The sequence below is a fragment of the Zalophus californianus genome, chromosome 11, assembly GCF_009762305.2.
Source record: "Zalophus californianus isolate mZalCal1 chromosome 11, mZalCal1.pri.v2, whole genome shotgun sequence".
In the NCBI taxonomy this organism is placed as follows: domain Eukaryota; kingdom Metazoa; phylum Chordata; class Mammalia; order Carnivora; family Otariidae; genus Zalophus; species Zalophus californianus.
The window spans coordinates 99738516-99810604 of record NC_045605.1 but is presented as its reverse complement, the minus strand read 5'-3'; the positions used below and the strand labels follow the sequence as shown (position 1 = coordinate 99810604).

Below are 72089 nucleotides of genomic sequence, written 5' to 3'. Positions count from 1 at the left end.
CACACAAAAAACCCTAGTGTTGATAACTAAGTATATTCATTTGCTAGTGTTGCCATAACAAAATACCACAGACCAGGTGGCTGAAACAACAGAAATTTATTTTCTCACAGTTCTGGATGCTGAAAGGTCAAGATCAAGGTGCTGTTATGGTTGATTTGTTCTGAGGCCTCTTTCCTTTGCTTGTAGGTGGCCACTCTCTTGCTTTCTCCTCACATGGTCTTTCCTATGCACAAGTAACCCTGATACTTCTTTGTAAGTCTAAATTTCCATTTCTTCTTTTTATGAGGACTTGGATCAGATTGGATTAGGGCCCACCCTAACCATCTCATTTTAACTTAATCACTTAAAAAAAAGATTAATTAATTTATTTTAGAGAAAGAGAGACAGCATGAGTGGGAGGGAACGGAGGAGGAGGGAGAGAGAATCTCAAGCAAACTCCGCACTGATCATGGAACCCAACGAGGGGCTTGATTCCCAGGACCCCAAGATCATGACCTGCCTGAGCCAAAACCAAGAGTCAGACCCTTAGCCTACTGAGCCACCCAGGCACCCCTTAACTTAGTCACTTCTATAGAGACCCTATCCCCAAATACACTTTCTGAATCACTATTAGTCAACATACTAATTTTAGAGGGTTGCCATCCAATCCATAATATCAGGGTTTAATAGGAGTTTCCTGATGAATGAGACAGGGAAATGTAGCCTGGAAGCACAGTGTAGACATGGAAACGTAGAAGATCTTTTGGCAGTAAAAAAAAAAATTATGGACCACAAATGATACTCTCTAAAAAAGTTTAATTAGAACAATTTGGAAGGTTTCTATTATCAGACACATTTGTGATTATATTGTGACTTAATGGTGAGAGTGAGATTTTAGTAAAATATTTTTCATCTCATCATATCCTAATTAACATACCATCCCCATACTCCAAACGAACTCTAATTGAGTCTTAAGAGACTGAGGTGTATATTTCTGGGCTGCTCTGTGAAAGAGGTCTCAAAGGTCTGCTGAGAAAATACATATATCGATTCCAACAAAGCATGCCAAAATATCAGAGGAAAAGGAAAAGCCTGTCACTTCCTGCATCTGTCCTTCCTGGCCAAGGGTAAGCAACTGAAACCAGGAGTAGTTAAGTGCTTTGGTCTTTCTTTGGCCTTGCTCGATTAGAAGGGAAATACAGAGTTAGTCATGGCTCTCAAAGGATCGTTGTTATGCCAAATACACACACACACACACAATCTGCTATATAGGAGTCCACTAATGATATGCCTACCTTCATTTAGAATTTGAAATTCAATCTCATAGTTATTCTAGGTCATCATGTATTCACTAACACAGTGGGGTAAACAAGAGGTGAATAAAGTTGACACCCTTTTGGACTATGGTGGTTGTGGTGCTCCATGCTGTCCAATCTACTGTGTGTGATATTTTCACTTCTTGCTACTAGTTTTCAGGTGTTAGAGGGACACATTCTTCCCCCAAATGTTTAGTGCTCCAGTGGAGGGAGCAGGAAACAGGAGAACACACATCTTGAGAAACCATTCTACATGAGATGCTTTAGCACAATTGGCTCAGGCTATTTCTGTACCTTTTATTTTGCATCCACACTTTCATTGCAATTTGTTTCAGATTCAAGGTGGATTTTAGGACATCCTGATTGTTACGAGTGTGATGATTAGGAGGTCTGTCTTTAATAATTTTCCTTTTAAAGTGATACAGTATGCTGAGTCAGAAAAGTCCGGTTGAGGGTAAATTTGTTCTAAGTAGTTTGTACTAAGTTAGAAGTAGACAATACTTTGGGGGGAAACAACTTCAAGATATAAAGATAATTACCCATTTATTCATTCTAGAAATATTTACTAAGTGCCAATTAGTTGCTGGGAACAGTTCTATATGTGCTGGGTACAGCAGTAAACGAAACAGAGAAATCGTACTGACCTGTGTCATTGCATGCTGATGGGAAAAATGGACAATAAACCATATTCAGGAGATAGAAAATGACAGTACATCTTGGGGAAAATAGAGCAGAGTCTGGGCTTACACCTCATCTCCTGCAAATCCCATTCAAATGTTATTTTCTGAAAAAGGCCCCGTCTCATCACTCTATTTCTTTCTTTTTTCTTTAAATTTTTTATTGTTATGTTAATCACCATACATTACATCATTAGTTTTTGATGTAGTGTTCCATGATTCATTGTTTGCATATAACACCCAGTGCTCCACACAGAACGTGCCCTCTTTAATACCCATCACCAGGCTAACCCATCCCCCCAGCCCCCTCCCCTCTAGAACCCTCAGTTTGTTTCTCAGAGTCCATCGTCTCTCATGGTTGGTCTCCCCCTCCGATTTCCCCCCTTCATTCTTCCCCTCCTGCTATCTTCTTCTTTCATCACTCTATTTCAAATCCCATGACCTCTTCCTACCAGCAATCCACATCCTCTTGTTTTGCTCAAACTCTGCTCTATTTTCCCCAAGACCATTTGTGTTGGTGTAAAGGCCAAAATCCTTAATATGGCTTCCAATAGGCTTTGTGAGCTGATCACTCTTGTGGCTCACCTACTGGTTCCTCTTTGCACCCTGTCTTTACTTGACGCCTCTCAACTCTTTGAGCTCACCAGACTCTCTCTCATGTGAGGGCTCTGATATATGTCATTTTTTCTCATGGAAATGCTCTCCTCTCCTCCTTACTCCTACAATGGGATAGTACTGAGCTCATTTCTCAGGTTTCTTTTCCATATCTCTTCTTCTGTGAAGACTTTGAGCAGTGACCAAAAAACTATGAATTTTTTTTCAGTTATTTGCCTCTCCGAAGGGCAGGAATAGAAGACTAGTAATAGGCACTGTCAGATATTTTCATTTTTTCCCCAAGTTATTTCATATTAAAGATGAACTTATTAAGGCACAGGTATTTTTCATCGTATAGATAAATGAACACAGCAGAGGAGGTTCATAATAATTATTGGGATGATGGCTATCGCCCACCAGTTTATAGATTATGGATATAGTGACCATAAATCCCTGCCAAGATAACTATTACTCAAGCTTGAGTTAATTCAGAAAAAAATTATAGTGTACAAATGAACACCAGCATAGCACAATAAATGTGAAGCTCCCGGGATGTGAGATTATTAAGGGGAAATCAGTTATGTGAGTAATTTAGTTTAGTTGAAGTCCTAAATAGGTGAAGACAAGTAGTGAGAGAGAGTTGTATGGAAGGGGGTGTAGGACTAAAGCATCTGTGCTTTGTGTGCTAATGAGATGAGATCCATTATATGGTAATAGTTGGAGGAATGAGTGACGTTCAGGATTCCAAGCTTTACCTACCACAGTGTCACCACCATTCAAGTCATGTCCTCTCTGACATCATCAGTTACATTTGAAAGATAAGGAGACCTAATATTTAAAGATTAAGATACCTCCCTTCTTAACAAGCAGAACAATAGACTTTGGGGCAGAAAATTCACATTTACAGTCCACTTACAAACTGATTCTGGTTTAGCAAAGGAGAATGTTCGGAACATGGAAGTAAATCACAATCCCCTCTTGGTTTTAACTTTCTGCCACTACCTTTTTAACTAAGGGATAGTCAACTGGCTACTGGGACATCAGCCCAATTCCACATGTTTTGAATTAGATTCCTCCTTTTAGCTTCTCCCTCAGAGTTTTAGAGACAAGATGATTTGGAAGGAGGATTATATATTGCCTTAACCAGGAGAACAAGAGAAAAACAATTTACTTATAAAAGACATAAATGGCTTAATAGTTGAGAGCACATACTCCTGATAAAGAGAATTCTGTTTTTAAATACCAGCTCTGCTATTGATCTGTTCTGTAACTTTGGAATTGTTTCTTAAACTCCATGAGAATCATAATAGTACCTACTTTATGAAGCTGTAGAAAGGATTAAATGGTTCAAGATTAGGATTTAGAATATTAACTGGCACATAATGAGTAATTTATATTATATTAATTATATTATATTATTATATTACATTGTATCATATCATATCATATCATATCAAATGTAAATGTTGTATTGATAGTCACAGGAGTGGTACGGTATGTTGGTATTGGTATAATTTTTCAGCACAATGCGTGACACATAAATTCTCAATAATGCATGAAGGAAACTAAAAGTTTTTGAGCACTTACTTAACATTGGGCTGGATATTTTCATGCATGTCTTCTTCAATCAAACAACGTGTTGGGGGCTTCATTTTTCTTCTCTGGTGGGACTAAGGGACTTGCTCTGCATTAAACAATTAATAAGTGAAAGCCTTAATTTCACAATCAGATTCTAACACTAATTCCTGTGGTCTACCCACGTCACAGACTGAAATTCTATCATTCTAGGTAATCATGGATAAAAGTCCATAAATGTCCTAATAACTATTGACCTAACTTATGCCTTTGTTTATTTATTTCAATGGAAAAATCACAAAATGACTTTTCTTTCCCCTCAAAGTCTTTATCAGGCTTTCTCCTCTGCGGACATGGAAGTAGGAAATCGTACCGTTCTGACTGAATTCATCTTGGTGGGCTTCTCAGCAAACCCACAGTGGCAGCTGATCCTATTTGGAATATTTCTTGTGCTCTATTTGATGACTTTGTCAGGGAACATGACGCTGGTTATCCTAATCCGAATTGATTCCCGCCTGCACACCCCTATGTACTTTTTCATTGGCAATCTGTCCTTTTTGGATTTTTGGTACCCTTCTGTGTATACTCCCAAAATCTTGGCTAATTGTGTCTCAGAAGATAAACGTATTTCCTTGGCTGGATGTGGAGCACAGTTGTTTTCTTCCTGTGTTGTAGCCTACACTGAATGCTATCTCCTAGCAGCCATGGCATATGACCGGTATGCGGCAATCTGTAACCCATTACTTTATTCAAGTATTATGTCCAGTTCTCTCTGTACTGGGCTCGTTGCTGGCTCCTACTTTGGAGGGCTTTTGAATGCCATAGCCCATACTGCCAACACTTTCCGCTTGAGTTTCTGTGGTAAAAATATTATTGACCACTTCTTCTGTGATGCACCACCATTGGTAAAAATGTCTTGTACAGATACCCACATCTGTGAAAAAGTCCTCCTGGGTGTAGTGGGCTTCACAGTCCTCTCCAGCATTCTTGCCATCCTGATTTCCTATTGCAACATCCTTCTGGCTACCCTGAGGATCCGCTCAGCCTCTGGAAGGCGCAAGGCCTTCTCCACCTGTGCTTCACACCTCATCTCCGTCATGCTCTTCTATGGATCCCTGCTCTTCATGTATTCAAGGCCAAGTTCCACCTATTCCCTGGGGAGAGACAAAGTGGCTGCTCTGTTCTACACTGTGGTCAATCCACTGCTCAACCCTCTCATCTACAGCCTGAGAAACAAAGATGTCAAAGAGGCCTTATGGAAGGCAACACAAACCATAAGGCCGCAGAGATGAAGGTTATCTTTTTTGCAGAATGTTCTTATTGCATAATTTTCCAAATTATTGGCTTATCTGTATGTTGGTAATCATTGCAATTTTCAAGTAAATACAACTCATACTTAAAGCAATGACACATTGAAGAAACCACTCTTTGTTTATTATTATTTTGTGATTAAAATATTTAAAACCTATAAATTTTGGATTGTCGTTTGATGTTTTGCAATACTGTATTTTACTTTCTTATAGTGCTAGATTTACATAAAATTCATCCCCTTGATTATCTTTGGGGGATCTTGGAAAGAGAAAAGGAATTGGATAGTTTTTGTGCATGCAGTTTGTCTTTAAACCTTGGCAAGCAAACTTTATTGTGTGGGGAAAAGATCTAGAATGGTTAAACTGCTGGAAATTTACTCAAGATTTTACAAATATTTATTTTTAATAAGGCATTCTCTCCATACTTCTTCATAAAGCTCTAATTGAGTATACAAAAAGTATCTTTGTAAACCTTGTGTCTTCTACATCAATTTAATATTAGCAATATGTTTAAGAGTTGTTTAGAATGAGCAAATAAACAAACAGCCAAAATGTCTTTCTAAACCCATGAAGAGATATGTGTCTCTGAAATTGTATATCACCTCAAAAGAGTGATCTCTCCATGGAGAATAGAACAAGTATTCTGCTTTACACTCTCTCACTTCGTACCACCATATATTCTCTGTGAAGGAAAGGATCAAGACCAAGTGGAACAAACCGTAACAAATAAACTGATTAACAAAAACACCTCTATATTCTAGACCCGCTACTTCTTTTTTTTCCCACCAGACTTTAAGCATAAAGAAACTTACAGCTTAATATTCAGGACATGACAGATTTAGTTGATATTTTTTCAATACTCCTGATAACCACAGTGAAAATTAAGGATTATTAGTTACATGTGACAAATGAGTAGCTTGTGCCTCACCAGTTAGTACTTTATTATTGAAAGACTATAGCTATTGCTGTAATGGGCACAGTTATAAGATGCATTATTTATTTATTTATTCATTTATTTTTAAAGATTTTATGTACTTATTATTTGAGAGAGAGAGAAAGAGAGAGTTTGAGAGAACAAGTGGGAGGAGGGGCAGAGGGAGAAGCAGACTTCCTGTGGAGCAAGAAGCCTGATGTGGGACTCAGTCCCAGGACCCTGGGATCATGACCTGAGCTGAAGGCAGAAGTTTAAACAACTGAGCCACGCAGGCGCCCCATAAAATGCATTTAAATTAAAATTTTGGAACAAATAGGTGGAGTCACTTCAGCATTTCTGTTAGCTCTGGCATTTCTGATCTTTCTTTTTCTCTGCATTCATCAAATAACACCTCATTGCCTTCTCTTTTCATCACAATATTCTTAACACTTTTAAATTCTTTTTTTACAAAGATTTTTATTTTATTTAACAGGGAGAGAGAGAGGAAGAAGGAGAGAGAGAGAGAGATAGCAGGGAGACGGCAAGAGGGAGAGAGAGAGAATCTCAAGCAAACTCCCTGCGGAGCACAGATCCCACCTTGGGGCTTGATCCCATGACCCTGAGATCATGACCTGAGTCAAAACCAAGAGTCAGATGCTTAAGTGATTGAGCCACCCAGGCGCCCCAAGATTTTTTTTTTTATTCTTCTATTACAGAAGTTCTGCAGGTATTGGATGAGAAGGATTTGGGGTGTATTGCACAAGCCTCCAGAATTTCTTCACATTCCTTTAAAGCTCGGTATGTATGGAAAAAAATAGGTCAATCTTAGGGGAGATAGTAAAGTAAAATTTAATCTTTTGGGATCTTAGAAGCAATATATACATATATATGCTCTTTTATTTTGCATTAAACCCTAATCCTGCTTTTTTAAAACGATGTTACTATTAAGTTGAACCAATAGCTTGTAATATAGATTATAGTCCGATCACTAAAGCAAATCAAACTAATATAAACAAAACTTTTTTCACTGGATTTCTTTGACTAGAAAAAAAAGTGTGTTTAAAAAAGCCAGTTTCCCAAGCTTCCTCTGAAGCAGTCCATTCTTCCTGAGCACTGATTTGAGAAATGTATGTCAATTCAGACTTCCGATTGTGTTAACCAGACAAGTTTTTTCAGGGCTTCTTTCACATCCTTATTCCTCAGACTGTAGATCATGGGGTTCAACATGGGGAACAGCACACTATAAAATGTTGATACCATTTTATCCCTCTCAAGGGAATAGCTGGAACTTGGGCGAGAGTAGATGTAGAGAATGGAGCCATAGTACAAGGTGACTGAGACCAGGTGGGAGGAGCAGGTGGAGAAGGCCTTGCGGGGGCCCTGGATAGAGCAGATCCTCAAGATGGCAGCGATGATGAATAGGTAGGAGGCGAGGATGAGCACTGTGGGGGTGATGACGTTGGAGCCCAGGAGGAAATACAGCACAGCCTGGTAACTCTCTTTCATATCACATGCCGACTTCACCAGTGGTGGGACATCACAGAAAAAGTCGTCGATAACATTTTCACCACAAAAATCCAATGTGAATGTGTTGCTGGTGAGTATTATTGCATTGACAAAACCTCCAGTATAGGAATATATAACCAAACATATGCACAATCTCCTTGACATGGCTTGACCATAAAGCAGGGGGTTGGAAATGGCTGCGTAGTGGTCATAAGCCATGGTGGTCAACGGGTAACACTCACTGTATGCCAGCCCAGCTGAGAAGAACTGACATACACAGCCAACAAAGGAGATGCTTTTGTCTTCAGAGATGCAGGTTATGAGGATCTTTGGGGTGTAGACAGAGGAATACCAGAGATCCAGAAAAGACAGATTCCCAATGAAGAAATACACGGGTGTGTGCAGCCGGGAGTCATTACAGATCAACACTATGAGGGCGGCATTTCCTACCACTGTCACAGAGTACACACCAAGGAATACCACAAACAGGATCAGCTGCATAACTGGGTCTGTTGTGAAGCCCACCAGGATGAACTCTGTCACGATATGATTGCTTCTCTCCATGGTTTAATGAGACCGCACCTACAAGTGAAAGAGTGAAGAATTTAATTCCCTCAACCAATACTATGGGAGAGCAAGCTTACTGTAGGAGAGCAATCTCTGGGATAAGCCTGTGAGATTCAGTCAAGCCTATAGTTGTTAGGGCAAGGGAGAATCAGAGAGGAATCTTGCCTGACTAGGGCATGCGATGGGAATGTCAACATATTCATTTCAATGAAATGCATTTAATAACAGGAAATCTTGGGTGCTCTTGGGGGCTTATTCATTTTTTAAGAAAATATTTCTTGAGCCCCACGTGCCTCTTGGCATTGGGATACAGCAGTGAGGACAATAGGTCTGACCCTTATTCTATGGAGACTTTATTTAGAAGGAAGACTGCATAATAAATAAACAAATACATGTAGAAATATTTTTAGTTAATGTTAGAGATTTTAAGAAGAGAAAACTGGATGGTGGGGTGAAAATGAATGGGTAGAGGAGCTAATCAAACTTAGACACTGAAAGGAAAAAGTCCTTTCCTGTTTTCCAGCTACACATGGACAAATTGTTCAAAGTCCAGGAGAGATGGGAAAGTCCTTGTGGTTTAGAAGGTGGTGACATTTGAAAGATGGCAGAATATGCCATCCCCAAATATGCCTTTTTAGCATATTTTTCTTTTTCATTAATGTTGTAGCACGTATCATTACTTTGTTTTTATTGCCAAATTATATTCCTTTATATGGATACACCATATTTTGTTTACCTATTCATCAATGGATGTATGTTTTATTGTTTCTACTTTTTGCCGATTACAAACAATGCTGCTATGAACATCCTTGTACAAGTTTTGTATAGGCATATATTTTCATTTGTCTTAAATAGGTAGATACCTAGGAACAGAATTGCTATAGAATTCGGAAAGAAATTTCAGAGTGGAGACCAATAAATTAACCCAACTGGTTATGTCAAGTAACAAAATATGTGATGTCATTGTTACGTCTTTTGGGTCTAAAAGCCCGGGACTTAAAATTTTTCTCCAGGTATTATAACTAGCCATGTACAATGCTTAAAAGGACACCTATCCCAACTTGATATTGCTTTTAGTAACAGTTCTCAATTTTATCACATTGAAAAACTTCCACTTTATAACAAGAATTTAAAATACTTCCTTTATAGTCCTAAAATGAAATTTATGGTTAAAACAACCTACCTGTAAACATATGTATGTATATGTATATAAAATATCTAATTGTAATTACAAAAGTCATAAAAAAGAAAAGTAGCTCATAATATGACTATTATATGGTAATAATTATAGGGTTTGTTCTAAAATAATGTGAATTTTAATATGTCAATCCTAACAACATTTGGTGAAATGGTTATACATGTATGTAGAATCATCGCAAATGTATTAGTGATTCAAATATCAAGAGTGGCATTTCCATCAGTGATAAGATTTTTCTGACAAGGTGAATAATTCTTGATAAAGTTCCAAACAAAATAAATGACACTCTTCCGTCAATTTTGAATTCTTAGGTGAGTTGATTTATAGTATAACCTTGCAAAATATAGTGTTTACTTGTAAAGTGGAGTAGATTTTAAACTATAGAATTACAAAGATCTTTTTTTCCACGCACAAATGTCCATCAAGACGCTGGCTGTAGAGGGTGGGACATTTTTTTTTTCTTTGGATGGGACTGCCCCCTAGGTAAAAAACATTTTCATTGTTGTCTACTGCTTATTAAATGGCCCCTTGATCTTTCTGGCAGTCAAAAATCCAACTGCACATTTCAGAAATGTTCCTTAAGGATGTTATCACTCTGTGAAGAAACCACACTCCACAGCTTTGTATTTTACTTTGTGACTTATTATAGGGTTCTTCTGGGAATTATGTGAAAAAATAGAAAATACCTGGAGAATATCTCTGAGTCGTAAATTTCTAATTTTCATAGACATACCGGGTCACTGGAGCCAAGCAGAGATAAGATCCCACTAGGATGTAAATTCCATGAGAGCAGGATATTTGTCTCTTTCATTCATTATTATATGCCTAGTACCTAGAATAATATCTGGCATATAATAGACATACAATAAATATTGAATGAATGAATGAATGAAAGGGCAGCCCTGAGTTGGAAAAGAAACAAACCAATAGAAATGATTTTCTGGGTGCTTCTAATTATGTCATTTTACTCTTTAACCATCAACAGAATTGTTTGATATCCCACATGCATTTTCTGGCACCAGTAATCCCTGCCTTGATCTTTGCAAACAGAAATAGGAAGAAACAAAGGAATCTGCCTACAAAAAAGCCTTACCAAATATTTGTCTGCCTAAATGGAGTGAGTCTGTGAAAATGTTTTTTTTTTTTTTCATGTGAACAACAGATTTTCCATCCTCATATGTCATGATGGATAGGAAGCATGCCTTTACAATCAGAACTGAGTGCTCCAAACCAGAGATACCCAGGATATCCTGGAAAAAAATTTGACTTTCAGGAGATTAACAAAGATTCAAGTTCTCCATCATTAGTCAACATTGTAAAGCTTCAATTTCTTCATATGTAGGGGATAACTCACCTCTCCTTAGGGTTGTTGTAAAGAAGATAACTCAAGTAAGGGCTAAGCACAGTGCCTGGCACATCGCAACCACTCAGGTAACCAGTGGTTCTCAAATTCTGTGCCTGTAAGAATCACCTGGCCCAGCCCCAGGATTTCTAATTTAGCAAGTTGTGGGTGGGGCCCAGGAACTTGCTTTCAGTAATGCAGCCCAAGGGCTTTTAATGCAGATTGTCCATAGATCAAGTCTGACAAATGTTGAAATAAATATCACTTATATTCTTCTTCGTCTTTTTTTTTTTTTTTTTTTTAAGTAGGCGCCACACTCAGCATGGAGCCCAATGCAGGGCTTGAACTCATGACCCTGGGATCAACTGACCTGAGATCAAGAGTCAGGCACTTAACCCACTGAGCCACCAAGGCACCCCTCAGTTACATTATTCTTATTCTTTATCATAGAAGTCTGTCTGCCATTACAATGTTGTAAAGACTTGAGGAGTCAAAGATGTGTTGCATAATGTTATACATTTAAAGAGATGAGCTATGAACAGATCTACTTTGACTGCTAATGCCAGAACAAAAACAAGTAAGGCATACATTTCCTTGGGCAGAGACTGGCTTGAAGAATTGAGTTCTGTTTTGGGGCACCTGGGTGGCTCAGTTGTTAAGCGTCTGCCTTTGGCTCGGGTCATGATCCCAGGGTTCTGGGATCGAGCCCCGCATCAGGCTCTCTGCTCGGCAGGAAGTCTGTTCTCCCTCTCCCACTCCCCCTGCTTGTGTTCCCTCTCTCGTTGTGTCTCTCTCTGTGAAATAAATAAATAAAAAATCTTAAAAAAAAATTGAGTTCTGTTTTGTTAACCCAACTGCAATTATCTGAATGTGCTTGCTAACCAGCAAACATGTGATTCTTCCTAACTGAAGTTATACTTTTGTATGACAAACTAAATAATGCATTTCCACCCCTAATTACTAGAATATAAAGGTTTGTGTTGAGAGATAGGTCCTTTTGTCTGGAATTCTTCTCAAAAATACCGTATGACGTGATGCTTTCTTAAAGCATATCAAACTAAAAGAAATTTGAACTTTTTTGGATGGCTTTGGCCCTTAATAATCTCTAGTAATCTCAGCTACTTCATCTTATTGCCCCAGCTGTTCTGTAGATATTAACAATGCTGTTTCTTTTGTAAGAAAAGACGTTGCTTCTTTGTTTGTGCACTTAGGTGTTTCTTTCTTCCTTGTCTTTTTTTTGGTAATATTAATTTCCTTTTTTGATCTCTAATAGTAGTATATGGTCTTTTCTTCTTGTGAACACGACAGTTTCAGAAACTGCAATAAGAAGATGGTGAAGATTGTCATTGGTGGGGAAGAGATTGAGGTCTGAGTGGTTTTCTCCAGTCCCTTTTCTTGCAAAATGCCACAGCTGGCTGCATCCCTGGACTTACCAGGTGATTCATTTCAAAGTTCTCCCTCCATTCCTCATGACCTCTGTGTCTTCATACACCTTCAAAAATAGAAAAGGGGGGCACCTGGTGGCTCAGTTGGTTAAGGTTCTGCCTTCGGCTCAGGTCATAATCTCAGGGTCTTGAGATTAAGCCCCATGTCACGCTCCCTGCTCAGTGGGGAGACTGCTTCTTCCTCTCCCCTTCCTCTGCACCCTCCTAACCCCGCTCATACTCTTTCTCTCTCTATCTCAAATAAATAAAAAATCTTTAAAAAAAATTAAAAAAGGTTATAGCTCTCAGAAGTTATTAGTTCTGAAGTTATTACACTATTCCTTAGGAATTCTCTATATCACACACATTTCTTTGTAATAATCCTTTTTTAAACCCTTCCTAAATTAATCAATTTAATTGACTATCTGTTACTTGCCAGATACTGATCCTAGAAGTAGTACTAGGAGATAAACCAAATGGGCTTGGATTGTTCGTATATTTGAAGGGTAGCCACATAAATCCACCATGGTGGGAAATGGAACATTGGCAATCTATTGCATCCAGTAGCATCACACTTACTTAAATGATCACCAGTGGCTTCATGGAATGAAGGACAGGTAGACAGCACAGCATTTTTTTTTTTTTTTCTGTGGCAGAGAGGAATGCAATAATATCATGTGGTGATTTGGCTTCTGCTGCAGTTTAAACCTGGACTATCTGACTTAAACAAACAGGCAGCCAGAAAGCCATATTGCAGTGAATACTCTCCGAGACAAGATGGAAGGAATTACCCAGTATGCCATAGCTGGGTGGTAAACAAATATTTTGTTCAGACATTTGTGGCAATGTCTCATGGATTAGATGGTTCTTAAGGAGTGAGGTTGATGGGAAACCAACCACAGTGATATTTTTCTTCTAAAGTAAAGCATTTTATTTTTACTTGGATAAAAACTAGCTCAGGATGTTCTAGTAGGGCAATAAGACCTCTCACATAATTCTCTGACCTAAGCTAGTGTACAGCAATTGAAAACATGGACTTATGGCAAGTCAAGGTCCCTTTGAGGAGGTAACCTTGAAACTTAGCCAAGGTATACACTGTATGTCGTCCCCCAAGCCTTCTTGTGGATGGCTTGCTGCCATTTATGAGGGTAATCCCATGTTAGGAAAATGGAAGTACCCAGATCTTCTGTGGGTTATTAGATACTCGTTCTGAACTGACACTAATCTACAGAGATGGAAAACACTAGAGGTATATACTTGCCAGTGAGGGTAATAGAAACAATGTAAAAGCTAATTTTAGCCTGATTGCATCTTTCAGTAGGTCCAATGGGACCAGGTATATAGCCAATCATTATTACCCAGACCCAGAAATAATACTGTTATAGATATATAGACAGATACACAGATTGGAACAAGATCCTCATTCTAGTTCTATCTCTGACCCATGGAATGAGGGTTATTAGGTTCAAGGTTCAAGGTTCAAGTAGAAGTTGATATTGCTCTGCTGAGGCAGTAAACAAAATCTCAACCTGATGGGAAGTTCAGAGATTAGAGTTTCCATCAAAGACTTGAAGATACAAGGGTGGAGATCCCAATTTATCACCTTTAACTCATTTCTTTGGGGGGAGAGGGATTGAAGATGTGCAAGGTGGAAGTCATGAGAGAACACATTTTACAGATAGACATGCTCTGTGAATGTCAGTCAGCCTCTTTCTCCACACATACACATCTTTCTCCTGTTCATGCTCAACAGGCCCTTGTACAAATGACTTGAGCAACTAGAATGAGCTCAACAACATGTTTTTCTTCACGAAGACTAATTTAACTGTTTCCACTGTATCCCACATGCCAACAACAGAGATCACAACTATGCCTCTGATATGCTATCATTTTCTGGGAGGATTGGTGAACCACTTGGGTAGCAGGGTGATTAGATTAGACTACTTATTACTAATCTAAAATTACAGAGTTAAAGTCTTTCTTTCCAGGAATAATCACATTTTGGGAGATTTATTTGTTTTACATACCTATTTTCCTACCAGTTTTTCTTGTCAACACCTGCAGATGTAGACTTACATAATGTCTTTTTGTGAACATGGTATCCCACCAAACATCATCTCTACCAAGAAATACATTAGATGGCAATAGTAACCATCTCCTCCAATCCACAGAAATAATTGATTTTACTTTTTGCCCTATCATTCAGAAGTGATTCTATAGGAGTCCTCTATACCACACATTTGAAGTGTGATTGACCTGATCAAATCATGGAAGGGCTGTATGAAAGCTCAGTCATGGTTGTTGAGGTGTCTTCTAAGTATGCTGCATGCTTTAAAACAGGAGCCAATGTATGGTTTCATCTTGCTTTATCAAGAATGTACATGTCTGTGAACCAAGGGGATGAGTTGGCATGGCACCTGTGGTGGCCATGAAAATGAGCCTTTCAAAGCTCCAAGCACAGGGAGTATAATTGTGCAAAAGTCCTAGCTGCTGATCTTTGAAATACATTTCCCCATTTTTACCAAGGTCATCTGTTCCCAGCTAATAACTGAGCACAGCAGGAATACCATTCCTCTTAGGCCCTGGATTGATGGCTAATTTTGGCTTGAGTACCTACCTTGCTCAACTTACCATAAACTGAACAATGGTCTAGGATGCTTTTGCCCATCCTTCTTTTCCTCTCTTCTTCACTTGTGCTCAGACTTGCCTCATGATTTAGTGGCACTTCTTGCTTCTTCTGGCTCCCTCTCCATTTTCTCTTACACAGACATGGCTGTTTTCCCTAAGAAAATCCTTGCACTTTTAATTCCAACTTAGTGTCTTCTTCTTGGAGGACCCTGACTACTACAGCCTCTTTTACTATTACATAAAAGAGCTAACGAGATTTTAATTTCTCCACCCATAACCTTATACTCAGTTTATTTGAAGTCTATGTGCACAAGCTTAGAATGTTCCAAAGGAACACCCTCAATTATCTGATTAATTGGAATCTGGGACTGTACTCTGGCCATGTTGGGCTGCTCATGCATTGATCTAACAGGGGTCACTCCATTGGGTGGGGTGATTGATCTCAATCACCAGGGAGAAATTAGTTAGTGCTACAAAATGAGATCAAGAAGAATTATGTTTGGAACCCAGGGGATTGAGCACTATATTTCATAGTATCCCCTTGGCCTTCTGTTTGAAAAGTACTGCAACCAAATAAAAGCAAGATGATCAAAGACTCAGACCTAATAATAAGAAAATACAGACAGCGTACCAGGTAATTCTGATCTAACTGAGGTGTTGAGAAAGAGTGAATGAACCACAGTAATACAAGAAGCAGATAGAGAGTGGACTTTTTAAAAATGTTTAATTTAGTAAAACTTGTATATCTAAATAGTACAACTTAGAAACAACTTTCTTTTAAACTTCAAACTTCATTTGTGACTTGAGTAGTTAAATTCTTTTAGGAATTTATGGTGTAATTAATTATAAGTTAATATGGGAGATTCTTTTGAAAGCACAACCATAAACTGCAGGTGAAGCATTACCAACTGCAATTAAAAAACTTACTGCTAAACTTACACTTAAATATATTCTAAAATGTTTTTTTAAAACATTAGTGCCACAAATTTAATTACATTTGTCTTATGTACTTATTTATTTTTACATCTTCCAAGATTATTCTTAGCTGTACTTCATCTTTGCACTAGGGTCTTAGTAAGTTATTTAGACTTGATTCTGGAGTTGAGATAACTTTTTCATACACAACATAATATGACTCTACACTTTGGCCAATGAAAGTTACAGTCTCTGGGTAGATAGTAATAATTATTTGGAAAATAGGAATTGATTGCTTCTCCTAAAAGGATTAAATTAGGAGTTCTTGATAAATAGTTTGAGCATCTTTATTGTAGTAAAAATCAGGATTTATGATATTAGGATGTCTTAAGACCAGTTTTACTTTTTGTAACTGATGTTTCCCTCTGGAATGAGGTATTTTCTAGTTTCACAAAAGCAACATTAGACACTCAATTTTCTGCTGCTGTGGCACACCAATTAGATCTGTTCACATTCCTTAAAAAATATGTTTTATAGGAATTTTACTATTATTAGTGGGAAATAGAGAACTTTTAGAAAACGAGAGTCTGAGTTGGCATGAATAGAACCATTTTAGAGCATTGTCTAAATCAAATAGTTTGGAATGACACTGTTGTATTATGTCTCTGTTGGGGTACTATGTGTTACAACTAATACTGGTTATATGCCTTGGATGTACTTTATGGATTAATGTGTATTATTGCTGGTCCTGATGAGTCTTTCACTCTCTGTGTGGAGCTCCTACAGTTTAAGGGACTACTTGCTTGAATTTCAATTTCTTGTCATGTTTGTTTGTTTACCATTGCTTTTACCAGTAAAACATATTCATGTTTTATTGATATAAATTATATTTATATAACCTCACTTTTAAAAATCAAAATTAAATGCAACTCATCATATTTACACTTTTGTTTTATCACCGCCTGTGTGTATCACCTATACAAATTTTTCTCTTTTGAGGAATGGGTGGTCATAGACTTTTTTCTCAAATTGTTTCATCTCATTGTAGTTATTATTTTTTATCATAATCATTGTGTTTTGATGCTCAGAATATCACAATTTGGATGTAGAAGACCTTACAAGTTCACCCTTGTAAAATAAAAGAAGAACTCTGTTAGTTACACAGTGATTTACAAAAATCATATCTATGGAAACTTGACTGATTTTTTATTAATTAAAGGACTTATGTAAGAAAAATAGATTGGGGAGATCATGCTTGCTGAGTCTAGTTCTACCAAGTTATGTCATGCGTGCCTCTGGGTCTTTGTGATAATGCTTCTGGGGGCAAAAAGTGCATATAAAAATGCTTCAGAAATCCCATTAAGGGAATAGAAAATGATAATTTCAACCAATTAATTTTCATAAGAAAATATGAAAAATTAACTCAGCCTATTTGTTCCTAGTTTTTAGGAAATAACCATATAGATACTATATGTCAATCAGCCATAAATATTCTCATGCTAAAGGAGTGGGCTATTCTGTCACATTATGAAGGTAGAGGAGAATTTTTGGTTTTAAGTTTTTTATTTGTTTTTAATCTAGAGCAACATGAAATTCAATACAAATTCTTAAATTTTATATTTATATTTAAATTCTGTCTCCTATATTGTTCTAATCTTCTCTTATATCTTTTAAATTGTCATGTATCGAAAATGCAAATTCTTTAACTTTCATTGAAAGAATTCTTAATCATGATGGAACACAATGGCAGCTCTTCTTGAAATAAAATAACCTGATCAAAAATTGTCATTGCATCTCCCTGGAAGGAGAGAATCTTGATTTACTTAATGAGTGTATTCAGAGCCTCTTTCACATCCTTATTCCTCAAGCTATAGATCATGGGATTCCACATAGGGAACACTACCGTGTAAAATGTAGAAATTATTTTGTTCCTGTCCAAAGAATAGCTAGATTGGGGACGAGAGTAGATGTAGAGAATGGAGCCATAGTACAGGGTGACAAAGACCAGGTGGGAGGAACACGTGGAGAAGGCTTTGAGGTGGCCCTGGGTGGAGCGGATCCTCAAAATGGTGGCAATGATGAACAGGTAGGAGGCGAGGATGAACACTGTGGGGATGATGACATTGGAGGCCAGGAGGAAGTACAGCACAGTCTGATAACCATCTTTCCTGCCACAAGCCAACTTCACCAGGGGTGGGACATCACAGAAAAAGTCATCAATGACATTGCCACTACAGAAATTCAAGGCAAAAGTTCTTTTGGTGATGATGGAAGAGTTAGTAAAGGTACCAAGGTATGAGGATGTACCAAAAATGCACAAAGCTTTATAGACATAGCCTGAGAATAAAGCAGTGGCTTTGAGATGGCAACATAGTGGTCATAAACCATGGCGGCCAATAGGTAACACTCACTGTATGCCAGCCCCGCAGAGAAGAAGAACTGACATACACAGCCAGCAAAAGAGATGCTTTTGTCTTCAGAGATGCAGGTCACCAAGATCTTTGGAGCATAGACAGAGGAATACCAGAGATCCAGAAAGGACAGATTCCCAATGAAGAAATACATAGGTGTGTGCAGCCGGGAGTCATTACAGATCAATATTATGAGGGTGGTATTTGCTACAAGAGTCAGAGAGTACATGCTAAGGAATACCACAAACAGGACAAGCTGTATCACCGGGTCTGTCGTGAAGCCCACCAGGATGAACTCAGTCAGTGTGTGGTTGCTTCTCTCCATGGCTCACCTAAGACAAGAGAAAATATATGTTAAGAAAAAAAAAAGATAGCAGGAGGGGAGGAAAGAATGGGGGGAAATCGGAAGGGGAGACAAACCATGAGAGACGATGGACTCTGAAAAACAAACTGAGGGTTCTGGGGGGGTGGGGGGATGGGTTAGCCTGGTGATGGGTATTAAAGAGGGCACGTTCTGCGTGGAGCACTGGGTGTTATACACAAACAATGAATCATGGATCACTACATCAAAAACTAATGATGTAATGTATGGTGATTAACATAAAATAAAAAAAATAAAAAAAAAAGAATTTGCTGCGGTTGAGGTCGAAGAGATTGCTGCCTGTGCTCTCTTTTAGGATTTGGATAGATTCCTGTCTCACATTTAGGTCTTTCATCCATTTTGAGTCTATTTTTTGTGTGGTGTAAGGAAATGGTCCAGTTTCATTCTTCTGCATGTGGCTGTCCAATTTTCCCAACACCATTTGTTGAAGAGATTGTCTTTTTTCCATTGGACATTCTTTCCTGCTTTGTTGAAGACTAGTTGACCATAGAGTTGAGGGTCCATTTCTGGGCTCTCTATTCTGTTCCATTATCTATGTGTCTGTTTTTGTGCCGGTACCATACTGTCTTGATGATGACAGCTTTGTAATATAGCTTGAAGTCCGGAATTGTGATGTCACCAGCTTTGCTTTTCCTTTTCAACATTCCTTGGGCTATTTTGGGTCTTTTCTGGTTCCATACAAATTTTAGGATTATTTGTTCCATTTCTTTGAAAGAAGTGGATGGTATTTTGATGGGAATTGCATTGAATGTGTAGATTGCTCTAGGTAGCATTGACATCTTCACAATGTTTGTTCTTCCAATTCATGAGCATGGAACGTTTTTTCATTTCTTTGTGTCTTCCTCAATTTCTTTCCTGAGTATTTTATAGTTTTCTGAGTACAGATTCTTTGTCTCTTTGGTTAGATTTATTCATAGGTATCTTATGATACCTAAATTTTGGGTGCAATTGTAAATGGGATTGACTCCTTAATTTCTCTTTCTTCTGTCTTGTTGTTGGTGTACAGGAATGCCACTGATTTCTGTGCATTGATTTTATATCCTGCCACTTTACTGAATTCCTGTATGAGTTCTAGCAGTTTTGGGGTGGAGTCTTTTGGGTTTTCCACATAAAGTATCATATCATCTGCAAAGAGTGAGAGTTTGACTTCTTTGCCGATTCAGATGCCTTTGATTTCTTTTTGTTGTCTGATTGCTGTGGCTAGGACTTCTAACACTATGTTGAATAGCAGTGGTGATAGTGGACATCCCTGCCATGTTCCTGACCTTAGGGGGAAAGCTCTCAGTTTTTCCCCATTGAGAATGATATTCGCTGTGGGTTTTTCAGAGATGGCTTTTATGATATTGAGGTATGTACCCTCTATCCCTATACTCTGAAGAGTTTTGATCAAGAAAGGATGCTGTACTTTGTCAAATGCTTTCTCTTCATCTCTTGAGAGGATCTTACCGTTCTTGTTCTTTCTTTTACTAATGTATTGTATCACATTGATTTGCGGGTGTTGAACCAACCTTGCAGCACAAGAATAATCCCACTTGGTCGTGGTGAATAATCCTTTCAATGTACTGTTGGATCCTATTAGCTAGTATTTTGGTGAGAATTTTTGCATCCATGTTCATCAGGGATATTGACCTGTAATTCTCCTTTTTGATGGGGTCTTTGTCTGGTTTTGGGATCAAGGTAATGGTGGCCTCATAAAACGAGTTTGGAAGTTTTCTTTCTATTTCTATTTTTTTGGAAGAGTTTCAGAAGAATAGGTATCAATTCTTCTTTAAATGTTTGGTAGAATTCCCCTGGGAAGCCATCTGGCCCTGGGCTTTTGTTTGTTGGGAGATTTTTGATGACTTCTTCAATTTCCTTAGTGGTATAGGTCTGTTCAGGTTTTCTATTTCTTCCTGGTTCCGTTTTGGTAGTTGATACATCTCTAGGAATGCATTTCTTCCAGGTTATCTCATTTGCTGGCATAGAGTTGCTCATCATATGTTCTCATAATTGTTTGTATTTCTTTGGTGTTGGTTGTGATCTCTCCTCCCTCATTCATGATTTTGTTGATTTGGGTCATTTCTCTTTTCTTTTTGATAAGTCTGGCCAGGGGTTTATCAATCTTATTAATTCTTTCAAAGAACCAGCTCCTAGTCTCTATCTGTTCCATTGTTCTTTGGTTTCTATTTCATTGATTTCTACTCTGATTTTTATTATTTCTCTCCTCCTGCTGGGTTTAGGCTTTATTTGCTGTTTTTTCTCTAGCTCCTTTAGGTGTAGGGTTAGGTTGTGTATTTGAGACCTTCCTTGTTTCTTGAGAAAGGCTTGTATTGCTATATACTTACCTCTTAGAACAGACTTTGCTGTATCCCAAAGATTTTGAACAGTTATGTTTTCATTTTCATTAGTTTCCATGAATTTTTTAAATTCTTTAATTTCCTGGTTGACCCATTCATTCTTTAGTAGGATGCTCTTTAGCCTCCATGTATTTGAGTTCTTTCCGACTTTCCTCTTGTGATTGAGTTCTAGTTTCAAAGCATTGTCATCTGAAAATATGCAGGGAATAATCCCAATCTTTTGGTACCAGTTGAGAACTGATTTGTGACCTAGGATGTGATCTCTTCTGGAGAATGTTCCATGGGTACTAGAGAAGAATGTGTATTCTGTTGCTTTAGGATGGAATGTTTTGAATATGTCTGTGAAGTCCATTTGGTCCAGTGTGTCATTTAAAGTCTTTATTTCCTTGTTGATCTTTTGCTTAGATGATTTGTCCATTTCAGTGAGGGGGGTGTTAAAGTCCCCCACTATTATTATATTGTTGTCGATGTGTTTCTTTGCTTTTGTTATTTATTGGCTTATACAATTGGCTGCTCCCATGTTAAGGGCATAGATATTTACAATGTTAGATCTTCTTGTTTGATAGACCCTTTAAGTAGGATATCGTGTCCTTCCTTATCTCTTATTGTGGTCTTTGGTTTAAAATCTAATTTGTCTGATATAGGGATTGCCACCCCAGCTTTCTTTTGGTGTCCATTGGCCTGGTTAAGTGTTTTCCACCCCCTCACTTTCAATGTGGGGGTGTCTTTGTGTCTAAAATGAGTCTCTTGCAGACAGCATATTGATGGGTCTTGTTTTTTTAATCCAATCTGATAGCCTGTGTCTTTCGATTGAGGCATTTAGCCCATTTACATTCAGGGTAACTATTGAAAGATATGAGTTTAGTGCCATTGTATTGCCTGTAAGGTGACTATTACTGTATATTGTCTGTGTTCCTTTCCAGTTTATGTTACTTTTCAGCTCTCTCTTTGCTTAGAGGACCCCTTTCAATATTTCTTGGAGGGCTGGTTTCGTGTTTGCAAATTCCTTTAGTTTTTGTTTGTCCTGGAAGCTTTTTATCTCTCCTTCTATTTTCAGTGACAGCCTAGCTGGATATAGTATTCTTGGCTGCATATTTTTTCTCATTTAGTGCTCTGAATATATCATGCCAGTCCTTTCTGGCCTGCCAGGTTTCTGTGGATAGGTCTGTTGCCAATCTAATGTTTCTACCATTGTAGGTTACAGATCTTTTCTCCCAAGCTTCTTTCAGGATTTTCTCTTTGTCTCTGAGACTCATAAGTTTTACTATTAGATGTTGGGGTGTTGACCTATTTTTATTGATTTTGAGAGGTGTTCTCTGTGCCTCCTGGATTTTGATGCCTGTTTCCTTTATAATTTGCCCCAATATGCCTTCTGCCCCTCTCTCTCTTTCTTCTTCTTTTGGGATCCCAATTATTCTAATGTTTCACCTTATGTTATTGCTTATCTCTCGATTTCTGCCCTCGTGATCCAGTAGTTGTTTATCTCTCTTTTTCTCAGCTTCTTTATTTTCCATCATTTGTCTTCTATATCACTAATTCTCTCTTCTGCCTCCTCTATCCTAGCAGTTAGTGCCTCTTATTTTGATTGCACCTCATTAATAGCCTTTTTGATTTTGACTTGGTTAGATTTTAGTTCTTTCATCAATATCTTTTAGTTTTTAATGTACAAATCTTTCACCTCCTTGGTTAAATTTATTCCTAAATATCTTATTTGTTTTGATGCTATGGTAAATGGGATTGTTTTCTCAATTTCCCTTTCAGATAAGCTAACTGTCAGTGTATAGGGATGCAACTGATTTTTTATCCTGGAGCTTTACTGAAATTTTTCTTATTAGTTCTAACAAGGTTTGATGGAGTCTTTTAGGTTTTCTATATGATTTCTGTATGATTATTTTCTATATGATTTCTATATGATTCTATGTGATTTCTATATGATTTTCTTCTATATCATTTTTATGATTTCTATATGATTTCTATGTGATTCAATATGATTTTCTATATGATGATTATGTCATCACATAATCAATAGGATCCCATATTGCTTCAAAAAACCTCCAGAATTTTTTTATTTTTATTTTTTAATTTAAATTCAAGTAGCCAACTTATAGTACATCATTAGTTTCAGATGTAGAGTTCAGTAATTCACCAGTTGTGTATAATACCCAGTGCTCATCACATCATATGCCTTCCTTAATGCCCATCACCCAAGTACCCCATCCCCTCACCCACCTCCTCTCCAGCAACCCCCAGTTTGTTTCCAACAGTTAAGAGTCTCTCATGGTTTTTCTCCCTCTCTGATTACTTCCTATTCAGTTTTCTCTCCCTTCCCCTATGGTCCTCTGCACTCTTTCTTATATTCCATATATGAGTGAAACGATATGATAATAGTCTTTCTCTGACTGACTTATTTTGCTCAGCATAATACCCTCCAGTTCCATCCACATCTATGTAAATGATAAGTATTCATCCTTTCTGATGACTGAGTAATATTCCATATCTTCTTTATCTATTCATCTGTCAATGGACATCTTGGCTCTTTCCATACTTTGGCTATTGTGGGCTTTGCTGCTATAAGTATTGGGGTGCATATGCCCCTTTGGATCATTACATTTGTATCTTTGGGATAAATTCCTAGTAGTGCAATTGTTGGGTAGTAGGGCCTCCAGAATTTTTAATAGGTCCTTGTGCTGACCATGGCCCTAGACAATGTATGTATTAATGTGAGAAAACTGAGTGCTTTTTGTATCACTTATGAATTATGGAAACCTAGGAAAATGATTGCTCCTTCTGGATTTCGGTCTAGTGGTATCCTCTGTTTCCCAGAGTTGTGAGGCTCAAATGAGAAAATATAGGGTAACAGATATATTCCATGTGTTGTTTTTTTCTTCGAGTACTGAGTAACTTCAATTGCAATTCCAGAGTCAATGCATTCTGAGGGGATGACACCTGATAGGGATATAATCTGGGAGTGTCCAGCTTTATCAAAACAAAGTAGAACTGGACATTCAAAAGAGTCTTAGGTGTAGTACTTTTTAGATTGCTTTCACCCAACAGGTCTTAAAAGTTGGAATACAGTAGGGAAAAAAATGGAAGTAAAAATATGGAACTCCCTAAGAGGTTGAATATTTTGGGCTTTATTTTGTGTAGATCCGCAAGTGTATCTTTTTTTTTTTCCAGTAAAAATATTGGAAAATCAGGCTTTAAGGGCTCAGCTGGAGAGCTTTTAAAAATAGGCCTACCTGAGTCCTATCATCAAGGATTATGATTTAATTGATTAAGGGTAAGTCTGGGCATTGATATTAAAACCAAACAAAGTACAATCATTCAGGATTTGAGAATTACCAGATTAAGCGATCATTATGTGGAGGTGTGATTTGACTTAGCTGGCTCTTTGTACATTGGAAAGACTTAATTAATGTTAACTTTTTACTTTCCTCCCTTTCTCCCTTCCTTGTTTTATTCCTCTTTTTCTTCATTTCTTCTCTTTAGTTCCATAACAAGGGAACAATGTAGTGGTTTAGATATTTTTATGTCCGTTTTAAAGATGAATAAGCTGAGGCTCATGAAAGTGAAATGGTATGTTTGAGGTCACATCTAGGAAGTTCCCAGGCTGGCCCTACTGTGTCCTTATAAAGTTTGTGTTTTGTTGCTATGTGATAGTAGATGGTTCCAGAGTTTGCTACGATCAGGGAGAGGGGAATGTAGGGTTCAAATTTGCTATGTGGATAGTTGAGAGTACACTAGCAACATTATCATCTCTAAGTTCCGGTAGATTCCAGGAAATGACACCGTGTTTGGTCTCTGAACCCTGCATTTCAGGTTTTGCTCTTGTGATGAATGCACTCGTATTCATGATTACCAGTATTAGGCAATTCTGAAGGATGAGGACATCCTGGTCACTTGGAAGGGTCACTTTCACCATGGTACAGCTTCATATGCAGGGCCGGGAGAAGGAGAGCAACCAACAAATGCCTTAACCAGGAATCCCTCAGAATAAGTAATTAAGTTTTAATTACTGATCTGGGACATTCTCCCTCAAGAATCTAAAGTTCAGCCTAAAGTCCTAAAGCAAGAAAACTAGGATGACTTAAGGATTGCACTATGTATGTATTCATTATCTTTATTTTTTGTCTATAAAAAGGCTGAGTTAGATTACAACACTATCTCATTTGTGGTTACCATAAAAAGGGATTTATTTTTATCTCCATGGAATTATATTTTTTGCACATGGATATCACATCTACTGTCTTTTATGGGGTTTTGTGTACATGAGTATGTGGTGAGGTGTACAGGTATTATTTCTACACATTGCTTATGGCCTTAGGGTATGTTTTATCTGCTGTGCTTATGATTGCAATTGTCTACTGAGATGTAAAACAAATAGTAAAATAAAACTACTAGTTATTTCAATAAAAGACTTTAGAATTAGGCAGACTGAAGTATAAATTATGGCTCTACTAAATACTCTGAAAAGCCGTACAGCTTCTCTGAGCTTCAATTTTCTCATGTTTAAAATGGATATAAATATGCTTTGGAGCTGTAAAGATGCAACTTAATATGAGCAAAGCACATAAAAATGTCATGTATTAGAAAATTATAAAATGCAGCAATTAATATCATTCTCTGTTTTGGTGATTTTTTTTCTTTCCCATAGAGAAAGCTTATTTTGTAGGTGGGGTGGAGGGGTGGTCTAATTGCCTGTCCTGCACATCACAATTTGTTAACCTGTGTTATGATATTTACCATCATGGCATTCTTGTCAGTGTGCAGAGTTGACCCCCTTTCAGAGGAAGGTCTCCCAGGAGCCCCTGCTTTTATATTTTCCTCCTTCTCCTTCATGCTACATCAAAACCAAATCCACCTTACTTGTTTAAAAGGTTTTGTGAAACTAATCCACACTACATGGTAAATTATCATCTACAATGCAATTTGTAAACACTGTAAGTGGTGCTTTTATAAAAAAAATGATCGTTATTTTTCTAGGAAAATTTTCAAAACTCAGTAATGGATTCACAGGAAAAGTCTACCTGGTAGCTTTTCCCAGTGGTCTTCCTTAACTAGGTAGGAAGCAGGATTATGATGCTATCTTTAGGCTTCTTAATTTTTAAAATTCTTAGTTAGTCCTTAAATTAATTTTTAACAATAAATTTCGTTGACTGACAAACTGATAGTCAATGAAAAGACATCACAGATTTTGGTATTATGACACACGTAGGGATTGTGTGAGTTTGTTGTGTAGGCTCTAAATGTTTCTAGAGTGATGCATCAAGTAACTTCCAATATAATTATGTCTTGTGGTCCTTCCACTCTAACACAAGTTTATTTATAGTAAATTGGATAAACCTGAGGTTTATATAATATTGTGAACTACAATTTTTAAAGTTCTCACTATGTGTCAGATACTATCCTAAAACTGCTAGATGGACTTTCTAATGTAATCATTAAAATAATCTTATGAGTTAGGTACTAATATAGTTCCCACTTAATCTAGGAGTTACAAGAGGGTTAAAAAAGTCTAGAAACTCACCCAAGACCCAGCAGAGAACAGAGAACTGCCATCTTGTCAACTGAGAAACTGATTGTGGTTGTCATTTGTTGTCATTATAATCACTCCTAAAATCACCAAAACATTTCTTATTTGCAGGAGAACTTGGTTAGTGCTGATTGAAGGGCCTGAAAGGGAGCTCTATAACCTCCTTGCTCACTCCCTTTCCTGCTGCTCCTGGTGAAAACAGGACTGTGACCTAACCTCTCCCTCTTCCTTCCAGGCCCATCCCTCCTTTATCCCTGGACTTCAGTTTTTAGATAATTTAGTTTTATCAGTTCACTGAATAATTTGATTTGAAAAGCCCTGATTTAACTCAAAATGTAAGACAGTCCTTTATTTTTTATTCTTTTAAAGATTTTATTTATTTATTCGAGAGAGAGAGAGTGTAAGTGGGGGGCAGGGGCAGAGGGAGAAGGAGAATCAGACTCCGCACTGAGCAGGGAGCCCAACAGAGGGCTCGACAGGGGGACATAATAGGGGGCTCGACAGGGGTCTCCATCCCAGGGCCCTGGGATCATGACCTGAGCTGAAGGCAGATGCTTAACTGACTGAGCCACTTTTAAAAGCCCTTTAAAAGATATTACATGCAAATTGATATTATTTGAGAAAGGATGTGTTGCCTAAAGTAGTCTTTTTCATGACCCACAACTACTTGGTTCTTAAATGTCTTCCTGATAAGCTTCCCCATGCTCTCAGGGATGGGGCTGTTTTCTTCATCACAACTTTCCCCTGGACTGTAAGCTCTGAGACTGTTGAAAATGTCTGTCGTGTTTGCCAGTGTATACCCAGCGTCTGGTACATACTAGATTATCATAAAGATGTTTTTGAAAGAAAGAATGAAAAAGAAAGAAGACACAAAAAGGACGAAGAAATGGGCGAATGATTGTCAGTTTCTTTGGGCTGCTGTAATAGTGCCTACCTCTAGGACTCTTCCTTACCCCATATCTGTCTTAAGTCACTACTTTTAATCTGCTCATGGCTGCAAGTCAGTTAACTGAACGTGGTAACTCAGCACATAAGTAAATTTAGGGTAAGTAGGCACAGGGTCAGGGCCAAGGAGTTCTCAATGAATAGACCTGGTAACCTTAACTTGTCTGGATCCTTTTTATTAATATTTCTCTGAAACAATTTTTATTAGAGAAATGAATTATAGATAAATGTAGTATCACTGTACATTAGTAGAAATATAAATAATAGGTGTTATTTTTGGATTATTTCCTCATGTAGACATTGTCTTAAATTCTTTATTCACATTATTTAATGTAATCTGCAAAAAATTTATTCCCATTATTCTATCAACTATTCCCATTCTATGGATGATGAAACTACCCAAGACCCCACAGTATGAAAACGGTGAAGCTGGTAGAACTGGCCATTAGTGTGACCCATGACTGGTTTTGTTGGTAGTGTGTGCAGTCTTTGTTCTTTAGGATATCAGGGTGTCCAAGCATGAGAAGTTTGCATCAGAGTGATACAGAAGAAACACAGCCTACTGTTCCTGCCTTTACTTTTAGGTTAGTACATGAAGTAATGCCCTTCACTGTTTTTTACTTAAGTTTTACATCATATGCTGCTCTGTTATTAGGTGTGGAGCAAAGACAGAATTGGATCTTTTTAAAGAGGGTGAGCCATGAGTAAAGCTTTGAAGAATGAAGAATGAATAGGTTTGGACAGATTATTAACAGCCAAAAGAGCATACCCTTGGAGAAAAGTCAAGAATATCTGCTTAACTCAATCAGCAATTGAATGTGAAATTCTCAATCTCATCAAGAGAATATGCCCTCCAAAAGTAGAAGAAAAATTTTCCATTTATAATACAACTCAGATACTCAGGATGTAATTTCAGATCAAGACTTCTCTTTGCTTTCTTATTTGTGTCTTGAGTTTCCAACACTGTGCTATCGATATAGGACATTTGATGTTTGTCTTCAGGTGGATCGTTCTGTGAGAGGGAGGAAGGTGGCTGAAAAATGAATATGTTAAAAACAAACTTCACCGTGACTGAATTTGTATTCCTGGGGCTCTCGTCTCAGCCAAAGATGCAGCTCATTCTTTTTATTATGTTCTTGTTCTTTTATTTATTAACAGTGGTGGGGAATATTATAATTATCACTATTATCCAGATAGAACCTCGCCTCCAAATGCCCATGTACTTCTTCCTCACTAATTTATCCTTTCTGGATATCTGCTACACATCCACTAATATCCCACAAATGCTGTCCAACATGATGGGAAAAAAGACCATCCCGTTCTCTAGCTGTGCTACTCAGATGTACTTCTCCCTCTCCTTTGGAATGATTGAGTGTGTTCTTCTTGGGGTCATGGCTTATGACAGATATGTAGCCATTTGCCATCCTCTCCATTATACTATCATTATGAACCAAAGCATCTGTGTCCAATTGGCAGCCATTTCTTGGTCCAGTAGCTTCCTGAGTTCCATGGTTATCAATGTCCTCACCTTGAGTTTGCCCTACTGTGGGCCCAATGTCTTGAATCACTTTTTTTGTGAGGTCCCTTCCATCTTGAGGTTGGCTTGCACTGACACCTCATTTACTGAGCTGGTTGTTTTTATCTTCAGTATCATCATTGTCTTCATCCCTTTTCTCCTCATTGTTGTTTCCTATGCCCGAATCCTTCTATCAGTTCTCAGGATACGGTCAGCCTCCGGGAGGCATAAAGCACTGTCCACCTGTGCCTCCCACCTGACAGTGGTGGTCTTATTCTATGGAACTGCCATTTTCATGTACATGAGACCCCAGTCAAAGTCCTCCAGGGCTGGGGGCAAGATCATTGCGGTGTTCTACACTGTGATCACACCCATGCTCAACCCCTTGATCTACAGCCTAAGGAACCAGGATGTGAAAGGAGCTTTAAGGAGAGCTATTGCAAAACAGAGGACATGAAGTGTCTTAATGGGACACAAAAGTTAATTGTTAATCTACTATAACTGACTTCTGAATATGAAGTGAGACCATAAATAAGACCTTGGACAGCCAAAGTTTCTCTTGCTATTCATAAAGGACACATAAATCCAGCTGCAAACTCAATAGGAAACGTATTTGCCCCAAAGACAAATGATGGCTTCAATGTGTGAAAACAACTCCCTTTATTGAGTGACTATTTCCTTGCTCCCTGAGAAATCTTGGTTTTCTAAAATCATAGACTATCTGAAATTAGTTGCTTGAAATTATAACTGTAAGATGAAAAATCTTATTCCAATCTGAAGGATCTAAAACATCTTCATATAGAGAAACATTTAAATTTTTAACTCAAGTAGAGAACTTCAGATAAGGGTTTTTGGATGTAACATTTCACATCTGTCTTAATTTTGTAGTTTACAAGGAAATAAGACTGCATCTACTTTGTGGTTGAGACCAATTTTTGAACCCTTTACATATAGCCCTGTTTTGCAACAAATCTGTTGAAATATTGCTTCATTTAAATTTCACTCAGCAGCCAGACCATGCAGGGCTGAGATGCCTGTGTTAGGAGTAAATATTTATTCTTAGTAAAATGTAAGTATTATAAGGAGGGTGATATGACACAACTTACGTTTTTGAAAGGTTTTCTGGTTGCTGTGTGGAATATATATATATATATATATCTCACAAGTTTATGGAAATGAATATTTCTTGTGTTTTAAAGCTTTTCAACCAGTGGCATCTTTATTTTTTTTTTAAAGATTTTATTTATTTACTTGAGAGAGAGAATGAGAGAGAGAGAGAGAGCATGAGAGGGGGAGGATCAGAGGGAGAAGCAGACTCCCTGCTGAGCAGCGACCCCCATGTGGGACTTGATCCTGGGACTCCAAGATCATGAACTGAGCTAAAGGCAGTCGCTTAACCAACTGAGCCACCAAGGCACCCCTCAACCAGTGGTATCTTTAAAAAGAATTATTTTTTGAATTAAGAGAATAGAAAAAATAATTTAGCATTATTATACTTAATAAGTCTAAATATGGCCTTTGATTAACATGTTATTAAGTTAGATACCCTATTTTTAAAATTTCCTCATTGTTTTATAATTTAGAATAAAATAAAAAGAGTGTAATTCACTTTCACAGATATTCAACAACTAAAATGCCAACATTTCTTCCACTTAAATGTGAAGGTCATATGCAATCAGTAAATGAAGCATCTCTGATGGAATATAGGTAAAGTGGACTTCATTGGTTTAAAACTGACTTAAAAAGTAAAAAGCAAAATCACTAACCAACTAGTCAAATTCATTACATAGCACGGCGCTTTTCTTCTATATTTGCCTTAATATACAAATGACTTTATATATCACGTACTTGCTTAATACATGGATGAAGATTAGAAACATATACTTTTTTTTTGAAGATTTTATTTATTTATTTGACAGAGAGAGACACAGTGAGAGAGAGAACACAAACAGGGCTAGTGGGAGAGGGAGAAGCAGGCTTCCCACAGAGAAGGGAGCCTGATGCGGGCCTCAATCCCAGGACCCTGGGATCATGACCTGAGCTGAAGGCAGAAGCTTAATGACTGAGCCAGCCAGGTGCCCCAGAAACATATACTTCTAATCAACTTTCTTCTGAACAATTTAAAGTGAAAAGTAACATTTAAAATTCTCTCAGTCACTATCGAATAAGAAATACATGCTTAGTTGGCTATTTGTGAATTAAAAACAACATTAAATTAATTTTGAAGAAGGGACATGAAATGCCTGAAGGTACAACAAATGGAAAGTTTATTTTTTGTTTTGCAAAAATTACTAATCCATCTTACCTCTCAGCTCTATAAATGAGTGAATTAGTTAAAAATGCATTAAAAAATTGCAAAAATATTCTCATGGGGGGGGACACATAGCCAGAATATGTAAACAAATGGAAGTAAATATTTTTGTGTATTTTTTCTAAAAATATTTAGACAAATTGCTTGGCCTAATTGATTCATTCTGACTAGTTTGTTTTGATCAGTAATTTGGAGTTGAGTGAATGAAGAATAATAATGCAATCCAAACAGCCCATGCCCTATCCTAGGGCCTAGCTAGAACTTTTCTTCTTTTTAAATTTTTTATTTAAATTCAATTTAGTTAACATATACTGTATTATTAGTTTCAGAGGTAGAATTTAGTGATTCATCAGTTGCATACAATACCCAGGGCTCATCACATCAAGTGCCTTCCTTAATGTTCATCACCCAGTTACCCCATCCCCCACCTGGCAACCCTCCCGTAACCCTGAATTTGTTTCCCATCCAGCTAGACCTTTCCAAGCAAGCTTTCTTCCTTTCATAGGCTTGCTTCTTTTGACAGAAAAGGAAAATGTAACACTTAAAGACATTTAACTGATAATTCTATGTACTATATGTTATGATCATTCCTAGAACAAACGACAATTAATTTTAAGATTAACACAAATAATGGTGAACTCAGCAATTATTGGTCCTTCACAACATCAGATGTCCTATTGAATTATTTCCTTCCTACATTTGTTCGGGATTATGGTAATGAGATGACAGTATAGCTGGGATAAGTACTAACTAGCACTTTGTTCGTACTGAAATAAAATTAAAGCCTAGAGTAAACAAAATAATTAGAGAATGGACCGTTGCCATGAACTACATTTTCTCAGTGCTGACCAATCAGTATTATTGTGTATTATAAGAGATTACATTTGGAATAAGAATAATGAAGTTATAATTTCACGGTTTTAATTTAGCTATGTTACTCTGAAGAAGTCATTCTATTTCTGTGAACCTCATTTCCTTCATTTACAGAGTAAGATTGTTGTTGGATTAGATCATCTTTAAGTATCAATCAACCATGTCTCTATATCTAGCTATCTCTGTTCTCTCTGGATAGATTTATTATAAATTTGTTACCAAATTTATATATCATAAACTTGTCAGAATTTCTTCTGAAATGGCTTTATAGTTTCACTTTTTGGATTTGGTTGATTTATTTTAAGGATAATAATGCAATGTTGAAAGATTTTAATGTCATTACCATAGGTATAGAGGATATAATATACACTTGTAATATGTCATGTTACCAACTTTCTCAATGAGTATCTTTTCCCTTAAAGTGAAAAACATTAATTTTGTATTCCAGTCAGTAAGTATGAGGATTGTAAAATACTGAATGGGAAGAAAGTCATGGGGAAATTGATCATTCCTCCTCGATACCATTCTTTCAGCATGATCTGAAAGCTGACCTGTTTCTTTTATATCATCTCCTATTTTGCATCTTTCCCTCACTTCCTTAAGATATAGTGACTCATCCAGCCCATCTGATCTAGCAAAGATTCAGCTCACTACGGTCATAGGCAAATGTGCAACTTTCAACAAATGCTTCAGAATACAATCCTGACTAATCAATCTAATCAAATCATCAGACTGAATATAGCCACAAACCAGACCTTTATACAGGTTCCCCAATTCTGATTATGCCTGTCACTTTCTTTAAGATTGCACATTTCCCTATTTTATAGAATACTGGACTAAGAATTGGAAAAATTTGTTCCAATCCCAGCTCTACTACTTATAGGCCAAGAGCACATCGGCATGCCATTTAAACTTTTATAACTCTAGTTTCATCAGCTTAAAATATAGGGCCAATAATGTTGTCCTATGTATTTCAAGATCTTATCTGTATTTTTAGTAAGTTTCCCAAGGCCCAAAGTTGGGACTAGGTTCTGGTGGTTCTTTAGCCCAGGAAGGCATCGTCATTCATTTGTTGAATGAGCAGTTTTTACTCACTTATTATATCCCAGGACTTGAGGACAAAAAAATAAGACTACCTTAAAGTTTCACAGTCTACCAAGGAAGCCTTTATATCCAAAGAGTATGTACCCAGTACTTCTCTAGCACAGAGGAAAGCTGTGATGATTGATTTGTGACATAAAACAGTATTTTCTAGATGGGTTAGTGGCCTTTGAAGCATAGGACTGGCATTAGCAAAAGTATACAAAGGGAAAGATTTCATGGTATCCTTGAGTTCAATGTGACTTGAACTTCTGGGAAGTGGGATGTGGAAGGAGATGGCTGGTATGAAGTTAAAAATGTAGTGTTTCAGATGTCATGTGTGGATGCCATTCATAGTGTGGATTTTCTCAGTATCTCCAGTATCAGAACCAGGTCTGATGAAGAGGTTAGTTCTTCTCATTAACACTCGATCAAACAGAGTTAAACACACAGATCCCAGTACCTCTGCTTCCAGAGCCCTCGTGTGGCTGCACGTTTTGCAGTGCATGGAGCTGTGAGAAGCAGTTGAGCCAACAAATAGTTCATCTCATGCCTTTCTTTTCATAAGCTTGTTTTTCCTTCAGTGTATATTATGACCTCATTATTGCTGTGGGGCAACTCAGGTACATCTTTTATGTGTCTGCTTTTAAACATTTACACATGTACGTGCATAACTATAATATCTACACACACTGTCATAAAAAAGTTATAATTAATAGGTTGCTGTTCAAAACAGTGGGTTTTTTTTAGCAGTCCAGTAGCTCAGAGAGAGTGCATTTCAAGGAGTGGTGTTTGAGCTGGTCCTTGAAAGAAGAGAGGAATTTGGATGTTCTGAGATATGGAGCTGGGACTATTAAAGAAGCACAGAGTGGAGAGGAGAAGGAATTTGGAAGGATACAGAGGTAGAAAAATTGGAGGGCCACTCAAGAAATAGTTTTGCAGGAGAATCTGTTGCCCAAAGAGAGCAAGAAGGAATAATACCAGAGAGGTGGTTTAAGGGTGACAGCCTGGAATGCCAAGCAAAGGACTTTGGCAATATTATAGCTCCTGAGTTAAGAGGGATAACTATGGGAAACTACGGGGTAGATAAGGAGTCTCAGTCCCTAGTTAGTCTAGGTATTCTCTCTAAGGCAGAGACTGAAGGCAGGGATTTCAGCTTGGATTCCTCCCCTGGGAGAAGACTAGATATAAAGCTAAACATAAGAATTTTATCCAAGCTCCATTAAGACGATCACACCATCTTAGGTCACCAAACTCTCTGAAGTTGCCAGAATCTACTTGAATTTATCATCCTGAAGGGCATGTTATTACACTGGTTTTCCCAAAATTTGCTTTGTTGATGGATAAGGGACAGAATTTCAAGGAACAAAGATGAATCTTCTCTTGAATCCACAAGTGATATACTCCCTACTCCCCAAGCAATAAATTCCCATTTCCTAAATTAGTGTCTGATCTTGACCTACATTCCAGCTTCACCAACCAGGCAAAATGGTCCATGGAAATGTCCCGCGGTTTCCAATCTCTGCCTTTGTTCACTATGTTTTTTTCTTCTGCCATTCCCTACTACATTTGCTTCCCTCTTTAAATTCTGGGCTCTGCTTCTCAAAATAACTCACATGCTCCCTTCTCCATAAATATTCCCTGATCTCCCAAGAAGAAATGCTGCCTTTCAGGTCTGAGACTCCACAGCACATTGTCTGCAATTCTCTTTTGGCAATTTTTACCCCTGTAGTACAAGACATTTGCATTTACTTTATCTCCTATGGATGTCAAATCCATGAAGCCAGGATATATATATATAATATATATATTGTCCACCAAGTCTTAAGCACAGATTGTTTAAAAAAAAATCTCAGCTGAGTTTACATAGCTTGAGTAAGTGGAGGGAGAAGTGGAGGGAGAAGAATTTAATCTCAGCTTTATCTCATTCTGACATTGCCCCTCTTAACCACTTCTGCATCAATTTTTGCTTTTCAAAGTTCCCAGTAGAATGAGTACCAAGTCTTTGTTGGTTAAAGAAAATACCCACTCATGTGATTTTTGCAGTCTATTATAGAGAATATGATTGACATATTTACCTTTGTTATGATTTTTATCACTGGACAAAGTAATGTTTGGAAGGGCATTCAGGCCTTTTCAAACATAAGGCATTTATTTATCACTTATTTGAGCAAACTAATAGGATTGATAAGGTATAAATACTAGTGCTCATTTTATTGATGAAGAGACTGAGGTGCAGAGACATTGGGGATTTATCTGATGTAATTATTGCTGGGAGTGGGATGAAGACTAAAATGACTCAACTTCTTTTTTTTTAAGATTTTATTTAAATTTATTTGTCAAAGAGAGAGAGAATGAGAGAGAGAGCACAAGCAGGGGGAGTGGCAGGCAGAGGGAGAAGCAGACTCCCTGCTGATCAGGGAGCCTGATGCAGGACTTGATCCCAGGATCCAGGGATCATGACCTGAGCCAAAGGCAGACACTTAACCAACTGAGCCACCCAGGCGCCCCATAAGGTGACCCAACTTCTATCAATCTTTTTCTGGCCATTGTAAATTGATATGCATACCTTCACCACCAATTACATGGAAAAAAAAAATAGATTCCTTACTATATTGCATCATATCAATAGCAGAATCATAGATATTTAAGATATAAGTGAAAGGAAAATAGAAGCAACTAATGTTTATTAATTATCTTTTATGTGACAGATTCTTTACAGAGATTACAGCACATCCTTTGAAAAATGTTACAAAGTAAGTATTATTGTTCTCATTTAATAGATGAAGAAACTTGGTCTGATAGAGATTAAGTAATTTGCCTATAGTCACAGAGCAAGAAAATAGCAGAACCTACATGAGGGCTTCTTTCTAAATAGTCTAAAGCCTGAATATTTGCCATTATTAGCCAGAGTGGCAAGCATATAGCCCTTGGGTCAGTTTTTGATTCTATCATTAACTTTGGATACAACAATCAATTAAGAAAAAAAGTTGTCCTCCAGGAGGAGGGTCACTGAACAGAGATGCAAAAATGAGACTCAAAGGTCTTCCTGATTCTAAAACAACTACTCTTTCAATTATAATGTATACTTGGTTTACATTATAGTAGTTAATGTAGTTAATGAGATAGGAAAGCTCTATTTTCTTATTTTTCACATATCATGTAGATTTGCACATTAGATTATAAAAAAAAGTCACTGAAGGCTGAATCTCTAGACTGTTTCTGGACTGCCAGCTCTACATCTGTCCATTAGTTGTTGTATTTTCTTCATAGTGTGACACCGGAAATATGTTTTTAGAAATTCATGATATGGCTGTGCAATTTTGCACCAGGTAAATTTCATCTCATGTATAATGATACCCATTAGAAAGCCTGGTAAATCCTGGGTCTTTTATCCCTAAAACTCTTTTGTGCCTTTCACAATGAATGGGGATATTATACACTTTAGGATAATTTTTGTGTTTCCCTGACCTTTGACTATATTGCACTGGGGGAAAGGGGGAGATAGGAACATTATTGCTTGGAAGTATTTTAACTGATGGTGTGATGGAATTTTAGCAACTTACCTTTCCCCCATCTCAGTCTGCCCCTTTACCTGCTGCTGATACCTGACTCTTGTTTTTTAATTAAAGATTTGTAGCCTTGAGAACATGCAGAGAGGAATTTTCTCCTTTATTGTCAGTCATCGATACCTCAGGGTTAATGAAACTCTTCTTGGATAAGGGCCTGGGAATAATGGTGGAAAGCATGAAGAGTCCCACTGCCCCAGGAAAAGGCTAGGGTTTAACTCATATTGGAAGAGAGGGAGAGGGGTGCCTGGGTGGCTCAGTCGGTGAAGCATCTGCCTTCGACTCAGGTCATGATCTCAGGGTCCTGGGCTCGAGCCCTGCGTTAGGCTCCCTGCTCAGTGAGGAGTGTGCTTCTCTCTCTCCCTCTGCCACTCCTCCTGCTTATGCTCTCTCTCTAATAAATAAATAAAATTTTAAAAAAGGTAGTATAGAAGAGAGGGAGAGAAAGGCATAGGGGATTTGGGATGGGAGAAGCAGGACATTACAATCTGGCTAAAATTGGCCTCAGGGATTGATCCAGGTTGCATCTTTCTTAGGATCCCAGAGTCCCTGGGCTTCCCTGAAGGCTAAAATGATGTCGGTATGTGAAGTTAACAAAACCCAGATGCCCACCTCCGAAAGAGATCCAGTCATTATTAGGTGAAACCAACCACTAGATGGAAAGGAAAACTGAGGACACCCAGTTAGCAACAGAGCCTAAGTCTGCAGCTCTTATTCTTGGGCTTTGCAGAGCTCATGGTTTTACCATTGGTGGCAGCAGTTTCAGGGAGATAGTACAGTAACTGGAAACACAACAAACTCTTCATGGGCAAATGCATGTCTTATGTTTGTATCCTCCAGAACCTGGCACATAGGTAGCACTTAGAAGTTTTTGCTGAATATATGAATGGATAGCTCCTGGGCTAAGTTAGGGCATCTCTCGTACTAGCTCCATTTCTGTGACTTGCTTTTAGAGTAAGTCATTTGGATCTGTCATTCCTCATGATCTTGAAAAAATATACTTTAGGGTGATTGGCTATTTATTTTTCCTTTCGAGTTTTGTCTCCATTTCTAAGCAACAGGTGAGCCAAAGTCAAGTAAAAAACAAATGCATCTGGCTCAGCATACTTTTCAAAAATATTAATTTATATTTCCTTCATATCAGAGTGTTAAGAGCTATAGAAAACCCTACAGAATTTAAGCTTGACATGGCAAGTAGATGGTAGCTGAGCAGTGTTTATTAGAAAATTATCTACATTTCCCATCTCCTGCCACTGCCCTTTGACCACCATCACTTACCTGTGGTATTAAGAAATTTTCATGTTTTGTTACTCTTGGCATTTTTTTTCCAATTAGTCTTTTGAAGGCAGCTTTCACATCCTTGTTCCGTAAACTGTAGATCAAGGGATTCAGCATGGGAATGATAACAGTGTAGAACACAGAGGCCCACTTGTCTTGGTCCAGGGAGTAGCTGGTTGTTGGTCTCAGGTACATAAACATGACTGTGCCATAAAAAAGGGTGACACCAGTAAGGTGAGACCCACAGGTGGAGAAAGCCTTAAGGCGGCCTTCAGCAGAGTGCATTCTGATGATTCTGATGAGGATGAAAGCATAGGAGATGAAGATGATGAGGATGGTGCTGAATTCAATGAAGCCACACAGACTAAACAGCACGATCTCGCTGATGTAGGTGTCTGAGCAAGAGAGGGCCAAGAGAGGTGGGATTTCACAGAAGAAGTGGTTGATAATATTGGAACCACAGTAACTCAAACTGAAGGTGAGGGACGTGTGGGCCACTAAACTCACCAGGCCGGCCAGGTAAGAGCCCAGCATGAGAGCCAAGCAGACTTGCTTGGACATAAGAGTGCTATAGTGGAGGGGTTGGCAGATGGCCACGAAACGGTCATAGGCCATGGCAGCCAGGACATAGCACTCAGCATCCACAAAACCTACAAAGAAAGCAAACTGGGTGGCACAGCTAGAGAAGGAGATGACTTTGTGCTCTGTTAAGAAGTCAGCCAACATCCTGGGGCCAATGGCTGAGGAGTAGCCCAGGTCAACAAAAGAGAGGTTGCAGAGGAAAAAGTACATGGGTGTGTGAAGCTGAGTGTCTGTTATGATCAGGATAATCATACCAATATTCCCTACTACATTGACCAGGAAGACCAAGAGGAAGACCACAAAGAAGAGGATCTGCAGCTGAGGGTCTTGAGTGATGCCCATAAAGATGAACTCCGGCACCACTGAGTGGTTTTCTTTATCCATCTTTTCAATTTTATGTGTGCCTGGATTTGGTTTATTGTTTGAAATGATTTTTAAAAATCTTCCCAGAAATCAGATTCTATGAACCATGGGGTAACTCAAATGACTTTAATGAAAGTGATGGGTATGTGTCTTCTCCAGGTGCCCAGTCAAAATAGAAGATGTTAGCATCTTGGGGATGGCAAATTCTGCTTCTCCATAGATCTTGGTGCTCTGAGGCAATTTATCACATGCAACCAAGTGTTTGACGTGATCTGTACAATTATTGGCCTTATTAATTAGTAAAGGACAGTTTTGAGCATCCCTTCTTTCTTTCTAAAACAAAGCAAATGGCATAAATAATGAATAAACATTAATTCTCTTTACAGGTAGGCACAAAAAGAAAACTTAAAAACCCTTAAACCTCAAATTATAACACATCTCACACACACACACACCACACACACACACAGAGAGAGAGAGAAAGTAAAATACTTGGAGCAGAAGGTGAGCAATATTGGAAAGGCGGTGGGTAATAATAATTTTTAAAAAGCCAGGAGTTACTGAATGTTAACTATTTGCCAGAACTTTCAGTGCTTCTATACATTACATAATTTCATCCTGACAACTCTGTGAAATAGGTACCACCATTATCTCTATCTTATACCTGAAAAGAATAAGGCTAGATATTAAGTAATTTCAACAAAGTCAGGAGCCTGTATGTAAGTAGTGGAGCTGGGTCTGTCTGACTCTAGAGTTCACTTAATTTTATTGTCTTCTGTGTATATGGGGTTTAATGAATCTCTTTATTCTTGCACCTCTTTTTTGTTTTCCTGTCTTGCTTATCATGCATGGACACAGAATTAGTCCTTTCATTTCCCTAATATTCAGAAGCACCAGGGATTTGGCATGGGGCATCATCAGGATGAAAACACAGCTGTGTCTTTGGACAATTCTGTTGCTTAGCCAACAGGTTGTTGCATAGCTCAGTTCAGAGTTTAAGATTCAGGATCCTTTGCCCAGAGGGGATAGAGAAAGCATTATCCAACTCTGTGGTCAGACAGCAGCATGTATTAGCTATTTTCTTTGTGGTTGGATGAATATTTGGTCCATTGATGAGTTGTAACAAGGAAGCGGGAAAAACCACACGAAACCAAAGCAAATCGAGCCAGAACACACAGTACTTTAGAAATAAGTAGCATTCTCTATTAAATTTGAGGTAGAAGTCAGACTGTTTGATGCCAGGCTGCTGTAGTTTCAGGGGTGAGAGACTCCTGGTCAGAACACAGCACAGGGCTCAGGGCTGATCCGCAGCTGAGCATGTGCCCACGAATTCGTTTCAGTGAATTGGAAAATGGGATCAGAAAGTCATTCTTTCCTCCCCTATAAATTCAAGGTTCCAGTTAAAAGAGGAAGTATATGAGAAGGGGTTTCACCAATCATAAAGCACCCTGCTTGTTCTCGCTTATAGCGGACAGACAAATCCAGCCTTTGCCACTTACTACTTTTGATTTCTAGCACACTGCTTATCTTTTTAGAATCTCAGCTTTTCACTTATGGATGAGATTAATGCCTATCTCAATAACTTTCTGCAAAAACGTTGGTTAGAGTACATATGTATATTCTGTCATCTATCTATCTATCATCTATCTATCTACCTATCATCATCTATCTATCCATCGTCTATCATCTATCTATCATCAATTATCAATCAATCATTTGGTGCTAAATTCAGTGACTGTCATGTTAAATGCTTGGTGCATTTAGCAATTGTGTCAGTGCAAGTGTAATTGTGTAAGATGTAAATCGGTAGATGATTGTGTGCTCACAATCCCAGGAAAAAAGTTCCCATGCTTATTCCATACATGTGATGTATCATGGACTACTTTAACCTTTAGTGAAGGTGTGATTTTAATTCCACAGAACTTCAATTAAATGATAAAATGAGCAGAGATAAGGCTATCAAATTCAAAATCAGAGTTAAGATAGAAGAAAACCTTTATATATAGATTTTTAGTCTCATGTAGCTAAACTTCAACCGACCTGACTCTTGAAGAAATAGTAGACTAGTGAACAAATAAGTATATTCCATAGTTAATAAACTCTAATATAAAAAGAAGACCAGCAAAAGTATTGTCTTAAGGAAGCAATACAGGACAAATATATTTTAGATTTCTATGCATCAGCTGCTTTTGCATGTTTATATGAAAAGAATTCTGGAGTAAAAATATGGAATCCTGGTTGTGGTCCTGTTTTTTTTCCATTAAGTAGTTGTTCGAGCTTGATGAATTGCTGCATTAGATGCAGCTTCCTTATCTGTGAAATGAATAGGGCAAAATATTCAAATTCTATGTAACTTTCCAATTCTAGCATTTTCTGAGTTTGTACTTATTACAAGGTACTTAAAAGCCAAACCCATAGTCCATGTCTCCTTTTGAAATTTTGAAATGGCACAGACCTGAAGCCAAGCAAAGCCATGCTCAAAGGAGCTGGGGGCAGGGTCATGCTCCACCCCTAATAGGTCATCTCTTTCTCTATCTGTCCCAATGCTGACCTGTGCCCTGACTTGTTTTCTACCTGCTGGTGAGAGGTTGACTGTCTCCTCTTTGCTTGATGGGTTATAATGAACACATTTCTGAGAAGAATCCGAAGATGGTAACTCACTCAGGTAACTGTGCCTGAGCTCCTTGCTCACCCACCTTTGCTCCTCTGTGCAGGAGCTTTATCAAGTTTCAGAGTCACACGTTATCCCCAGAGGAAAAGAGATGACATGATTTCTGCACTTCACAGGAGACTGGAAGAACTGATGAACTAACTATCACCCCTAAGGAATTCACTCTCTCATCCTTGAACCTTAATGATAAAAGAGGGAAACACAGGGGAGTTCTTTTCCACCACTCCAGTGAGTGGTGGTGATTGAGTCAAGAAGAGCTGCATGCACTGTTTTTCTGGCCTTTAATAGTTCCCTACCAGGTGGTGATTTTGATGGCAATTTAGAAAAGTCTCTTGATGCCTGAAAGTCCTTTCACAAAGGGTGATACCTTCCATGTTAAATGGATTAGCCATCTTATTTGTTTATTTAAAGATTTTATTTATTTATTTGCCAGAGAGAGAGAGAGAGAGAGAGCACAAGCTGGGGGAGTGGCAGGCAGAAGGAGAAGCCAACTTCCTGCTTAACAGGGAGCCTGATGTGGGACTCGATCCCAGAACCCTGGGATCATGACCTGAGCTGAAGGCAGATGCTCAACCGACTGAGCCACCCAGGCATCCCTGGATTAGCCTTCTTTAAACTAGACTTTAATCTGAGAGAGTCTGGCATAAGGGTGGTATATGAGTACATAAAATGCATATGAGAGATGACATATGAGTCGTTTTAGCTTCCCATTCATGAAGAAAAAGGGAAATGAGCAGTTATAAGATTCAAAATCTCCTTAATTTGGAAATGCTATTTGACTTGAGATAAATTTTTATCCTAAAAGAAGAGATTCAAGAATAAAATAAAAAATAAAAAAGGAAATTAAAAAACCCTTTTTGCAATATGTTTCCCCATTCTTTCACTTTTCAGCCCATTCTTTCACTTTTCAGCCCATTCTTTCACTTTTCAACCCTTAACCCTGAAGTGAGCTCTTATAGGCAGGAGATGGTGGATCTTATTTTTCTCACCCAACTTTTTTTACCTGTATCCTTAAATCTTATTTTATGATGAAAAGTTAGTTCCTAATAACATTGACATATCCACTGATTTATAATATTTATTGTCAAGTCAAACTTTTCTCCAACTGTATAATAATCTATTATGTGGAGGTACCATTGTCTATTTATCAAGTATCCTGTTGATAGACATTTGAGTTGGTTCTGATCTTTTACTATTAGAAGAAAAAAATGCAGGGGTGCCTGGGTGGCTCAGTCAGTTAAGTTTCTGCCTTCAGCTCAGGTCATGATCTTAGGGCCCTGGGATCGAACCCCATGTCGGGATCCCTGCTCAGTGGGGAGTCTGCTTCTTCCTCTCCCTCTGCCCCTCCCCCTGCTTGTGCTCTCTCTCTCTCTCTGTCAAATAAATAAATAAAATCTTAAAAAAAATGCAGCAATAAATAACTTTGGGCATATCCAGCTGTCCATTATCTTTTTTCAACTGTTTTGAATTGAATTTTTCATTTCATTTAATATTGTCTATATGTGTATTTTTCTATTCTATTCCCTTGTTCTTTCACCATTCTATAGAATTCATTCATCAATAATTTTTTCAATTATAAGTTCCCTTATACACCAGTATAATCTAGTCCCCATCTCCATTTGTTCTCTTTTGTTTTTTTTCCAGGGTTTCCATGGCTATAATAGAATATTGTTTTTAATTTTTACATAAACTTTATAGTCAACTTATTTGGGAAACAAATCTGAGGATATTATTATTGGGACTACATTAAATTTATAAATTAACTTAGGGAGAATTGCCACATTTATGCCCTCAAGTCTTGCTACCAAATAGTGTGTATGTCTTCATACTTGTTCAAGTCTACTTCTGTATCTCTCTGTTACTCTTTTTCTTCACAGAAGTTTTGAACATTTCTTACTTGGTTTACGCTGAGATCTTTTATGTTTGGCAATCAAAAATGGGGATCTTCTCTTCCACATACATCTTCTAACTGGAGATTTGTTTGTTTATATGAGGTTATTAGGTTAATTTTACATTTTACTAATTTACTAAATTTTTTATTTTTTTTAGATTAATAGTATAGTAGTGGTAAAAGTAGCATTTTTATGTATGGTGTGCTATAATGTAGCTGCATCTTATGCTGCCCAAATAAATCTTTAGTTAAAATGAAATGAGCCTCCAAAGCTTAACAAGAGAATTCTCTTCTTGGTTATGACAGATTATGTAAAATCTATTTGGATGAAACTCTTGGTGGCTAGTGAGAGGTATGTAACTATCCCCTGGGATGGTGGATATGTATTCTTTCAGAAACAAATGACATATTTTTATAGCAAATAGTTTATATTGTCCCTCTATGTTCCTGAAATGGCATTCATAGATAACTTACCTACACACATAATTTAAGGAGGAGAAATAAAAAGAAAATAACTTACAATACTTTAGTATTCATTCATTCATTTATTTATTTTTTATTTTATACTTGAAATATACTTGCATACTGTGGGACATGAAGAGTTCTTTGTTGTTAGGGACTGTACTGCACTCTGCAGGCTTTTAGCATCCTTGCCCCTTACCCACTAGATTCTATAGTGTAGCCCTTTCACTGTGGCAACCATCAATTTCCATAATGTGCCCAGAGGAAAAACACCACCTCCACTGAGACCTTTTTGAAATGCTAGGCATCTGATATTAAATAGTAATTCTCAATTAAGGGTGATATAATTTACTAAGTTAGACATCTAGTTGTTCCACATTTTCACCCCTAATATCTCTACTGATATTTAGATGCACTCTTGTCTTAGCAACCAAGACCACCAAGATTTCCATATTAGTCAGAATTCCCCAGAGAAGCAGACCCAGTAGGAGATGGATATGTAGATCTAGATAGGCCTCAAAGGAGTGGATGATGCCCATCCACACTGATGAGGGCAATCTTCCTTACTTTACTGATTCACATGCTAATGTCTTCCTGAGACACATCCAGAAATAATGTTTTATTAGCTATGTGGGCATCCCTTAGCTCAGACAAGTTGACACGTGAAATTAGCCATCTCAAGTACCATAGACATTCTTCCCGATTAATCAATCTTGTCCAGAAGACATCAGATAAGTCATTAGTCATTATTGTGGTTTATGTGTTATTTGTATTTAAAACAGAGGGATATTTTTGAACAAACTCTTTGCTGCTTTTGGACTGTGGTAACACAAAATGGTCAGCAATGATTATTCTGGAGTAAGAAAAAACCATGTTCAAGTCCCAGTTCTGGTGAGTATTAACTATTTGGACAAGTAACTTCTCAAAGCCCCAGTTTACTTATCTATGATGAAGGTGCTTAATAGCAATCTGAAAATGCATGTGTTTAGGACACTCAGCAAATAGTACACGCTCAGTTACTATTAGTTGCTATTATTTTTTAGCCCTACTCTCTTCTAATTATGATCCCGGAGATGACCAGTTGGGTATCATATTAATATATAAGCTCCTCTAAAGGGGAGGTCACATCTTTACAAGTTAGTATGGTCTCTATTAATTGATCATTAATGCTTGTTGCCTGGTTCCTGGGCTTTAGAGTCCCATGGTTCTTCATTAAAAATTCACTGCAAGCTGTCAGTGGCTTATCTTTTATGGCACCAAGTTCACATTCCAGTATCTGGTGTGAATTCTCAGTGCTCCATGGAAATCATATTGCAGCCTAATTTCTGATGGTCTCCATCTTGGTGGCAGGGAGATAGAGCATCATCTGGTACTTCCTTGAATGACACTCCAGCTAGGATTAAAAATGAGTTCTGTTCTTATTCTGAAGCTCTTTGAGATTTCCTGCTCTATAGCTACCTCTGTGCAATTAATTCTTCCAGTCAGCCCCTCTGCCATGATCCAGGTAGCATAATTTCTTACATGTACACAAAGTCTTTCCGGAAGGTGGAGGTAGAGCTAACCTGCTATTTTGTGGATTCTTTCAATGCTCTTAAGGGAATCAGACCACCGGCTATTGGGTGAGACAGAGGAGGGATGTTTTGTGAGGGCTAGAAATATGGAATGGGAAACTCATTTTCCACTGGGCCCAGGTGTCCCTAGGGCAAAGGAGAGAAATGTGAAGAAGACTTACAATTTCCTTAACTTCGGGGGGAAAACAAGTAGATTAAAATGAGATGACATGAGGGATGCAGTCCCCAGACACTAAAGAACAAGACATATATCCTATTTAAAATAATTCAGAATGCTTACTCCAGAGTCTGATCCAGAGACTCTACAATTGGAAATAATTGCAAACAATATTGCAGCTGCACTGCAGTGATGTATTCTATATTTTAAAACGTATTTTACTCTGATATAACAAATGGGATTCTTATTTTCAAGGAAAAGTAAGAAAGAAGACAAAGTAATTATCTTTTGACAGGGAAGGTATAAAGGGTTTTACTTGTTGTCTTATCTCTGTTATGGGTGATGCCTTAAATCCATTCTAACTCTGCCTACTGCTTCACCTGGGAGAATTGATGAATGCCTTCTCTGAGAAGAAGTTTGATGTGTGTTTTGTTTTGTTTTGTTTTTAGTGAATTTAAGCATTGGACAGAAACAAGCAAAAGGACCAAATAGAAGTCAAGCAGTCAAGAAAGGTCAGGAAAAGATATAAAGGGTTCTGCCCAAGTAACTTACTGACCTGAAGAAAAATCCACAACCCTGTACCTTTCTCCAACTACCCATATACCCAAAGCTCCAAGAGCGCCGAGAAGCTAAGAAGGTATGTTAAATAAGTTCTCTGTCCATTTTTCTTGTTATAAGACTTGTAAGTCACTAAGAGAAATATAAGCAGCAGTAAATAATATGATTTGAAGATGTTTTTAAATGCCAGAAATTCCTAGGAAATCTCACTATTGTTTTCACAAACTCCTAGGAATTGAAAACCTTTGTTAAGAATCTCTGGACTGACTGCAAAATCTCAGAGAGGGGGTTATGGTGAAGGTATATTTTCCAGGGTAGAGGGAGATGGTAGCATGTAATTCATAGCACCAGATGTAAAACAAGTGGTATTTTGCTAATAATGCAAATTAGTGAATGCAAATTCTAAGAAAGACAATTTTCAGCAACTACAACTATATTTTCTCTCTAGGAGATATATAGATTTTTTTCTTTATGCAACTAAATGAATTCTAGCATATTAATGAAGCTTTGATAATTACAGTAGCAATTATTCTGTTTATTAGTGCTCACATTTGTTATCGAGGGGGTTATTCTCAATGATCTCAAATGCTGAGAGAACGAGAGTTGCATTAGTTGGGTATAAATTATTCCGTTAGGTAATTCTGTAACTCTGGGAGAGTCACAGATCTTTTGTACCTCCAATTTCTCATGTGCAAATGAGGATTATAATACTGCCTATCTCATAGGATTTAAATAAAATATTGCAGGAAAAATACTTAACATAGTGCCTGTAATGGCATAGGGAATACTCAACATATTTTAGTACTTTATTCATCATTACCTTTCTTTGTGTCTCTAGCACACACACATGCACACACACACACACACAATGTGCACTGCATTTCATTTATTTATTTTTCACTATTGCTGATAGAATAATCCTCTCCGGGAAAGTTTCTGATTGAAGATGAGAGAAAAAGATCCATTCCTTCTTTATATTTCCTTCTGGAGATGCTCTTCTTTGAAATTCAGACAGCATAATTATTCCAAGGAAGAGTATCAGGGCTGTACATCTGTCCCATAAAATAGGGAGAGGGGCAATGCAGTGTTGAGGAACAACAAATAATTTGACACCAAACCCAGGATTGTTCTAGTCCCAAATTCACCATTCTTGGCTAATAGCCAAGAAAGGCCTACACTTCACTGACCTCATCTAACAAAAGATAATCTTATTAACACTTTTAGGATAATACCTGCTATCTCTCTCACTGATTTGTAGTGCAGCTAGGATAAGATAATGGGTGCACTGACAGTTTGAATGTATTACAATACTGTATTAACAATGCTGTGTTTGATCACTGGTGAGGGTATTGAGCCCCTATCCCAAAGGAAACCAGCTGGAGCAGAGCACGGATAGCCACTTCCGAGTATGGCCGTGTCTATGAGAATGGAATCAGTTCCTGCCCACTCTTCTTCCCAACTGTGCTCAAGAGATCCATGATCTCCAGTGTTAGCACAGATACTGGGTTACTTTGGTCCCATGTTTTAATTTTAGACAGTATCAAATAACTTCCTGCTGTGAATGATAAAGGATTTAACACTTTGAGCTATGACTGGACAGCTAGCCCAGGACAGTCTTATCTACAGTTCAATAATCTGAGGTCACGGAATGGGTAGGGGATTGTATTTGAGGTGGGGAAGAATTCCACTGGAGCTGTTGCCTAAACTTTTACTTGGAAGCTCTAGGCTGGGTTTTCTTTTTTCCTTCCTTGCCTCCCTCCCTCCCTCCCTCCCTCCCTCCCTCCTTCCTTCGTTCCTTCCTTCGTTCCTTCCTTCGTTCCTTCCTTCCTTCCTTCCTTCTTTCCTTCCTTTCTTCCTTCCTTCTTCCTTCCCTCCTTCTTTCCCTTCTTTCTTTTGTCCTGTATTTGCCTTTTTTGCACTTTACAGGGGGAGAATCTTATTTTCATTTAGATGACCTGGCAGTGTATTATTCCCCCAGTTCAACATTGTGACTGGAATATTCCACACGCTGCTGCTGCTGTTTTCTAATCCCAGTGTGATCCTGTGAATCTGAGTGTTAAGTAGAGGTTCTCACTGCAATGGCTTATTCTATTCCTTTCACCTCATTCATGCAATCAAATTCTCTAAATATTGGAGGGAATTATTCAAAGTTTTCATACTTAACAGACAGTTTAGTAACATCATGTCCAAAACACTTCTAGAATTTCTATGTATATATGTCAGTAAAAGATGTTTGTGGCTCTGTCATGTATTCATCTGACCAAATGCCATGTTCCATCTTCTCTCTTATTGCAGCTGAAATGATGAGATACATGAACGAGATTCAAGGTAGAAATCAAACAGAAGTGACAGAATTTATCCTCTTAGGACTCTCAGACAATTCAGATCTACAAATTGTCCTCTTTGGATTGTTTCTGTTAATCTATATGGCAACCATGGTGGGTAATTTGGGGATGATTGTGTTAATTAAGATTGATTGCTGTCTCCACACCCCCATGTACTACTTTCTCAGCAGCCTCTCTTTTGTTGATGCCTCTTACTCTTCCGTCACTCCTAAGATGCTGGTGAACCTTGTGGCTGAGAATAAAGCTATTTCTTTTAATGGATGTGCTGCCCAGTTCTACTTCTTTGGCTCCTTCTTGGGGACTGAATGCTTTCTGTTGGCCATGATGGCATATGATCGCTATGCAGCCATTTGGAATCCTCTGCTATATTCAGTTCTCATGTCTGGGAAAATTTGCTTCTTGTTAGTAGCTACCTCTTTCCTAGCAGGCTTTGGGAATGCAGCCATACACACAGCAATGACTTTCAGATTGTCCTTTTGTGGCTCTAATAGGATCAACCATTTCTACTGTGACACCCCACCCCTGCTCAAACTCTCTTGCTCTGACACTCTCATCGGTGGCATTGTGATCATGGCTTTCTCCAGTTTTAATGTCATCAGTTGTGTTATGATTGTTCTCATTCCCTACCTGTGTATCCTCATTGCCATCTTGAGGATGCCTTCTTTAGAAGGCAGTCACAAAGCCTTCTCCACCTGTGCCTCCCACCTCATGGCTGTCACTGTATTCTTTGGGACAATTCTCTTCATGTATTTGCGCCCTACATCTAGCTATTCAATGGAACAGGACAAGATTGTCTCTTTTATACAGTAGTGATCCCTATGCTAAATCCCCTCATCTACAGTTTGAAAAATAAGGATGTGAAAGGGGCTTTATAGAAGATCTTACAGAAACACATACTGTAAAGCCATGTTACATATCACCTGTTATGCAGAAAAAATATGTTTTCATATTAATTTTATTGTCTGGTTGCTTAAGCTCTTGTGTGTGTGGGGGGTAAAGTAGATTGCTTAAAATGGGATATACTTCTAAATCTTCTGGCATCTTAAATGTGTATCCATGGGCCTATATGATGAATAAACATAGTGGAGGAGGTTGGTGTTTGGTAAAGTATCAAAATACTTGGTTTTGGTTGACCTGGGTTTAAGTTCCAATTTCAATATTTACCTTATCTTGATCTAATATTATATATTTGTCTTTGGGATCTGGGCAAACAGATTCTGAGACAGATACTTGTATGCATGCAGGAAATGTAGTGGAGAACATTCCCAGGAACAATGCCTAGAAGGCTAGAAGGGAATGAGGGAAGCAGGGCTGAGTAGATAGAAGTGGAACAGTGATGAAGTTGCAATAGAATAGTCATCCAATTCCACTTGGAGCTCTGTGGCCGAGATGATCTTTCAGCAATACCCCAGATTGTGAAAAAAAGACCAGATGTTTGTACCTTCAAAATGACCAGTTTTGGAAATGGCTCACCCACTTGGGCATGGTAATTCCTTTCAGCAGGGGCAATTCCCAGAGTGGAACTCAGCTGTGAAGTGTCAGTTGCCATTGCACTTGGAAGCTGAGAAAATAAATGCTTCAATCCTGAAAGGCAAATCTGGGTAGTATGCCACAGCATCCATCATAAATAATAACACTACTCTACTCACATGGATGTCTAGAATACCAAACAAGATACAAGAAAGAGTCATATCAGGGTAATAATACGGGTACCACAGCAACAACGGGGTAGTGTTTTACTGATTTTGTAAATTAACTGGAATATTATGAAGGTAGTGATCAATGTACTTTAACTTTTAATCTTTCACATAATTCTCAGAGTTTCACATAATTGTCAATAAACATTTACTGAAAGTAAATTAGCTATTGCTCACTGTAGTGGGACAGGGGGTTGTCAATGTGGGAGCAATGGGTAAACCACCTTCTTCAATGAGATGGCATGTCAAAGGAGGCCTGATGATTTGGAATCAGGTAAACGTCTACTCCCTATTTCTTTCCATTCCACTATCTACTGTAGACCTTGAGGGAGAACACCAGTGCTTGTCATGCTCCAAGTAAGAACCGCCCCCCCCCAATAGGTTAGAGACTGCAAAGGATGTGTTAACTCATTCTGTCTACTCTGAATAGTTCCATCCCCCTAAAACTTCCACTTTCAACTGTTCTTTTAAAGATTTTTCTTAAAGATTATTTATTTATTTGTTATTTATTTATGAGAGAGCGAGAAAGAGAGAGAGGGAGAGTACAGAGGGAGTGTAAGAGGGAGAAGCAAACTCCCCACTGAGCAGAGAGCCTAACATTGGGCTCCATCCCTTGAACCTGAGATCATGACCTGGGCCAAAGGCAGATGCTTAACTGACTGAGGCACACAGGCGCCCAGTTAATCAAGGTCAAAGACATTCAAAACTGTATCATGCTTGATATCTTTTTTTCATGTTCCCTTTTATTCTAACTCATAGACTATAATATCTGTCCTTCAGCTGCTTCTTATTCACCAACCTAAGAAAAGTGGCACTGATCACTACTCATTGCCCAACTGGAATTCCATGGTCCATCAAATAATGAGTCATTCTCAATCACCCTCAATTCCATGGTTCTACTTTCTCTCCATTCCACTTATCTGATTAAATTCCAACTTAGTGAAGCGTAATTGTTTCTTTGTTCTGTCCTCCACTGAAGCTGCTTAGTGCAATTAAAGAAAACCTCTCAGTATGCCACTGTCTGTTGCTGATCTTGTGTCATACTTCTTCCTCCAAAATAAAAACAATTAGATAAGATTATCCCCCCAAAAAGATAAGATTATCCCCTTCTTACCATCGCTAATCTTTATACACATACTTTTATTCCCACTTATCAATGTGTCCCTTGCTTCTACCTAAGACCATTTCTTTCACACTTTTGGATCTTTCCATGAACTTTACTTCAGAAATCACATCTCTACTCTCCCCAAACACTGGCTTCTCAAACGCTACTGGAGTGTTCTCATTTGTTTATAAACATCATCTAGTATCACCCTTCTTAATAATTTCTTTGGCTAAAAGTCCCATCCTGTTACCAACTTATTTCTCTGCTCTCTTTACAATGAATCTTTTCAAAAGAACTACTTCTGGTCCTTGTCCTTATTTCCTCAAATCCCATTACATGTTCCAATTGTATTTCTGTACCTCTTCTCCATTGAACCCAATCTTGTCATGGACACATGAGAGCTTAACATTATTGCCTCTAAAGATTGCTTTTCTATCATACTTGTACTTGGTGTCTCAAGAGGATTTGCCATCATTAATTTTTTCAACTACCAAAAAAAAAAAAAACCCATATTTTTAGATTTCTATGTCACTTCAATCTTCTGATTTTCCTTCTCCTTCCACTGCCACTTTCCCCCAGATAAGTGTGATAACTTTTCATTCTCTTCCTCATGCTAACCTCCAAATCTTGGAGCCAAAGACTTAATCCTTTACATTAGTTCATGGTACGTTCATTCTCCATCAGTACCCACTTCTTAGATGATTTGAGATGTCTGCAATGACTCCTAAATCCACATGTCTAGCCCTGGCTTCTCACTTGAGTACCAGGTTCATACACTGAATTGACAACCTGTCATCTAGGGACTCTGGACACATGAAAGGATTACAAAATTAGCTCTCTCCACTTAGTTATCATACTCAAACGTTTATAAAATGATCACACCTTTTGTACTATGAGGAGTGTCTCTATCTTAGCATCACACCTGTGTGTCATTGAGCTTCAAATATCCTTTTCCATGTTATGTTATAAACTGTATCTTCTGCTATATACCTCAGTTTGTGCTTAGAATAGGAAAATAGACACCCTTTATATATTTACCCATAATCCATCCAAAGATTATTCATAGATATATAAAACTCTGCATACATTTAATGTATATAATTTGTTGTATTTGGGCATACACACACTTCAATAAAACTGGTAAACTATTAATGGAAAAACTAGCATGTAACCTGTCCTGGAGATTTAGCAGGTAAAACAATTAAGTTTCTGATCTCCTGAAACTTCTTCTGATCTCCTTATATTTGAGTGAGGAAGACTTTATTGTCTATACCAAATGTGCGTGTGTGTGTACATGTGTACATAGAGGTGTTAGGTGTGTGTGTGTGTGTGTGTGTGTGTGTGTGTGTGATTGACATGGGTATGAGTAGTGTTTTGAAGAATGGTAAAGCAAGTGATAAAATAGGGAATGGTGGTATCAGAGAAGAGCTTTCTGTGGAAATAACATTTGAGCAAGGCTTGAATAAAGATAAGATCATCTGAATGTCTGTAGAAGAGCATTCCAGGTATACTTAGAGTAAATATAATGGCCCTGAGGCAAGATCCTCCCTGGTTTGTTAAAGGAATAGTAAGGAGACAACATATATGTGGACTGATTGAGCAAATGAAAGAATGAAAAGAATTCCAATCAGGAAGGTGTTTGGGAAGGAGTGACTGATCAAATAAGCCTGGTAGTTCACAAGTAGGCTTTGGACTTTACTTTTCCCTATCACCTGCAATAGCCCTCCAACCCCAACTCCAGAATGCAAGCTGCGTGAAGGAATGCACAAGATCGATTTTTTGGCTACTACCAGTACCAAGGACACTTGTATTCTCCATAACACAAGTCTACTAAATATTTGTTGAATTAATCAATTAATTAATGCACCGAGAGCCATATTCTAGTAGAAATGAGTAAGGATCACATTTTAAATGGAATTCTGAAGTTTGGAGGCAGGATCTCATCAATCTTATACCATCTAACTCCATGTTATGCTCAATGGAGTCTCAGGACCATGAAATAATTTTTGTACTTCTCTAAAAGCCTAAGTTACTCTCTGGGGTATAAGTGGTTCACTGGGGAGAAAATAGTTCAATTATCTCAGTGAAAAGTAAATGCATGTTTTAATTTTAGATTAGCACATTTCAAGCTTTAGATTTTTAGTGTTTCGTGGAGACTAAATCTCAAGAGGATCATCACAGACTTAATAAGATTGACTGCTTCATATTCAGAAGCAGCATTTTCTACTCTTTGTTGAATTAATTAACCATATCTCAATTCTGTCATAGCTGGATCTCTTATACCACTTCCATTTTCATCAAAGCTATAAATTTCACATTGTAAGACAGAAAACTTGTATTTCTCCAAAAAGCAAAGAAACAAAACTAAACTAATAACCACTACTGGTGAATATTAAGGACAAAGGTAAGATGATTTAATTGATCTCAAGTTGTTCAGGTATAGAAAGTTTCCGAGAGGACTCAAAAAGCATAAAGTAATTAAAGATCTCAATTAGGATATGTCTGAAACACTAAATTTAATGTTCCCAACTAAACTAATTTGGATTTTGTCTTTAGACGACAGGGATTTAGGATCACCAATAGCAAATGAGAATTTTATAGAATATTCAGCATATACAGACACATACATACATGAATGTATATATACATGTATATCCATGTGTATATATACATATGTGTCTGTGTGCAAAACAGGGAAATTTAGTTAACTTTTGTAGCAAGAATGCCATAATATAATGCAAGCATGTTTAAAAAAATAATGCAAGTATGTGTAAATATGCATAAAGTAGAGCTTTACAAAATTTTAAAATTGGTTATTTTACGGGGTAGGGTTTTAGCTGACTTTAAAGATAGATCAGTTACTACTACAGTAATCTAGGTGAAAGATAATGTTGGCTTGGGTCTTGGTAGGAATGAAGGTGGTAGGACGTAGTTGATACAGATATTTTGAAGGTAGAGCCAACATAATTATCTATTGGCTATATAGATTGGCTATATAGTGTGTGAGAAAGAGAAGAGATCAATTTCTTCAATATTTATCTATTTATTTAATTTCATCTGGGCAAATGAAAGTATAGAGTTGTCATTAACTTGAGATAAGGAATGCTATGTTTAGCCAAATTAGGGGAAGGCATGAGGAATTCAGCTTTGGGTCATACTGCATTGTTATTTGATATTAATATGGAGATGTGAGTAAGCAGTTGAATTATAAGTCTGGAATTTAGAAAAGAGGTCAGGGCTGGATATATAAATTCAGGAGTTTTAGGTATATAGATGGTAATCAAATTTACAAAATTGAATAATTACCAAGGTAGGGGGTAAATAGGAAAGGGGGAGAGATTAAGGACTGAGCTACTACAACCTTAAGAGTCAGAGAGAAGAGGAGGAGTAAACAGAGACTGAGAAGGAGCAACCCCCATGGTAGGAAGAATACTCAAGAGTCTGGTGTCCTGGAAGATAAGAGAAGAAAATCTTTCAAGGAGTAGTAAGAAATCAACTCTGTCAAATGTTATTGAGAGATCAAAAAAGATGAGGAATGAGCATTGACCACGGGATTTGGCAATGTAAAGATTCCTGATGTCTTAGACAAGAGATTCTGTAGAGTGATAGGGTGCAAGCCTGATCAGAGTGGGCTTGAGAGAAAACAGGAAAAGCAGAACTGCATACAGCAAGGATATTCAATTGTATTGTACATTTAATTGCCAAGATGAATGCAAGGAATTGGATCATAGGAGGTGAAGGCAGTAAGACCAAGGGAGGAGGAGAGAAAAGTTGGGAAGTAAGGTAGGATATGGACAAATAGGATTGATCATCAAAGACTTCACAGCCACACACACACACACACACACACACACACACACACACACACACACACACACACACACATTAATTTTAAATAAAATGGGTTACTGAGTTTACTTAAGGAATTTCTTTTCACCTCCACAAGAAAATAAAGAACTTTAATATGCATTCCTCAGGGCATTCTTAGAACTATTCTTACTTATAGCAGAGAATAAACTATTTTATTTTCCTGGTTTCTTTTTTCTTTGTGTAATTTATTCCCTTGGTTTCTTTCTTATCCTAGCAAATGAATCATCCATTCTGAGACAAAGATATGAGCAACTATACAACAGTGACTGAATTTATTCTCATGGGATTCAGGGATCATCCAGAACTACAGTGCCTGCTTCTTACAGTGTTTCTAGTCATCTATACGATCACTGTGTTTAGAAATCTTGGCATGATCCTATTGATCAAGATTGACTCACATCTCCACACTCCAATGTACTTTATCCTCAGGAATTTGTCCCTTGTTGATTTCTGTTATTCTTCTGTCATTGCCCCTAATATGCTAGTGAATTTCTGGGTGAAGAACCCAGTCATTTCATTTAATGAATGTGCCACTCAATTCTTTTTTGGTTCCTTTGCTGGCATTGAGGGCTTCCTGTTGACCGTGATGGCCTATGACTGTTATGTAGCCATTTTCAAGACTCTTCTTTACACGGTTACTATGTCCCCCGATCTTAATGTTCTTCTGGTGTTGGCCACATATCTTGCGGGCTTTCTGAATGCTGCCATTCACACTGGCTTCACCTTTCAGTTGTCTTTCTGACGCTCAAATGTCATCAACCACTTTTTTGTGACACTCCACCCCTCCTGAAACTCTCTTGTTCTGATACACGTGTCAATGAAGTTGTAATTTTTGCTTATGCCAGTTTTAATGAACTGAGCTTCCTCCTGATTATTCTCATTTCTTATCTGTACATCCTTGTTGCCATCTTGAGGATCCATTCTGCCGAAGGGAGGCACAAGGCCTTCTCCACCTGCGCTTCCCCCTCGATGGTCGTCATTATCTTCTTTGGCACAATTCTATTCATGTATCTGCACCCCAGCTCCAGCTACTCAATGGACCAAGACAAAGTGGTATCTGTGTTTTATACAGTGGTTATCCCCATGTTAAATCCTCTCATCTATAGTCTGAGAAACAAGGAGGTCAAAGCTTCCTTAGGTAAAATTTTTTTAAAACAACCTCTTTTTACTTCTGTACTTAGAATCAGCAAAGTATGGGATTTTAAACTCTGAGGGAACATAGAAATGACCAAATCCACCTCTATTCACCCTGGATCCATTTCACTGTGGCATGAGTTTTGTTATTGTTGTTGTTGTTTTAGATAGTGGAGTTGGACCAAATGTCTCAGCATCCTGGGGAATATGGTGACTCTGTATAAATCCCACTAATTCCACAGAACCTATATGCTTGAAAATAATCAAATATCACATTTCAACTCCCTGTTCAGAGGCATAAAACACAGTATAAAAGTAGATGATATAGAGAAAGACTGACTAGCAAGAGGGATGACTCCATCTTTTCCCCCATTTGATGGCTCAATGATTGAAAGGTGGTATATGTAAAATGCCAGAGGACAGGTAATAAGGAATAGGCTGACCCAGAACTTGTCCAGAGGACCAATATAGGGCTTAACATAAGAAGCAGTGCTTCTTATCCTCAGTGAACCAGAAAAAAAAATCAGAATTTAATCCTGACAGAAGTGCTGAAGTTAAACATTTCTTTTTTTAAAAAGATTTATTTATTTATTTTTAGAGAAGGAGAGAGAGAGAGCACATGAGCAGGAGGGGCAGAGGGAGAAGGAGAGAGAATCTCAAGCAGACTCCACGCTGAGCATGGAGCCGGCATGGGGCTCGATCTCATCACTCTGAGATCATGACTTGAGTTGAAAGCAAGAGTCGGACACTTAACCCACTGCGCTACCCAGGTGCCCCCCAAGGTCAAGCATTTCTAACCTGGACAAGTAATCTGGATCACTGAGGGAATAATGGGAACAAACTATAAGGCCAATATAAGTGGAAATCACAGAACAAGAACACCAAGGATCTGTAGAGCAGAGGTTTCTGAACTTAGAAAAGAGGTACTCCTTATGATTCCTGCAGATAAAGTGTCATGTTGTTTGATCTCTGAATGAGTAAGCAGTTTAAGCTTAAAGAGCTAGGGCAAGATAGATAGGCTTTGCCTAGTGCCTTAGCAAATAACCATGTGTATCTATTTTACCACTGGCAGCAAGTTCATTGGGATTTGTTTAAAGCTTTCAGTTGGTTTGACTGGTATTTTCTTAATTGGGACATCTTCCCAGTAGGACTGGATTTTCTTTATAGTGACCACTGACATGTAAGCAGAAAGTCTTTTAAACTATACTAAAAGTCTTTTTAAAGTATACTAAGTATGACCCTAGTATATCATTTTGCCATGGAAAGACTATCATCATAATAGAAAAGTAGCCACTTAAAAGAGACTAAGAAATAATTTTGCTTTCATTACAATTAGAATTTTTGATAAGAAATTGAATCCAAATCTTATCATTTTATCTCCCTTTATTCTTCATTTCAGACATTGCATATCAAAAACACACTTTTTCTTGCTTATTCAGTGATCTCTTCTTATCTTATCATTCTTTTTCTGGAGATCTTTTCATATTTCAAGACACAGCACAAATATTATCTCCTTTATGATTGCCTTGACCCTCTGTCATTCTTCCCAAGGTAGACACACATGCCCATTCCTGTGATTCTATAGATATTGCAGCTCTAATCAGGCTCTTGGTTAGAGAAACAAATCATAAAAATACAGTGTAATATACACAGACTAGGGGCGCCTGGGTGGCTTAGTCAGTTAAGTGGTTGACTCTTGGTTTCGGCTCAGGTTGTGATCTCAGGATCATAGGATCAAGCCCCACATAGGGTTCTAGGCTCAGTGGGGAGTCTGCTCGAGGATTCTCTCTCTCTCTCTCTCTCCCTTTGCCCTCCTTCTGTTTGCTCTTGTTCTCAAATAAGTAAATAAATCTTAAAAAAAGAACGTACACAGACTAAGAGGTCCTTAAGAAGAGAAGCCTCTTTATATCAACTTGCACATCCCCACGTCTTTATAAGCAGATCATCAGTAAAAGTTTTAAAATTAAGAAAGAAATCATTCCAGCTGAGGGCACAGGGTGATGGAAGACAAAATGTTGCTTCTGGCATCTGGAACTAGAAGTCCTCAAGAACCACTATTTCAGAAAGTCCTTGTTAGAAAAGAAAAGTTCTCCGGTGGCTGGTTGGATGGTCTGTTGGATAGTGTTTTATTCTTTTTGAGACAAGTTGTCCTGTCTTCTTTGAAATTAAATCTTTCATATTACATAAAGCAAATGTGATTTCAATATAGCAATAGAATATTCAGGACTTTTTCAATGAAGGAACACAAAGCTAATTCAAACTAACACAGGCCTGGAGTTCTCAGTGCCACGAGGTGTCTGCCTCTTTTTCTTTGTCTCCTTCTGTATCTCTGTCTTGTGTTTCCTCTCTCATACTATGAGTTTACTTATTGTCTTCCACAGACTTTTCACATGGTGGCCTCAATTTTACATAATTTTAGGACAATTGCATTACAGACAAGCTGCATCTCTTTAGAAAGGACAGCGTTGCCTGAAATGGCTCAGATATTCATCATGTGTAGGCTAGTGGGGTATGTATGTGTTTGTGTATGTGTGTGTGTTGGCAGTAGGGGTGGAGTCACGAAATATCAGAAGAAATCTTGCTTTATAATAGCTATGCACTCCACTGTACGTTTACTCAGTAAAATTAATTTCCTTGCCTACTCACTGCTCATTTACAGACTCCTAGTTTAGGCGCTGGTGCTTTATGCTGTTTACACCTCAACAGGAATGTTAAAATCAGTGTTAACTTTATTAGTAGATGGGTTAGATATTTTTCCACGTGATGCAATTTGTGGATTCCTACATATTTTCAACCCTGCCTATCACAGCACATAGAATTCTGCTTATAGAAAAATACAAGGAAGTGCAGTGTTTTTAAAAGCACACTGGGTTGTGATGTTGAACAATATAATTATATTGAAAGTGATTGATTTGGGCTTAATGAAATGATCAGGGTCCCTCAACTAATAGTATTAAAGTCACTACATTTTGGCTTAGTTAGCCTGCTGACTGCCTACTTATTCTAATATATTTAAAAACAAATCCCAGAAGTCAGAAACTTCTTAGTATGTTTGTGGTAGTTACACACAAATGTTTGGATTAGACTAGCAGCCAGGCTCTCTTTATGCGGTACAGGATCAGGAAAAAAATCAGGCCACAAGGCAGTACAGAAACATGACTTTTAGGCTAAAACTTGTAAAACGTAACTCTTGTTCCTTTGGTTTTTCTATAGTTCCTAGACTTGAGAGTTTCATGTGTTTCCCCCTTTCTGCTTTTGTCAGATTGCCTAACATATAAACATCATCTTTCTTTATTATACTGAGCATTCAGTATATTACAATGATTCTCTAAGAATATGCAATTTGTGATGATAGGATTTTGAAAAGTAAATGGTCCCAGCAGGCTGGGTAAAAACTTTTTGGGCCCCTATTGCATAGAGAAAGCCCAGAAGTAATTGCCTTGACAATGCCTATTCACTACTGAGAATTCTTCATTTAACTACTTTTCCTCCTTCTTCTCCCTTTTTCATCCCCCACACCCTTTTTCCTCCCAGGCTTCAGTGACAATAGAAATAAAGATAAGAGAAGAACTAATAGATAAGCCAGATAGCTTTCTGGGTTCTACCCTTGATGTAACTGTTTAGAAAATTTCTAGTGAAGAATGGGTTTGAGGAAAACTTTAGCTCTCAGTGCGTAAACTTTCTGCTCTGCATGTTAATTTATAGCATATAATCTATAGTTTAAAAAAGCCCTTATAACATTGTATCCCAGAATTAATAATAAATAATTTGACCTGCTGGATTCTGAAGAAAACAAAATCTATCATAAGTATATTTATGAAGATAAATTTACTCCCCAGAAAATGTAGAAATTTTAAATGTAAAGCTCAATGCAGTCTGACCAATGTGTACAGCCAGGTGGTCCTAATTCCAGTTTTCAAGGCTTCTGTGTAACTGGGGAGAGGGTGTGGGAATAGAGCAAGTAGAAATTGCCACCCTTCTTAGCAGGATTCCCTGCCATTTTTCTGGAATAAACATTCCTTTGGTTAATTCCCAGAGTTCTGAAAAATAGTTGCCTTAGATACCTTTTGCCAGAGTTTTAGTTTCTTTTATGGAGGAGCAGGTTTGGGGAGGTTATTACTCTACCATTCAGGAAGTTGATCCCCCCCCACCATGTTTCTCAGATTCATTTACATGAATGAATAGGATGTTCACTTTTATTTCTGTGTAGTGTTCCATTATATGGATATACCACTATCCGTTTATCTATGCATCTGCTAATATACATTTGAGTTTCTTTGAGGGCATCTGTCTTCTTTTGTATACATACTTAGAGTAGAATTGCTGGTCATAGATTTGTAAGAAGATATAACTGTCTATAAAATTTTATAAGAAATAACCAGCATTCTAAAGTAGTTAAAAATTATTTTACATTCCATTAAGTGGTATATTACTGAGTAAGGAAAGTGTTAAGGTATAGGCAGGGAGAGGTAGGGGGCCTCTGACTAGGCTCTGAAACTATTCCTGGCAGGCAAAAGCACTAAGCCAGAGTGAATAAGAGATAAGGGAATGGACCAGACCACCTGGCCCGAGATGTTAGAGATTACACTACAGTATAATCACAGAAGATGACTAGACCTTCTGGTCATTAGTAAAGAAGTAAGTCATTAAGGGGGTTATCAATAGTCCTTGGTCAAACCAAGATAGCAAGAATCTCAAGGCCACAAGCTCCCCGGTCAAGTTTTCAATAAAAGACCTGCCCTAGAAACCCTCAGTGGCAACCTATTCAGGACCCCTCTCACTCTAGAGAGCTTTTCCTTTCCTTTCTGCTCTCACCTTCACTTAATAAACTTTAATTTCACTTCTCCCTTTTGTGTCCCTGAGATTCATTCTTTGAAACCATGAGACAAGAACTCAGCAATCTTGTAACATTATGAGAGTTCTAGCTGCTTCCTTTTGTCACAATCAGTTCAATTCTTGCCGTGGAGGTTGGGTATGAAGTGTTATCCTGTTGTAGTTATAGTTTACATGTCTTTGACAATTATAGATATTGAAATATTTTCATGTGGTTTTGACCATTCACATATCTTCTTTTATTAAGTATCTGTTACATTTTGTTGTTGTTTCATTTTGATCAGTGAGTTATGGAGGATCTTTATGTATTCTGAATACAAGTCTTTGTCAGAATAACTCCATATGAATATTTTTTCTTTTTTTTAAAGATTTTTTTTTAAGATTTTATTTATTTGAGAGAGGGAATGAGAGAGAAAGAGCACATGAGAGAGGGAAGGGGCAGAGGGAGAAGCAGACTCCCCGCTGAGCAGGGAGCCCGATGAGTGACTCGTCCTGGGACTCCAGGATCATGACTTGAGCTGAAGGCAGTCGCTTAACCAACTGAGCCACCCAGGCGCCCCATGAATATTTTTTCTACTCTGTGGCTCACCTTTTCATTATCTCAACATCATTTTTGAAGAGTGCATGTTTTGAAATTTGATGACATAAAATTTATGTTTTGATTCACAATGATTTTTCTGTCCTTTCTAAGAAACCGTTGGTTACCTTAAAATTATGAAGACATTCTTTTATTTTTGTCCCTAAAGGACTTGTAGATTTAGTGTTTACATTTAGTCCTGTGATCCATACACATTAATATTGGAGTTTTGGAGTATGATGTTGTCGAGAGCAAAATGGAGTCTCTCGTGTCAAGCAGGAGACTGTGTCAGGCAATGATGCAAGCAGCTAAAGGTACTGGCTCTAGGAGATATCACCTGGACCAGCATCAGCTGACAGTCCAGAACTGATAAGGAGCAGAACCAGAAGAGGTCTGCACAGATCTGAAGCCAATTAAATTCCTTTAAAAAGGGGCAGGCTTTGGCAGCAGCTGTCAGACTCTTCAGACGTGACCCCTCTATGTCTCAGCACTTAAAAAAGGCAGCCACTGCCAAAGCTCTGCCCAACTGATCTCTGAACAGAACTGAGATCCTCCACTGCTTGACTTAAAATGGAGTTGGGAGGTTTCCACTGGGAGAGCCCTCACATCCTAACACTCTAGTCAACTGCAGACCCAACAAGAAGAGATGGACTTCACTATGGACCCGACCTTGCACATGGATACTACTCTACTATTACAGCCTGAGGAAGAGACAATGTCCTCAGCCTCAGCTCCCTCTATGCCCACCCCAGCAACAGCTCCACTAATGAAAAGTCATCACACTCTACTCCCAGTTTCCTCCAGTGGACTTTTAATTCTAACACCCTTCCCAATGTACCCCTTTTCTCCTTAAAAAGTGCTCCTCTCCTTTGTTCCTTGGACTTGCCTAAAATTTTGCCACAGTTTGTCCTGGATTGTAATTCTCTTTTATTCCCAAATAAACTCTTTTTTTTCCTTTCTTTTTTCTTTTCTTTTTCTTTTTTTTTTTTGCTGGTAAAATAACTGGCAGTGTCCATTTTTAAGGTTTACCCCACCATTTAGAGATCTAACAAAATCAGACTCCTCTCTTGTCTTGCACAGCCTGCACTTTGATTCCTTTGATTGTATTAACCTGGAACTATCAGTGCACTGGAAGATACAGACCAGCGAAAGCATCTCTAGATTCTTTTATTCTCTAACAGATGCAGTGCCAATGTTCAAATATTCTTTATTCTACTTTCAACCCTCCTCCCAAATCACCAGATTTATGAATCAGCAATTTTATGAATGATCAGAATGATCCTGGCTCTCAGACTCATTTTTGATTTTTAGCATGTTGATGAAGTTAACTCAATGGGGCAGATTTGTTCCAGTATAAATCTATGGTGTCAGCTCTTTAAAGGGTCCTCACCCCTGACCTATGCTTCTACTTCTTTTTATTGGTTATGTTACTGTTCTCCTTTGTACATTCTTTCTACTCCTCAAATCTCTCACTGACTCCACCTTTATTCCCCTCACTCTCATTAGATGACCTAACCGCAGTATTTATAGAGAAACACTGAAACCTTCTGATGAGAATTCTCTCATCCTTACTATACAAAAAAATACAAAACTTATATATTCATATTTTCTTTCTTCCATGGTAATTAAAGGTGATGGCTAAAGGTCTGTGCTAACGATCTCATGCACTCAATACCAAGCAGTGTACATAGGTATTAGGTGGAGATTTTGGCTTCAAAGGAGAATCTAGGATCTCAAGGTACCAAATTAAGGCTGTGCCCTTGAGGAACAAAGACTACTTTGATTAGTTACTCAGAATTATTTCTAAAATACTCTAGAGAATGTGCCTGAGAAATACATTATAAATATTTCCACCATGTTTTTACAAAATACAGTGAGTCAACTTTTACAGGTAGGTCATTTTCTATATTTCTTCACTAAGAATATGTTTGCTCTTTTGTATGAAGATGAATATCCCACCAATGTGGCCAAAACTAATTCCATCAACTGTACTTGATTTTTCTATTCATATGTTAATATTTTATAGCATCTCTAAAAAATGAATTATTATATGCAAGCCCTTCTGATGTATATGTGAAAACTAAGTAAAAATAGCTTTAGTCACAGCTTTTGAGGCACATTGATTTCCAGTCATACCTTATTTTCATAAAGCATTGAGATAGTGGCTCAGCTGAAAGCTAAGGCCACATTTAAACATCATCTGTGCTTTTCAAAACAAATATGTTCATATATGTGTTAGTTGCTCAAAAAATGGAAACAAAAATCTCCACATTCTTCTCCAGATAGTTGGATTCTTTATTTGCTGTTTAAAATATACTTTCTCAGAAGAACTTTCTCTGAATGTTTCTCTAAAAGCATCCTACCATCATTTTTCTTTATAGTGCTTGCTTCTAACTGATATCACATTCTATAGCTTTGTCTATTTGGTAATATCTGTTTCTTCTCCTACAACATATGATTCATGAGGATGGGGAATTTGTTCAATGCTATAAACCCAGAACTTAAAACAGAAAAAAAAATACTTTCAATGTACATGTACATGTATATGTAAATGAGTGAGTAAATTCACAAAGCAGAGAGAATGATTCTTCATTCAGTACCTTCTCAGTCATATATCAAGAGATAAATTTGCTAATTCAATGCCTTCTGAATAAAACTAAGACAGACCATTATGGGTTTCAGGTGAAAATTCTGTAACAATTATTTCTTTTTTATGTACCTGAAATATAGGGTATCAGATCTGGAGGGACCCTAGAAATCCAATTTCCTTTATTTTTCCATTTGAATGATGCCAATGACCCCCTGCTTTTCATATCTGCTTTTAATTCCTATACTTTTCTTTTTACAAAATTTGAAACAAATACCAAATATGGAGTTCTCCAAGAAGGCAAATATAAATGTGGTTTTATACACACACACACACACACACACACACAAGTGAGAGCAAGAGCAAGAACGAGAGAGAGATAAAGAGAAAGAGATTACAGAGAGATACAGGGCAAAAATATTCATGTAGACATTCTGAAATATTTGTTAAAAGAGAAGAGAAATTTCCTAGTAATATATCAATGAATAAATGATAAAATGGATGGAATAAATGCAGAATCTGGATCAGACAGGATTCCTCACTTTCTCTGCCACTCTCAGTTTTCAAGGAATAAGAAAATGTCTTCCCCAAACCACACTACAGTGACGGAATTCATTCTCTTGGGACTCACAGATGACCCAGTGCTAGAGAAGATCCTGTTTGGGGTGTTTCTGGTGATCTACCTAATCACAGTGGCAGGGAATCTGCGCATGATTGTGTTGATCAGGACCAATTCCCACCTCCAAGCGCCCATGTACTTCTTCCTGAACCACCTCTCCTTTGTAGACATTTGCTATTCCTCCACTATCACTCCCAATATGCTGTACAATTTCCTCTCAGGCCAAAAGACCATCTCCTATACTGGATGCTTCACACAGTGTCTTCTCTTCATTGCCCTGGTGATCACTGAGTTTTATATCCTTGCTTCAGTGGCACTGGATCGCTATGTAGCCATCTGTAGCCCTTTACATTACAGTACCAGAATGTCCAAGAACATTTGCTTCTCTCTAGTCACGGTCTCTTATGCTTGTGGTTACCTTAACGGACTCTCCCAGACACTGCTGACTTTTCACTTGTCCTTCTGCGGCTCCCTTGAAATCAATCATTTCTACTGTGCAGATCCTCCTCTTATACTGTTGGCCTGCTCTGACATCTATGTCAAGAAGATGGCGATGCTGGTAGTTGCTGGTTTGACTCTGTCAAGCTCTCTCTTCATCATTGTGCTATCCTACCTTTTCATTATTGCAGCCATCTTGAGGATCCGTTCTGCTGAAGGCAGGCGCAAAGCCTTTTCTACTTGTGGTTCCCACTTGACAATAGTCATCCTATTTTATGGAACCCTCTTTTGCATGTATTTAAGGAGTCCATCTGAGAAGTCTGTAGAGGAGTCCAAAATATTTGCAGTCTTTTATACCTTTTTGAGTCCAATGTTGAACCCGTTGATTTATAGTCTAAGAAACAAGGATGTGATCCATGCTATGCAGCAAATGATTAAGGGAAATCTCTTTCATAAAATTGAAATTTGGATCTCTGTTCATTTGAAATGACTAATTGTCTATGATAACATGGTGATTAGAAATAAATAACACAGGGGTGCTACCTGTGATAGAGTCCCTGTTCCAATTTCTTTTTGAGGATCATCATCATTTAGTCTGCAGGTCATTCCCTCTACTTATAATAGACTTTCTTTTTTTTGCTAAGCAAGAAGTTGCTTTCCCATTTCTAGCAATCAAAATGTTCTGATATCCAGATTTAGAATCCTAATTGAAAAATGTATTTGAGAATAATTATAAAAATACTTTATATTTTGTCTAAATAATTGTAATGCTTCCTTTTATTTTCTAGTTCTGAGAACGATGGTGGCTTCCAAGAACCAATATTTAAACTTAATCTTGGCAATTCTCTTAAACCAAATGGTTGATCTTTTTGTAGTCTTTCTTTATATTCTATTTATTTACTTCTATTTGTGATTTAATTTTTTCCATTGTATAACTCTTTGGGTGAAGGCCACCTCAGAGATTCTTTAGGGATAGGATACAACAAAAATTGATGTGCACAAAAATAACCATAATTGTCACTCAATTATAGTGAATGCTCACTTTTATATCACTATTATTAATTAATTAATTTATTTATTTATTTTTAGAGAGAAAGAGCATGAACTGGGGGAGGAGCAGAGGGAGAGAGAGAGAGAGAGAGAGTCTTAAGCAGGCTCCACACTTTCATGGAGCCCCATGTGCGGCTCAGTCCCAGGAGCCTGAGATCATGACCTGAGGCAAAAATCAAGAGTCAGGCACTTAACCGACTGAGCCACCCAGGTACCCCATCACTATGTATCTTAATCCTAATATATAAATCTGTGAGAAAATTATTTTCTCCTTTTATAACATTTGGAATCTTAGGCACAGAGAGATCAAATGACTTTCTACAGTCCTTCAGCTACTAAGTAGCAAGAAGGCAAATCCCTTGATTCCACATTCTGTCTTTCCAACTCAAATTCAGCATGCTACAGTGCTGGGGTGGAATGCTGGAGATAATGAAGGGATGAGGTTACTGCTCCACATGAAATCTTGGTGATTGTGATGAGGGTGTAATAGCTACTATGGAATTCCTCTGACGTTTCAGGTAAACATGATCGTTTGTGTGCAATCAAAGTAGAATTGTCTTACTGTTTCATGTAAAGCAGACAATTTTGATATATGGTAGGTATATTTAGACTGTGTTTTATGAATATATTTTCCAGATTGTAAAAGCACACATATTCATTATGAATAACTAGAAAATACAGATAAATGTAAAGAAATAACTTGTATCAGTAATGTCTTAACCAATGGACAATTTATGTTTATGTTTTTCCATATTTCTTCTCAGTGATTTTATATGCGTGTTTATTATGATAATTCATAAAACAAAATTGGAATCAAATGCCAAATACAAATTTGAATGTTGATTTTCACTTGATAATGTAATGTTTACATTTAATACAGACTAAATACTTCTGGGGAACACCATTTTTAGTGTAGTTTAATACTTTATAATTAAATTATCCTTGAATCTAATTATAAAAATAACATGTTGGTTGTAGAAAAGCAAATTAAAAAATACTGAAATATCTGGGGTGCCTGGGTGGCAGTCAGTAAACGTCCAATTCTGGGTTTAGGCTCAGGTCATGATCTCAGGATCTTGAGATTGATCCTTGTGTTAGGCTCCATGCTCAGTGGGGAGTCTGCTTGAGATTCTCTCTCTCTGTCCCTCTCCTCTGTTGTAATATTGAATGTAACTCTTTTCCTCACATTTTTAAACCATTTTTCCCTACTAGTTATTAAGCAACTCTTTGTTTTTCTATTGGTTTGTGACATCAACTTTCTTGTACACTAAGTGAATCTATTTCTGGCCAATTTTATTCCTTTGACCAATTTATACATATATTTTAAACCAAATTCACATAATTAATATAGATTTTTAAAAGTGTTAATTTCTGGTAGACATATTCCATCTTAATTATCTCTTTTATATGTATGGTAGGATAATGCAAATCAAATGCTTCTAACCATCTAATATTTTTAATCAAGAAATTATGCATATGATAGCTCAATCTGGATAGCAGATACACACATACACATGAAAATCAAATATGGTTATATTTATAATACATACTCCTTGTAAATTATTTGAAAAATATGGAGAAATATTTTAGTCTTAGTATTGTTATGTCCCCACATCTGATGGGAGATGTATGGAATCGTGGCCATAGAGAGGTCTGTTTCCAGATGAAAGCCTATGAGTGAGTTAATTTTTTTTTGTCAGAAAACCAAAGAGATGCTGTGGCTTATAAATCAAGAGCAAAACATTGAACTGATATTAATGTGGTATATTTGTTAACACGTTTACACAAACATTTATTTTTGTACCATACCAGTGTCCATAATACAACATTATTTTTCAGCAATGATATCTAAATATAGAATCTTATTTCCAACTAAATTGTCCTTTTTCAGCAACTGTCCCCCAAAAGACTGATGTGCCCACACATACTCCTCAGTTGTGTGTCATTTCAAACACTGAAAGAAAAGAAAACAAAACTATGTTGATTTGAATTAAAATAAATATTAACCTTTTAAATAATCAGAAGGAAATATTTCTGAGGTCAATCGGAGTGGAGAAATTCACAATGGAAGAGTTACTTGAATATGACCATAACTAAAGTTAAGAAGCATATTATATTTTGGGAAGTATTTGTCCCAGATAAGATAAAATGATAAACTTATTAAAATATGATTCAAAGTATTAAAACACCGGGCGCCTGGGTGGCTCAGTTAGTTAAGCGACTGCCTTCAGCTCAGGTCATGATCCTGGAGTCCCAGGATCAAGTCCTGCATCGGGCTCCCTGCTTGTTGGGGAGTCTACTTCTCCCTCTGACCCTCCCCCCTCATGTGCTCTCTCTCTCACTCTCTCTCTCAAATAAATAAATAAAATCTTTAAAAAAAAACAACAAAGTATTAAAACATCATCATGTACATAAATATTGAAGGCTATGTGTAGAAAATTGATAAAAGTACAAAAACGCTAAAATTGAGTAAAAATATTAGTAATTAAAAATATGAAGTAAATGTTCCAGTTGACAACTTCATACCTGAAATGCAACAATATGTGAAGGTACTGGAACTGGAGTTTATCTTTTTCATAGGAACTCCCACTCCATCATTCAAATAGCATGGAGAATTAAGGAATTTACCAGTTTAGTGTAGATTAAATTTTATTTAAGGATGAATTGCAGTTGACTCCATAGAGCCAATTCTTAAATATTCAGGTTTGCAAGCCAGTTGTTAAAAGGATTGTCTTGAAATTGGTCAGTGTGGCAGTATTTACAACAATGAAAATGGCAAATGCTACCTATCAGGACTCCCTCCCACTTACCATTATACCAGTGGTTTATTCTTCTGGTAATTATCAGATTAATCTTACATAGTTTGTAGTTCAAGGGATCTTGGTCCTAAATGTCTATAAATAAACCTAAGGCAAAAATCAATCACCAATAAATAAATAGTGATAAATTCAAACAAAAAAAACTTTGAAATAAGATACTTTTGTGTATTTATATTTGAGTTTGAAAACACCAGCACATTCTACATTATGGATGTCAAGAAAACAATAATATGCAGTTTTTCTGGAAATCAATTTAACATTATGTTTTCAGGAGTCTTAAAAAATGTTTGTATAATTTTAGTCAGCTATTCCAATTTTAAGAATGTGCCAAAGGCATAATAAAACATGTGGGTGAAAATTTTCACTGTAATGTTTGTTTTATATTTGAGAAAAAGGAAATGAGTGGTCTACGAAATACAGGCTACCCTCACTTTGCACGGTACTGTGTTAACTGAAACTTGTGCTGAATTCAAATGTGTCCCACTTTGCCTGAATCTCAGTTATCAGCACTGCCTGCATTTTGTAACAGGCACAAGCAGATGCTTCTGATGGATGTAACCAGAGCCTCTACAAAGGAGTGTTGGTTGAGGTCAAAAAGGAGAGTTTGAGTATCATGTGACTGATTTTTAAATTAGAAAGTTCTGCAGATATTAAAATGAAGAACTTACCAGTTAAGGACAGGGCAAATGATTATGTATAGCTTTTTATGAAAAAAGAAGGGTGAATCGATACATAAATCATTATAATTTTGTTATAGTGGGATTAAGGAAAAGTAAATCTTGTTCTTTGTATCTATGTATAAGTTTTCCATGATGAACAATGATCTCTTTTATCTATGTATCAGTTTTCCATGATGAACAATTATCTCTTTTATAAACAAGCAAACAAAAAACCTGCATATTTCCAGTATGATTCAGATCCCAGGATATAAAATTAAAGGATTTGTGTTTATTAATAGTTAGAATGTAGAAATAAAAGTGGGAAAAAGCAGAGGTCAAACTATTCTATAAGTTATTGAACTGGATGGTCATCTAGGTTCCTTCTAATTCAAGTCTTATTATTTTTCCCCTTAAAAATATTGTGCTTCCGAATATATTGAGATTCGTCAGTGGTAAATAGAACAATGCTTATTTGTTTGTTAGGAGTGGGGTAGTAGCACGTCAATATCAAACTCTATCTACAATGTTTTAACGTGGAAACAAAATTTTTATTTTGTTCTGAAGTTTACTTCTTAAGAGACAGTTCCTTTAAATAAAGAATTTTTCTTCTTCTTCTTCTTGAGTTGGAACATCATCATCATACTGTGACATTGAGACGAAGTGAAACGAATTTCAGTTCCAAAAAATTGTATCGATGGTTCAATGTTTTTTGTGATGCCTTTATATCTACTTTATTCACACATACTAAATGAATTTAGTATGTGTGAATAATTAAATGAATTATTAAATGAATACTACTAATGCTATTGGGGATGAAGGAAAACTTGGGTACCCATTTACTGATGGCTACTGTACACATTAGTATATCCAAAAGGCAAGAAATTAAAAAAATTAAGAATAAAATTGTGAAATTCTATCTTAATAACTGATCAGAAGCTGTAACTTAAATGATTTTCTTAAAGAGGAAATAATAAAAACTGCAAAAATATTAAAAGGAAGAGATGTATTAAATGTGTCATACCAATATCCAGCTACATTATGCACTTAAGACCAATTTCAAATAGTTTAAACAATCTGGAATAATCCTAATCTACAATTTAGTTGTAAAACATTAAGACCAAATTTCCATGATTATTTGAATAGCGGTTATTTTAAAATAGTTTGTGGGCAGACAAGAATTGTAAGGTAAAATATAAGGTAAAGTTATTTTCAACATTGTAGGGACAAAATGATAAAAACCTCTATGTAAGCAATAAAGCAATAACAATTTTAAATCAAGAAATGGATATTGTTTCCATTAGAACCCACTTAGTCCCTCTCTGCTACTTCATTATCAGTGTATAGAAATGCAATGGATTTCTGTATATTGATTTTTTATCCTGTGGCCTTACTGAATTTGCTTATCAGTTCTAGTAGTTTTCCAGTGGAATCTTTATGGTTTTCTATATATAGTGTCATGTTATCTGCAAATAGTGAAAGTTCTTCCTCACCAATTTGGATGCCTTTTATTTCTTATTCTTGTCTGAATGCTGTGGCTAGGACTTCCAGTACTATGTTGAATACAAATGGTGAGAATGAACATCCTTGTCTTGTTCCTGATCTCAGGGGAAAAGCTCTCAGTTTCTCAGCATTGAATATAGCTGTGGGGTTTTCATATATGGCCTTTATTATGTTGAGGTGTGTTCCCTCTAAACCTTCTTTGTTCAGGGTTTTTATTGTGAATGGATGTTGTACTTTGTTAAATGCTTTTTCTGCATCTATTGAAATGATTATATGTTTTTTTCCTTTCTCTTATTGATGTGATAGATCACACTGATTGATTTGCAAGTATTGAACCACCCTTGTGCCCAGGAATAAATCCCACTTGATCATGGGGAATGTTTTTTTAATGTACTGTTGGATTCAGTCTGCTAATACTTTGTT

At 37.4% G+C, this 72089-nt stretch overlaps 7 protein-coding genes and 1 pseudogene across 7 annotated transcripts; 5 read left to right on the top strand and 3 right to left on the bottom strand.

Moving 5' to 3' along the window:
- Positions 1-4479: 4479 nt before the first annotated feature.
- Positions 4480-5433, top strand: LOC113915209 (olfactory receptor 9G4). Its single transcript, XM_027581024.1, has one exon. The coding sequence runs from the start codon at positions 4495-4497 to the stop codon at positions 5431-5433; it is 939 nt and encodes a 312-aa protein (XP_027436825.1). The 5' UTR covers positions 4480-4494.
- A 2068-nt stretch (positions 5434-7501) lies between these two features.
- On the bottom strand, positions 7502-8434 carry LOC113915054 (olfactory receptor 1013-like). The gene has a single exon (XM_027580749.2). The coding sequence runs from the start codon at positions 8432-8434 to the stop codon at positions 7502-7504; it is 933 nt and encodes a 310-aa protein (XP_027436550.1).
- Positions 8435-17763: 9329 nt separating this feature from the next.
- Positions 17764-18680, bottom strand: LOC113915052 (olfactory receptor 1013-like). Its single transcript, XM_027580747.1, is given in 2 exon segments — positions 17764-18248; positions 18251-18680. Coding segments are annotated over 2 exon segments (915 nt in total).
- A 9911-nt stretch (positions 18681-28591) lies between these two features.
- On the top strand, positions 28592-29524 carry LOC113913774 (olfactory receptor 2G3-like). Its single transcript, XM_027577993.1, has one exon. The coding sequence runs from the start codon at positions 28592-28594 to the stop codon at positions 29522-29524; it is 933 nt and encodes a 310-aa protein (XP_027433794.1).
- Positions 29525-38127: 8603 nt separating this feature from the next.
- Positions 38128-39144, bottom strand: LOC113913553 (olfactory receptor 1019). The gene has a single exon (XM_027577860.1). The coding sequence runs from the start codon at positions 39142-39144 to the stop codon at positions 38128-38130; it is 1017 nt and encodes a 338-aa protein (XP_027433661.1).
- Positions 39145-48733: 9589 nt separating this feature from the next.
- Positions 48734-49588, top strand: LOC113914834 (olfactory receptor 5AP2). The gene has a single exon (XM_027580396.1). The coding sequence runs from the start codon at positions 48734-48736 to the stop codon at positions 49586-49588; it is 855 nt and encodes a 284-aa protein (XP_027436197.1).
- A 6106-nt stretch (positions 49589-55694) lies between these two features.
- LOC113913554 lies at positions 55695-56662 on the top strand (annotated as a pseudogene).
- Positions 56663-65159: 8497 nt separating this feature from the next.
- On the top strand, positions 65160-66128 carry LOC113913555 (olfactory receptor 5M10-like). The gene has a single exon (XM_027577862.1). It carries the CDS (start codon positions 65160-65162, stop codon positions 66126-66128), a length of 969 nt encoding a protein of 322 aa, XP_027433663.1.
- The last annotated feature ends 5961 nt before the right edge of the window (positions 66129-72089 follow it).

What these genes read in the sequence shown, in the direction of transcription:
- LOC113915209 (XM_027581024.1), top strand. Translation starts at nt 4,495, where the DNA reads ATGGAAGTAGGAAATCGTACCGTTCTGACTGAATTCATCTTGGTGGGC.
- LOC113915054 (XM_027580749.2), bottom strand. Translation starts at nt 8,434, where the DNA reads ATGGAGAGAAGCAATCATATCGTGACAGAGTTCATCCTGGTGGGCTTC.
- LOC113913774 (XM_027577993.1), top strand. Translation starts at nt 28,592, where the DNA reads ATGAATATGTTAAAAACAAACTTCACCGTGACTGAATTTGTATTCCTG.
- LOC113913553 (XM_027577860.1), bottom strand. Translation starts at nt 39,144, where the DNA reads ATGGATAAAGAAAACCACTCAGTGGTGCCGGAGTTCATCTTTATGGGC.
- LOC113914834 (XM_027580396.1), top strand. Translation starts at nt 48,734, where the DNA reads ATGATGAGATACATGAACGAGATTCAAGGTAGAAATCAAACAGAAGTG.
- LOC113913555 (XM_027577862.1), top strand. Translation starts at nt 65,160, where the DNA reads ATGTCTTCCCCAAACCACACTACAGTGACGGAATTCATTCTCTTGGGA.